We start from the raw sequence: 71,424 nt of genomic DNA on the forward strand, positions 1-71,424 counted from the left end.
AGTACTATAGTTTAGCTCAAGATTTCGATATTTTTCTTCAAAGCTTGTGAGGCTTTCTTGAGCTATACTCTTCTCATTCTTGAGGCTAGCTACTTGATCATTAACCGAGGAATGTTCCTTAGTCAATTTCCCAATTGAGTCATTGGCCAAAGACAATTCAACGGTTAACTTCTCAACCTTCATCTTTTCCTTGGCGATAGATGCTTCAAGTGCAAGGTTTTTCTCTCTCTCTTGAGTAATTATATCTCCTTGCAACTCTAAGCATCTATCCCTCTTCTCTAATTTCTTCGTTAGCATTTTTATTTTAGTGAAGGCCTTTTTACCAAATTTCTTTATCATGGTTGCTTCAATTTCTTCTATGTTATCATCACAACTATCATACTCATCACTAGAGGAAACGGGTGTAGTATGTACCTTCTCCCCTTTTGCCATGAGACAAGTTGGGGTGTAGTAGTCGTTGTCGATGAGGTTGGAGAAGAGCCTCGGTGGTGAAGATAGGTTGGAGAAGAGTTTTGGTGGTGAAGTTGAGTTGGGGAAGATCATGGTTGGTGAAGAAGAGTGGTGGATGGCGATGTTTGTGGCTCCCTTCTTCTTCTTCTCGTCATCACTTGAGTTACTATCACTTGACTCCCATTCTTCCCCAAGATGAACTTCACCTCTCTTCTTGCCTTTGTTCTTCTTGTCTTCATCCTTGTCATGCTTGTGCTTCTTTTTCTCATTAGAACAATCGGCTTTGAAGTGACCGATTTGACCACATCCATAGCAAAATCTCTTTTTGAACCTTCTCTTACCATCACCATAGGTCTTGTGGTTGCTTTTCTTCTTCATAAACTTTCTAAGATTTCTAATCACAAATGCAACATCCGCATCGGAATCTTCTTCTCCACTTGAGGAATCATCCTTCACTTTCTTCTTCGTTTCTTGACTTGAACCTTGACCTTCATGTTGTTGAGTTGCTTTAAGGGCTGCACTCTTGTTGAATCCCATTGCATTAGGATTTTGATTGTGAGCATTGATTGCATCTTCATCTAGACACTCATGATGCTTGAGCTTTGAAAGAACTTCTTGAGGTGTCATCTCATCATAATCGGGCCTTTCCATGATCACGGACGCTAGCATGTTGTTCTTGGCTCTATAGGTTCTCAACATCTTTCTAACAACCTTGTTGTCATCCCATTCGGTGCTTCCAAGAGCTCTTATGCAGTTGACTAATGCCATGAGCCTATCAAACATGGATTGTGTTGTTTCATTTTGCAAGAAAACAAATCTTTCCAATTCACCATGAAGTAACTCTATATTGCCTTTTCTCACACTTTTATCTCCTTCAAATGATACTTTCGAAGTATCCCAAATTTGTTTTGCACTTTCCATTCCATTCACTTTTCTAAACTCATCCGGAGCTAGGCTTGACACAAGCAATGCTATGGCTTGTGCATTTTGATGGAGGTTGTGCACTTCTTCTGGAATTATCTCTTTATCTTCATCGGTAGGAATCATCACACCAACATCCACAACTTCCCAAAGTCTTGCAGCAATTAGATGCATCTTCACCTTGTAAGACCAATCGGTGTATCTTGTTCCATCAAAGTGAGGTGGCTTGCCAATGTTGACGGACAGAGTATGTAGTGTTGAACCTTTCATGAGTTGTCCATAGTCAAAACTCATGTTTGAATATATTCCTTTTCCATGAGTAGGCTCACCGGCTCCAATATCACTAGCGGCATCTTTGTTTGCTTCATTCATGTCACTAGTATCATTCTTGCCACTTATTGCATCATCAACCCTCTTGCTCAATTTTTCCTTCAACTTGCTCATCTTATCTTGCATCTTTTTCATTTCATCTTGAAAGAGCTTGGCTTGAGCACTCATCAACTCTTCAGCTATTTTCTTGGCCATTTCGACGGCAATGGCTTGCATCTTGTCGGACTCTGACATTATTTCTTCTCACGCGGTGAAGCGCAAAAAAAAGACCTTGCTCTGATACTAATTGAAAGGATCTAACAATGCCTAGAGGGGGGGTGAATAAGCGTATCTAAAAATTTACTGCAAAATGCTAAGTTCAAATCTATCAGTCACTGTCGGAAGTCCCGGCGTTTGGGTCGGAACTCTCGACGTTGTCAGAAGTTTCGGCGCAAACATCAGCAGTTTCGACGCCTATGTGAACTACAAAAGCAGTGCCAAAATTAACTTTGCGGATAAATAATCTTACAACCTCACTTCCTAGTGGTTTGGTGAAGATGTTGGGTCACTCCCTTGACACCGTAATGCCTCCAAACCGTAGATCGAGTCCAAACCCTAAAGTGGAGATTTGGGAGACAAAGAGACAAACACATACAAGTAATCTCAAGCAATCATAACAACAACAACAACAAGCATGCGGGACACAAGGATTTATCTCGAGGTTTGGCAACCCCACAAAGGAGCTTCTACGTCCTCGTTGTTGAGGTGACCACCAAGGTCGGAGTCTATTCCACCTCCTTGCCTCTCTCAAAGCGACCATAAAGATCACTTGAGTTTTCCACTAAGAAATCGAAGGGTAATACAAACTTCCCAAGGCTCTTCCACAAGATGGGAGCTCTTAGGCAACGCCTAGCCGGCTAGGGGCAAAGCCCCAAGAGTAATAGATGCAAAATCAACTGGCTTGACGAAGAAATCAAGTGCTCAAGCTTTCCAAAGTGATGCTCTTACTTAATCCACTCTCCTTTCACTCAAAACCCTAAGGGAATCGAAGATTAGAGCAAAGGGGGAAGGAGAGGGGTGCTTTAGTTGCTTGAAAGCTTTTGAGCACGAAGTGGGTCAGCTGTTAATGAGTCCGTAATGGTTAGAAGTGAAGAGGGGGGTATTTATACTCCAAGTGAAAATCTAACCCTTTAGATCTACGTCGGAAGTTCCGACACAGATCTCGAGACTACCGACATCAATAGAAAACACTATTCACATAGTGCCGGAAGTCCGCGCGTGTAGGTCAGTGTCGGAACTCCCGGCAAACGTCGGGACTTCCGATGGTCGGAACTTCTGATGAACGTCAGGACTTCCAACGTGCGCAGTTAAACATCCAGCCAGCCCGCAACAGGTATTAGGACTCTCGACATGGGTCGAGACGTTCGACGGTCGAAACTTTCGACGTACGTCGGGAGTTCCGACATGCACAGACAGTAGGCTAGCAGAACCACCGATGCTGGGACTCCCGGCTTGGGTCGGGACTTCCGACTGTCGGGAGTTCCGACTCACGTCGGGACTTCCGACGTCCACAGTCACCGCGCAGGCTAAGTGATTGGGAGTCAGCACTTCTAGCCAGAGTCATGACTTCTGACTGTCGGGAGTTCCAGCTTACGTCAGGACTTCCGACACCGACAGTCATAGAAAATTATTCTATGTGCTCATGAAGTGCTAGAGTGTCTCTCTTTGATTTAATTATTATGCTTGAGCACTCTATCTTCCTCAGACCAACTAAAATTGCATCCCTCTTTATAGTGCGGTAGATCCTAAACTCAAAAGCAAAAAATAAAACCTTTGGAGAGAGCTTTGAGTTCGTCCACCTTTACAACTTCAAAAATTGAGGGATACCATTTCATCTTAATCAACTCTTTGATTCTTTCACGGGACTAATAGCTGCGACATATCTCATTAAGATCACATTAGTGCCTAATTTGGATGTCATCAATACACCAAAACCCACATAGGGGGCAAATGCACTTTCAAAGGTTAATCAACATGTTGAATAGATCATCTGGTAAATCATTGGTGGGTTGTGGTGGGGGTGCAGCACAGGCCTTCTCTATAGCATTAGCAAGTCTATCACCAATGCGACTAATTACAGCAATCAGCCCATCCTCTTCATCCCCACCAATCCTAGCTTTCTTTGGCTTGCTTGCTGATGAGGTAGCCCCTTGATTAGAAGGAGAGGGAGTGGCCTCACTCTCACCATTTGCATTCAACTCACTCACAACATTTGCATTCAGGTCTTCATTTTCAGTGTTAGCTTATTCAATACCTAATGCAAAATTTGAGTCCTTGGCAAACTTTCGTGTTGCCATACTATTTCCAAAGATTGTCCGCATCTCACCATAGTTTGGAAGGCGCCTGTTCAAGAATTCAGCATCAGCCTTGCGATCCTACAATGGATAAATGGAAGTTTAGTTAGAAGCAAACAATTAGAACTTAACATGATGGTTAAGTTTTTTGCAATTATACCTTAACATAGTCATTGTAGTGCTCCTCATCAAGAGTGATAATGAAGTTGTCCTCATCCCAACCAGTAGCACTCACTTTCCTAAGCTTGGTCATCTTTGCAAACTTCCTTTGTTGTGTCTTCAAATGATTTTTAACTTGCTCCCCAGTCTTCATGGTCCTGAACTTTTCATTGACAGCTTTAGCACAAGTGTTCAAATGGACTTTCTTAAAGCCAGAACATGTCTTTGTGCCACTAGCCACCAGATTGGCTAGGTGAGTCAGCATAAAAGTGGTCTCTGGTGCTGTCCATACAGCATGTCCATTTGTTCCACCAACTTCCTCGTTCAGGTCTTTCATGTCCTATCATATACACAACCAGGAAACACAAATGCATGGATCCAAAATGAATATGTCCATAAATTTCAGCAAGACATATGTCCATAAATTTCAGCAAGGCATATGTCATACAAATTCCAACGAGTTATACATACATTTCAACAAGCCATATGTCCATACAAATTAAATTTAGCACAACTGATCCACAATTGTTTGTCTAAATACATAAAAATACATAGAGATACTATATATTAATTTGCATAATGGTTTTGATGGTCTACCCACATCTGATCCACAATTGTTTGCCTAAATTGAACGGTTGCAGCATGCTAACTTGCTTGTCCAGTATACGATGTAGCATGGGTTTGCATTGGCCAATTCGAATCTTGAATGATGAACTCATCAATCCCATCTGCTATGACAAATTATGGACTATGCAGCAAGCTACAACAATATCTACTTGAGTTTGGAAAGGGAAGAATGGAGTTGCATCATCAAGAATTTTGAATCTCCTCTTAAGTGAACCAAATGCACGCTCTACAGTCACACGAAGAGACGAGTGCCTAAGGTTGAATAACTCCTTCTCATTTTGGACTGGATTATTCCCCCACTCATTCAAATGGTACCTAACTCCACGGAAAGGAGGCAAGAATCCCGGTTTGGCTCCATAACCGGCATCAATAAGATAGAATTTGCCTAGCATATTGTAGAAAAGGAGATCACATTTCGAGTTATCAAAAATTGGCATAACGAAATTAAGTTAGTGATTTTTTTGTTACCTTGTGGAACACGAAGGCCATTAGGGCGTTCTAAAGCATCTCGCAAAACTAAAGCATCATGTGCTATGCCTTCCCAACCAGCCAAGACATAAGTAAAATGTAGATCGAAATCTACGGCTGACATTACATTTTGAGTTGCAAAGGACTTTCTACCACGAAACGAATGCTCTAAATCTTTAGGAACAGATGCTCTTACGTTTGTACCATCAATAGCTCCAATACAATCCTAGTTTATGTTCATCAAACAACAACAACGACGACGACGACAACAACAAAGCCTTTAAGTCCCAAACAAGTTGGGGTAGGCTAGAGCTGAAACCCAGTAGAAGCAATCAAGGTTCAGGCACGTGAATAGCTATTTTCCAAGCACTCCTATCTAAGGCTAAGTCTTTGGGTATATTTCATCCTCTCAAGTCTCCTTTTATTGCCTCTACCCAAGTCAACTTCGGTCTTCCTCTGCCTCTCTTCATGTTACTATCATGGCTTAGGATTCCACTACGCATCGGTGCCTCTAGAGGTCTCCGTTGGACATGTCCAAACCATCTCAACCGGTGTTGGACAAGCTTTTCTTCAATTGGTGCTACCCCTAATCTATCACGTATATCATCGTTCTGAACTCGATCCCTTCTTGTATGACCGTAAATCCAACGCAACATACGCATTTCCGTGACACTTATCTGTTGAACATGTCGCCTTTTCGTAGGCCAACATTCTGCACCATACAACATAGTAGGTCTAATCGTCGTCCTATAAAACTTGCCGTTTAGCATCTGTGGTACCCTTTTGTCACATAGGACACCAGATGCTTGGTGCCACTTCATCCACCCTGCTTTGATTCTATGGCTAACATCTTCATCAATATCCTCGTCTCTCTGTAGCATTGATCCTAAATATCGAAAGATATCCTTCCTAGGCACTACTTGACCTTCCAAACTAATATCTTCCTCCTCCCGAGTAGTAGTGCCAAAGTCACATCTCATATACTCAGTTTTAGTTCTACTGAGTCTAAAACCTTTGTGAAGGGTCGAGATGGCGGACTAGAGGGGGGTGAATAGTCTTTTCTAAAATTAATCGCGTCGGCTAACCGAAACAAGTGCGGAATTATAACTATCGGTCTAGCCAAGACTACACCCCTCTATCTATGTTCTCTAGCACCTTCCAAAGATACTAATCAAGCAACAAAGGTGCCGTGCTAGCTAGAGCTCACCTAACCAATTCTAGGAGCAAGGTTACACAAACCTATGCCACTAGTACTTTAAGCAACAAGGGAGCTCCTACACATGCTAGTAAACAAAAGCACAAAGCTAACTAAGCTCACTAGCAATGATCAATAACAAGGCAACCAATGCCTAATTAGAGAGCGCAAATACTTAGCTACACAAACAAAGCAATGTGACTAACAAGGTTACTAAAACCAAGTTAGCCACGCAAGGGAGCTACTTCTATGCTACACAAGCAAGAGGGTAATTAGCAAGCTACACAAGCTATCTAATTACAAGAGCAACTACACAAGCTTAATATGTATAAAAGTAATTGCAAGCTTGTGTAATGGGGATGCAAACCAACGGGAAGAACAAGGTTGACACGATGATTTTTCTCCCGAGGTTCACGTGTTTGCCAACACGCTAGTCCCCGTTGTGTCGACTGCTCACTTGGTGGTTCAGTGGCTAATTAGCATCACCCGCTAAGCCCGCACGTCGGGCACCGCAAGAACCTACCCCTTGAGTGAGGGTAGCTCAATGACACGCTTTACTAGAGTTGCTCTTCACGGCTCCTGCGGGGCGAGCACAATGCCCCTCACAAGCACTTCTCCAGAGCGCCGCACAAGCTTCTTGCGGGCTTCCACGGAGACCACCACCAAGCCATCTAGGAGGTGGCAACCTCCAAGAGTAACAAGCACCACCGGCTTGCAACTCGATCACCTAGTGCCACTCGATGCAACCTCACGATGCAATCGCACTAGAATCGCTCACTCACACAATCGGATGATCGCTATCAAGTATGTGTGAGATGGAGGGCTCCTAAGCACTCTCAAGCATGGACACAAAGTCCCCCAAGGTGCTCCATGCTAGCCATGGCTGAAGGCCACTTCTATTTATAGCTCCAAGGGCTAAACTAGTCGTTACCCCTTCACTGGGCAAAAATCGGGCTGACCGGACGCTGGACCTTAGCGTCCGGTCGCTCGCAGACGACCACGTGTCCCGATTCCAATGGTCACTTGACCTGACCGGACGCAGCAGCTTCAACTGATCGAACGCAGAAACCTCAGCGTCCGGTCGTTTCCAGTAAGCTCCCCGAGGCGTATTTCTTCGACCGGACGCGTCCGGTCGCACGTGATCGGACGCAGCCCAGCGTCCGGTCACACTCCAGCTTCTGCGTCACCGAACGTCAGCCTGACCGGACGCACCCTGCCAGCGTCCGGTGCTTTCAGATCCAGCGTTCGGTCAGTTGACCGACGTCAGCATCTTCGCGATCAACTCGTTTTCACTTCTAACTTCTTCACCCTTGATCCAATGTGCCAACCACAAGAATTTGCATCCGGCGCAATAGAAAATAGGCGTTCCATTTTCCCGAAAGCGCCGAATCCATCTCACCCCTGCAAACACCACCACCTTTGTAAATGTGCCAACACCACCATGTGTATGTGTGTTAGCTTTTCACAATCATTTCCTAAAGGATGTTAGCCACTCAACTTGCCACGCCACTCGATCCTAGTAACGATGCAAAGTTAGATCACTCGAGTGGCACTAGATGACCGATATGCAAACAAGTTTGCCCCTCTTGATAGTACGACCATCTATCCTAAACCCGGTCATAAACTTCTCTACACACCTATGATCGGTGAAATGAAATGCCCTAGGTTATACCTTTGCCTTGCGCATTCCATTCCATCTCCTTCAATGTCGATGCAACACATGCACCAACACGATCAACAATGATATGATCCACTTCATATCATCATGTGATCATATTGGTTCATCGATCTTGACTTCACTTGCTCTTCACCATTGCCATCGTCCATCGGCGCCAAGTCTTGCTCAAGCTTCACCGCCACGCGGTCCATCACTCCAAAGCCTTTGACTTGCCCTTCACGCTTGCAACCGGTCCATCAAGCCAAGTCTTGTCTTGATCTTCTCCACCTTGATCACATGACTCAATGTCATGTCTCATGTGCATTTAAGCTCCTTCATCATCACATGTGTGAGCTTTGCAACATCTCCAAGCCATTTTCACCTCCATGGCATATGTTGCTCACACACACGTACCTGTGGACTAATCACCTGTGTATCTCACATAAACACAATTAGTCCACCTAAGTTGTCACTCAATTTACCAAAACCAAACAAGGACCTTTCACTTTGGACTCCAAAGTCTCCCGCCATAACTCCAGTTTCTGATTCACTCCTGTCCGACTTTCATCAACTAGCCCTACATCGTTCGTGAAAAGCATACACCAAGGGATGTCCCCATGTATGTCACTTGTGACCTCATCCATCACTAAGGCAAATAGATAAGGGCTCAAAGCTGACCCTTGATGTAGTCCTATCCTAATCGGGAAGTCATTCGTGTCTCCATCACTTGTTCGAACACTAGTCACAACATTGTTGTACATGTCCTTAATAAGCCCGACGTACTTCATTGGGACTTTATGTTTGTCCAAAGCCCACCACATAACATTCCTTGGTATTTTATCATAAGCCTTCTCCAAGTCAATAAAAACCATGTGTAGGTCCTTCTTCTTCTCCCTATACCGCTCCATAATTTGTCTTATTAAGAAAATGGCTTCCATGGTTGACCTTCCGGGTATGAAACCAAATTGGTTCATAGAGACCCGCGTTATTGCTCTCAAGCAATGCTCGATAACTCTCTCCCATAGCTTCATAGTATGGCTCATCAACTTAATTCCCTGGTAATTAGTACAACTTTAAATATCCCCTTTATTCTTGTAGATCGGTACCAATATACTTCTCCTTCGCTCGTCAGGCATCTTGTTCAATCGAAAAATATGGTTAAACAACTTGGTTAGCCATACTATAGCTATGTCCCCAAGGCATCTCCACACCTCGATTGGGATACCATCTGGTCCCATCGCCTTACCTCCTTTCATCCTTTTCAACGCCTCTCTAACCTCAGATTCTTGGATTCTCCGCACAAAGTGCCTATTGGTGTCATCAAAAGAGTCATCCAACTGAAAGGTTGTGTCTGTATTCTCACCATTGAACAATTTGTCAAAATACTCTTGCCATCGATGTCGGATCTCATCCTCCTTCACCAAGAGATGCTCCCTTTCATCCTTAATGCACTTAACTTGGTTGAAGTCCCTTGTCTTTCTCTCACGAACCCTAGCCATCCTATAAATATCCTTCTCTCCTTCCTTCGTACTCAAATGTTGGTAAAGATCCTCGTACGCTCTACCCTTTGCCACACTTATAGCTCGCTTTGCAGTCTTCTTTGCCACCTTGTACTTCTTTATGTTGTCCACACTCCTATCATGGTACAAGCATCTATAGCATTCTTTCTTCTCCTTAATAGCCCTTTGGACTTCCTCGTTCCACCACCAAGTATCTTTAGACTCGCCTCCACTTCCTTTGGTTACTCCACAAACCTCTGAGGCCACCTTCCGAATGTTGGTTGCCATCTTCTCCCACATGTTGTTTATGTCCTCTTCTTCCTTCCAAGAGCCCTCTTTGATAACCCTTTCCCTGAATACCTCTGACGTCTCCCCTTTTAGTTTCCACCACTTTGTTCTTTCAATCTTAGCTTGTTTATCCCTATGGGCATGCACCTGAAAACGAAAGTCTACCACCAAAAGCTTATGTTGAGAAACAACACACTCCCCTAGTATCACCTTGCAACCCAAGCATGCTCGTTTGTCCTTTCTTCTTGCGAGGACAAAGTCAATCTGGCTAGAGTGTTGTCCGCTACTGAAGGTCACTAGATGAGATTCTCTCTTTCTAAAGAAAGTGTTGGCTATCATCAGGTCAAAAGCTACCACGAAGTCCAGAACTTCCTCCCCCTCCTGATTCCTACTACCATACCCAAAACCTCCATGAACTGCCTCGAAACCTATGCTTGTAGTACCTACATGCCCATTAAGATCTCCTCCTATAAAAAGCTTCTCACTACTAGGTACAACTCTAATTAGGTCATCTAAGTCATCCCAAAACTGTCTCTTAGCACTCTCATCGAGGCCTACTTGGGGGGCATACGCACTAATTACGTTCAAGACCATATCACCAATGACAAGCTTGACTAAGATAATCCTATCTCCTTGCCTTCTCACTCCCACCACACTATTCTTGAGGCTCTTATCAATCAAAACTCCTACTCCATTTCTATTCACGACTATCCCTGTGTACCAAAGCTTGAAACCTGTATTGTCCACCTCCTTCGCCTTCTGACCCTTCCATTTAGTCTCTTGAATGCATAATATATTTACACGCCTCCTAGTCGCGGTATCAACTAATTCTCTTAACTTACCTGTAAGCGACCCTACATTCCAACTACCTAAATAGATCCTAGTTGGTTCGACTAGCTTCGTTACCCTTCGCACCCGTCGACTCAGATGCGAAGACCCTTGCTCATTTTTCACTACACCTGGGCGCCGATGTAGCGCGCCACTAAGGATGCGACGACCCAATCCTTGCTCACTTGACACCATGCCCAGATCGTGACATGGCGCGTCACGGTGGTGATGACTTGGCCCTTGCTCATTTAACACCATACCCAGGTTCCGATATGGCGCGTCGCTAAGAGGGTTACGCCCCAACGGTTTTCTGAAAAAAAATTCGGGTTTCATCTCCATTAGAATGGCTAGATTTAACGTTGGCTCGCCACGCCTATCACAACCCTCCTCCTTTACCAGGGCTTGGGAATGTTGAGACAACATAGGCGGAGTTTATGTTCATCAAAGTAAAAATTAATTAGGGGCCAACACAAGGTTACATAATTTAAATGTGAAACAAAGGTAGGGATAAACCTCACACCTTAAAATAAGGATCCCACCGATAGTTTCCGGCAATTTTGGACGGAGTTTGCAATGATGGTGGCCTAATAAATTCTGTTCATAGCTCTCCAATGGCATGAAGGACATTGTTGAAATAGCGGCTTACTATTTCTCCTGACCTTTGATAATTAGTGCCAACTAACCTATTTCTAAGGTTGTGCCCTACTGTATTTAGAAACATAGCCACCTGTTGCTCAACACACATATGAGTGGTATCTTGAAGCAACCCTCGATCTCTAAAAAGGTTACAAAATCGATAGAAACATGCTCTATTAAGTCTAAGCATGTTTACACAAGTTGTATCATCCTTCCAAATTTTTGTGTCTAGGTATTCTTGTCTCATTCTATCCCTTTCCTCAATTGGCGCATAAATAATACCAACTCTACTGGCACGTCTTTTTCTTTTTCTAGACTGAATAACCGTGGCCACCATGAACAAGAACATATATGCAGCAGCTGAACAAATTAGAACCTTGGTTCTCTGATCCATCTACAATGCAACAATCAAAGAAAGAAAAACAATATTGTCGTGTCATGCTCAAACACAGATCAGAAACATGAGGCAACTTACTAGCGCTACAGCGTAGGGAAAAATTTCCATTGGACTTTGCTGATTTTTTACCATATGCAGAAGCAAACATGTCTCAAGCATAAATCACATCATACTTGTTGAACTACTGGAGGCACATTTAACAAAAAAAAGTAAATCCATTGTGTTAGGGTTTGTATACCTTGGGCAAATCACAAATCTGCTAATGGAGAAGGAGGACGAGCGAGTGAGGATAACGTGCTTCACGTTTCCGGCCTGCTGTTGTTGGGGAAAATGGTGAAGACGTGGCTGCTGCTGTTGTTGGGGAAGAGGGAGAGGTTGATGTTGATGGAGACGACCGGGATGAGGACGAAGCTGCCGTACGTGTGCCGCACCGCTGCCGCCGACCACAGGCCGCGCCGCCGCTGCCGACCACAGCCCATGCCGCCGCCGCGAGGGCCCGTGCCATGCCGTGCCGCCACCGCAGGGGCTGGTGCCGCGCCGCCGCCAAGCGCTGTGGCCCCGCGTCCCACGCCGGTGATGGATGCGCCGCCGCCGAGCTCTCCCCCGCTCGTGCCATTTTTCCGAGAAGAAACGAGTCAGGCTGGTGGTGAGTGGTGAGAAGAAACGAGAAGAAACCAGGGACCGCCCCCGTCCATGTAAAAAAGTGGGATGGGGAGTCAAGGAATCTAAAGGGAATATGCTAGGTGGGATGTCTCTGTCCCTGGGCCGACTCCCATCCAAACTGCCCAAATCCCAGGTCCATCCCATCCCGCCCCTACAAATCCCTCCAACCAAACACATGGTTACACGCACAGAGAAGCAGCAATACGATGCAAGAGTGATGCTATATTTGGCAACATATTGCAGATGAACTTCATCTCTTGCTCCCTCCATCTGCTAAGGTAAAAATTATGTGTGTTTATTTATTTATATATGATTCTTTTCGTACCAGTCCTGCACGCAGTATGCAAGTGTAGGAGAAGCTAATAACAATTTGATCAATGATTAATCATGTTTCTCTACTAGGTCATGGTGTAATGATGCTGACGGAGTGCATGGTCATCACTACTACAAAAACGGTTTCTGGAGAGGCGGTTGTTCTTAAAATTGAATGAAGATACATCCTCTTGATAAATAAAATCGATCAAAGCATTACCATTGTAACTTGTATCTTCAATGATTCATGATATGGTATTCTCCCAGGACCCAGATGATAAGTAGGGACTGTCTGTTTAGTTAGATTTGAACAAAGAATATGACTTATTATCTCCTAGTAGTTAATAGGTCATCCATAATTATCTTTTTACCTGCTATGCGCCAATATTAAAAAAAAGGACTTCTACCTTTAAAATCCATCCCAAACTATTAAGACATATTGGTGCTTCATTGAGAGGCATCAATTTATTAGGAAAAATTAGTTGTGTCATCGTAACTTTTGGTGCTTGGTTAAGGTGCATTGGTTAGCTAAATAGGGAGGCACTAATTGTGCAATTATAATCTTGGTGCTTCATTGAGGGGCGTTGGTTAGCTGAATAGGCAGTAATTAATTATGTTATTTTAATCTTGGTGCTTGATTGAGGGAATTATAGTTATTTCTGTTCGTCCTTAATCTAGAAGTCCTAATATTTTGTTGGAACAGAATAGAGAATAGGATAAATTGATAAGGAATTGTGGTAGAATCAGTCTACTGAGTTCTGCTTCAAATCTCTAATTAAATTAGACTATCTAGCACAACAATCATGACATGACAATACCTTTTTCATTTTAATATGATGGCAACAAAATAAACATGGCATATAATGTTATATTTTGGGATAAAAATACAAGAAACATGTCAACTAGATTAGATCCAACTGTCTTGGACCCACCAATAAAGCTAGGTTGGGCGGCCACCCTACCTATCCTCGATGGCAAGAATCCCTGCCCCCCTCTCTCCAAGTGTTCCAATGTGTAGCTCGTCCATCACTTGGTTGAACTACTTCGTTTGTTGATTTGGGAATGAAGAGAAAAGAAAGATGGAGCCGACTGAATAAACAAATAATTAGAGCTGAATTAGATAAAGCTTGAATAACATAACTAGAACATCTAAACAAGGGGGTCAGTTTGAGTCTAATTAAAGCTCTAACTAGAAGATAACATCCATCTAGAAGCATATGGGTAAAAAATCTATATATATATATATATATATATATATATATATATATATATATCTTATATCTTATATTTTTCAATCCCCACTAGCATTCTATATCATCATGCAAGCTGTCCACATCAGCATCCACTAGCACATCCAATTATGTCTTTATTCAAGCTAATCATATCAGCAAACCATACTATTGATAACATATATTTAGTTGTTCATATTAGAGTGCTAAATCATCTACTAACATATTTATTCGTTCATATAAGTAAATATAAATAGTATAATTTCACCTGCGATTCCCGCAGCAACGCGCGGGACATTCTTCTTGTTAGATAGATATCACAAACACACTGTAGTTCTATAGCCAATGAACAAGCAGATCAAGTTTGAAAAGAATATTTAATCAAAACCTTCTGTTCTGTCTCCAGAATTAGCACTTCCTACTAAGCAATGGACACTGTCACTATCTTGCCATTCCGTGCAAGCATTCTAAGGGCATGAAAACATATGTCATCTATTATAATAGATCAACTATGAACTTCTAATCACCACAACCACAAGAACATGTTGAACAATATATTTATAGACTAGACTGCGAACTAGAACAATCATCATTAGATGAAAGTAAACTTAGAGGCATAAGATCACTAATCAACTCATAAAACAAGAACACATTGCTCTAGTCAAGATCATGTCATAATGTCTTACCATGATTATACCAGGCTTAGAGTTATGATACATGGCTAAAAAAACTCCGCTTTTGGGTTTTGAGGAATTTGGGAACACCTCCATGTTCCTCTCAAATTTCCTTGATATGAAAAAGCTAGGTAGGCGCCGTTCGGCTGGTTGAAAAACCAGCCGGAATTCACTGTTTACGGTTGAAAATCACTGTTCGCGCTCTCACAAATTCCTCCACATTCATCCAGATTCCTCCAAATTCCTCCCAGAGAACAGTGCCTTAGAGACCTTATCTGTTCCAACCCATCCAAAATTCATGTTTTGAACATTACAAATATCGAGGACAACAATGGGTTTCGATTTCTCCATTTTGAGCTCGTATAGATCGATATACATTAGTCAATTGGGCTTGACTTGACGTGGCTCAAAAATATATGTCTGTTAGCCATAGTGCTGGGCGTGTTGCCCACAAGCACTACATAACGTCTCCTGCCCCTGAAACGCCACTGGCACCCCGACCTGTTAACAAATGTTTGACGTGGATAGCCATGCCCTCCACATCTTCCGCCCCAAGCATCCGGATGACGGACCCGAGACTAGGGACGAAGCCAGAAAAAAAATTAGGAGGGGCTGAACAAAAGAATAGAGGATTTTTTATTTTCTCTTAACCTTAGCCCCTCCTACCTAATACATATATGCATAAAATTTTAAGGAAGGGCTTAGGGGGGCTCCACGTGCCCAGGATCGGTAGGGGGCGCTAGAGCCCCCCCCCCCAGCCCCGCCGCTGGCTCCGTCGCTGCCCGAGACCCCGAGCCAATCAGCCTGTTCGCTTGGTCGTATTTGGTTTATAAGCCATGGCTTATCAGCCAACGAACAGTATTTTTCTCTCACACCAAACCAGCCAACAGTAATTTCAGCCATGACTTATAAGCCAAACAAGCCCAAACGAACCGGACGAATAAGTATGAATAAAGGCGCCCCTCCATCTTTTTTGTAACCTGCCCCGGAAACTATAGGGGTGGCCAGGATTCTCTTTCTCTTGGGTATCTAGACATTCTCGACTTCCACGTCTTTGACCTAGCTTTCACGCTCGAACCTCTTGTGTTGTAACCCCTGTTACAAACATTCAGGCTCGCAAGCTCGTGAACATAACCACTATAGTAAATTGTGGCTGGGTCCGTTAACAAAAAAAGGTGCTATTTGTAATGATGCAAATAAACGAATGCTGACATACATATGTAAATTACATTTTGGAATACAAATTAAAGAGACGTAACACACTATGCACATGACGGTTTTTATTGTGTATCGCGACACAAGAAAAGAAAGATGTATGTGACATTTGTTTTGAGAGGAACTACACTTTACCGTGCACACAGACCTCTTTAAACTATCCAGATTCTTGTCTAGTAGTGTGTACTCAGATCTCGCATCTCTGTTAGGATCCTCTACTACCCCACACACACCTCCACTGAGCAGTCAGAATTATTACTACTCAATCTCTGCACCATGGAGGGTATAAACTGAGATTAAGATGATGCCATCAAACGCTTATTCGCCGGTTTAGTGGCGACACTGATTAGTCGATGGGGTGCAGTCGTGTTGATGATAATAAATGAACAGGGTGTTGTGTGGATATCTGTCTCTCAAGAGCGCAGTTGTTCTACAGGTTAATGGGGGGCTTGCGTAGTCATCATCAAAACATTGAGCCCTCGCTACCAGAACATGAGAATGTCATGGTAAAAAAAGTAGCCAATGTGTCACTCCAAGATATGAGAACCTTGAATTACTTTCATATCTTTGAAACTGAAAATGGATACCTTCAATATATATTAAGTGTTGGCATTGAATACCTCTGGAGATCTATTCATAAATGATGCAATATCTAGGTTGCACAATAGGGTATCTATCTTTCACAAGGTTCAATCAAAAGATTCAAGCATTAAACCTTGTATATTACGACTGCGTGCTTTGCCTCCTATATAGTATATATATATAAGTAGAGCAGGAAGGCCGAAGCTCTAAACATAGCATCAAGATTAGGGTTTTCTTCATTCACCTATTTGGCCAGTCAGCACTTGCTAAATCATATTAACACTGAATAATATGTTACTTAACAAAGTAGTCGTTCTCCTCCTACTAGTGTTCATAGTAATCTCTGTTGACCATGTGAGTGGTGGATGCTGCGGTAACAAATGTACAAACAAACAAAAGAAGGGCATTTTGGAAGCACGTGGGCCCTACATCGTGAAATCAAACATCCCTATGCTTCCACCCAACACAAATAATCCCTGTTGTCACGCTGTGAGAACACTGCAGAGCCTTGGCGAGGGAATGATGCAGTGTGTCGTCGATATACTTGACAATACAGAGAAGCGGCAATATGATGCAGCAAAGTTCCTACATATTGAAGGACCGAAAACGGCGACAAGAGGGGGGGAGGTGAATGAGAGCCGTAAAATTTCTCGCGAAACTTTTGGCCGCTGTCCCAAAATCACCGCCAAACACGCGAAGCAAATATCGTGATGTCCACGACCCAAGACAGAGGGTGGATGTTCCTAGGAACACAGCGGGACACCACGAAGCAAACGAAACACAAATAGGAGCTCAAACAAATAAACCGCGGAAAAGACAACAAGGCTGGAAATTGCAGGCTTGGGGGCCGGAAATTCGGGCTGGAAATTCCAGGGTCACAGCACAGGCAGCATCGGTCCCTCAGCGAGCAACACAGAAAATCAACCAAGAGTGCAACTCAAGCAATAGGAAATAAGAAATTAAGCCTGGATTACCTTGAGAAGGAATTAAATATTCGAAACACCATTGCTTGATTGAGACATCACCAAAAGCTCTAATATCCAAATCACGAGAACTGTCGTTCTTGCTTATGGTGTTGTGCGGGCACAAGCTCCTGAGCAGGGCGGCTGAACAGAGAGCAGGGGAAGGCTCGGACGGAGGTGCTGCACTCCGACGCAAAACGGGAAACGGACAGAGTGAGAGTAAGCGCACGGGGCAGGTCTGCTCACCACCGAGACGAGCGAACAGGGAGAGGGAGAGGAGTGACGAAGGAACGGCGACTGCGTGGATCTGCTCACGCACGGCACCGGACACCCTCGACACAGGGGAGCGCTGCACAGAGCCGGTGAACACCGGACACTCCGCTGGTGGACCGCGCTGCCTGGCGCACTCAGGGATGAAAACGGATCGGATACGGACGGATATCACCGATATTACATTTGTTTTCATATTTCTGTCCGGATTCGGATTCGAATACGGATAGTGTCAACTATGTCGGATATGATACGATTGGATATCGACATCATAAATATGCGATTTGAGTATTCGGATATGGATACGGTATCGGATGTTGGATATCCGGACTCGCATACGAACAAATCTTAACCTCTCTAAACAGATTCGGTTTCGAATACGGTCAGAAAATATTCATACCGTTTTTATCCCTGGGTGCACTGGAGTCCCACACCGGTGAACAGAGGACCGAGCCCTTCTGAGCGCAACGAACAGAGAAGAGGACGGTCACAACAATCGACGGAAACCGACCCAAATCACAATGATTTGCTCCCAAAACTTGCGCAGATGACATTCAAAAGGAATTAAACCTATCCCCAAGAAATCATTGCCTGAAATTCATTCAAACTCCGGGGAATGCAAGATTTGGAACAAGAACGGGGTTTTCTCTCCAAAAGCGAAAAACTGATTGATCTATGAGCTCGTGCCAAAATGTTCGATTCACTGGAGCTATAGACTCAGCACATATCCTTGCCCATCATGGATCAACCAAAAAACGCCCAAAAAACATCTCTACCAAAAAGATGAAGCACGAATGGGAAAGGGAAAGACACGAACTGCAAATAAACAAAACACGAAATAAAAATCACGAACACATGATTGAATCCCGGAGGGCACGGTGATTCCCACTTAAATTAGGAGTACACAGATTTCGATCAGTTCATCTGTGGATCACAACAGTAAGGGAGAAACCCTAGCAAGGAGGAAAAGAAAAATGCTGACTAAAGTGATAAGACTGAGTGGAGGCAGCCCCATCTTATTTATAGGCCTATTACACAATTTCACTAGTGCCCCTATATATTTTGAGCGAACCAGCTAACCCAGGGGTATTCTGGTCTAACACTTTCTTTGTCGATTGGACGGCCACGCTTCCTTCACAGATTTGCTTCGCCTTGACGCAACCTCTGTGATTCCGCCATGTGCCGTCCCGTTCTTTCTCGGAACCTCCGCCCGGGTTTTGAGGCCCAAACCCGAAAACCGTCCACCGGTGGTTTTGCGGCCCAAACCACCAAACCCGCTCGCGAGTAGCGTACTCCATACGCATCCCCCGCTCCTCGACACGTGTCACCGCCGTCCTCGACCGCCCGGCCGCCAAGTCTTCCAGAGCCTCCGCTTGACTTGCTCGACCGCCGTCTTAACTTGGTCAACACGGTCACTCCTCCATGTACACTTGCACTTGTCAATGTTGTCCCCAAGTGTCAACCACCGCGGCCGGTCACCCAGCCTCCTGGTCCCTCGGCCCAAGTCTCATGTCCATCCTTTACCGCTCCTGGTCCATCGACACGGCAAGTCCCTACTTGACCTTCACCTCGCCGTCGACCACCACCTCCGAGATCCACACCTGCGCACCACAAGCCAAGAGACATGTTGCATACCCCACTCACGCCATGGTTAGTCACCAAACTCAACCCGAGGCGCTAGCTCGTTGACAATCACTCATCACAAAATCGAACCACAAGGGCACGTATCAAACTTGTGTTCGCATATATAAAAGGATTTTGCACACAACTTTCATCTCATGCTTCAACTCTTAAGGTAAAAATCACGTGTTGATGGTTCCTTTCACACTTAGTCCTCTCCACAAAATGCAATCATGGGGATGAGCTAAGAAATTGGTCAATGATTTACTCATGATTCCGTGGCAGGTCATGGTGTAAAGAACATGATGAAGTGCATGGTCATATAGCAAGGAGTCTGAACAAAGATACATCCGCTAGATAAGAAATCAAATTAATAAAATTAAACTTATTGTAACTTACAGTACCTTCTTTGATGGCTCCCACTATATATGGTACTTTCATATAATTAATTATGGGTCTTCTATTTTGTTAGATATGATAAAAAAAATATGATCTATTATCTTCAATGAGCTAATAGTTCATTACATTTACATAAAACAGTGGAATGTGGAGATAATTGGTGATGAACAGATGGCCAAAAAGTGGCACAATCAGTCACGACATGAGCCCGCTGTGACATGGCCCGATTAGGGCGGGACTGGCATGACACTTGATGCCAGCTCTACTAGCACAATCATCCTGACAAGTTGCGCCTGCCTAGCAACTTGACGCAATAGTTGTTCATATATAGATCCATCCATCAATATACATAAACAAATCTCAAATCCAGTGGGTAGACTTGGAGAAGGGACACATATCACAAATTACAAATCCGAGAAACTAGAGGGCAACCAGGGTGCGAGCCTATGTGTGGTGCTACCTTGTCACGGCCCTGCTCGAGGGGCCGGATTGGAGGCGGCTAGGGCTGGCGGCGGGGGTGGCAGTGGCGTTGGTGCAGGGAGAGGAGGGGGCAACGGCGGTGGCTAGGTAGATGGGGAGGAGGCCGAGGCTTAGAAGGGAGGGGAGGAGATAAAGAGCTGAAGCCCACTTTCTGCTTAAGATTGAAAGGTTGCATCGTCCCTCTATTTATAGTCCTAAGAGACTTAGCTCCAAACCAATCTAAACTTATCCTCTAAGAAACTAAGAGAAGATAGTCCTTATAGATTTGGACTGCTTCCTTTCCAAGCAAAAATCTTTATTTCCTAATAAATCCTGATCTACTCTATCTAAGCAATTCTCTATTTATTTTTCCTACTTTCCTTTTATTCAGGGTCTCCTCAGATGTCGGGAGATTTGAGGAGCGATGGTGGCCCGCCTCCTGACCGCGCACCCCTGCTGCCGTGCGCGGGAAGATCCTGGGGTCGGCCAGGCCTAGGTCGTGGGCTCGTCTTGGCCCATTTGGCTTGACATTGGGGCCCTGATTTAGGCACGTGACATACCTCCACATGCCGAAGACAGCCTATGTGAATTGGACTTCAAGGATCTTGAGGATCAAAGATGACATCGCTATGGTGCTTGGCGGACTGAGTCGGTGGCAGGAGCACCGACCGAGCATGCCTACGGTCGATCTTATCCTCTCTTAGTACCTTGGCCCTCTCTAGTCGATCTTGAACACCCCTGAGCCAAAGAAAAGGATGGAGGAAAGCTCCGTCAAGTCAAGTACGACGGAGAAGAAGCTAGATACATAGGAGGCTGGCCCGGAGGGGAAGCAAAGGTGGCAGAGAGAAGTGCGGTGAGGGATGAGGGCGAGAGAGCCTGAGAGGCGATAGGGGTGAGGAATTGAATCAGGGTTAGGAAGGTTTGATCCCATGCGTGGTTTATATACCACGGAAGGGTGTGAACTGCGACCATAATGGGCTGGACATTTAATTGTGCCGTGCTCTAACCAGCATAGTGTGCCATGCACCAGACCCAAACACGACACGCTGCATCAGGTCGTACCCCACAACTACAACATTTTTAGCTGCATGATTAACGTTTGCATCACATTATGGCCGATTGTAACCATGTCGCAGAAATCATCATCATTGGCTCCATTACATTGTCCACCATGCCTCTATGGGAGTGACAAGATCATGAGGTCTGCCAGGGCTGCAGGTACATAGTCCTAGCGAGTGGCGAGCACTCATGTTAGGTCAGTCCAAGTGAGAGTTTTATCAGAGTTTTATTTGTATTTAATACGCTGCCACATAAGTATTTTTAATGATGTGACAATGCTTTTAAAAAGAGAGAAGAAGTGAGTTTCATGGGAATGAAACTGTCTTGGCATAATTACCAACTCTATATGAGTCATAAAATTAAATAATTATAAAACTATAAAATGAAACTTTCTATTGAAAGTAGGTGTTTCATCAATGTTTCATTTTATTTCGTATAACATGACAGTTTTGGAACTAACGCCACGGCCCATTGAGAGCCACTTTGCATATTCGGCACAACCGAGGCATCCGCCAAGATCATATATACTTTAGTGCCTCCTTACCGGTACCAGTACGATCATGGCATCTAACACCTGGCGCCAGCTACTCACTCACCACTTCCAGTGCCGTTGTGGCCAAGGTGGCTGTCGATCATACGGTACGAAGCTGTCGATCATAGGCTCTTTTAACAATTTTCATCTCCTTTTACGCTTTTTTTTACTTCTTATTTGTCCTCGATCCCCTCCTCTTCTCCATTTTTCCTTTTTCCTTACCCTCTTCTTCTCTTCGCTTTTTTGTTTTCTTGTCTCTTTTTCTCCATTTTCATCTTTTTTTCTCTCCCTTGTTTTATTTGTCTTACCAATTCTTCTTTGACCTCTTTGGTTTGTGCCTTTTTTAAAGATATACTCTAATATATATTAAGGAAAGTAAGACACTTTCACAAAACAATAAACAATATAAAAGAAAAGTACAAAGAGGGCCCTTTGAGGTCATCTTCTTTCTTTGAATCACGCTACTTGCTGAAGATTGAGAAACACATTGTAGAGGTAGTAGACTATATAGAGTTTTTGGCCCCAGCAATTGATGATCACAATAGTTACTCAACGCTAGACCTGATTATAGGCCATCCAACTCGATAGGCTCGAAAAAACCAGACCTGACTCGACCTGTCAGTACATCGAGTCAGGATTGGGTCATAATTTTGAACCCATGATCTGGCCCATTTCAAAAAATGATCCTAAAGTAGGAAAATCCGAGAAATAGCCTGACCATGCATACTCACTAGTGCATCGGATCTATTCACTACTGACGACAAGATTTTAACTTCATATTTTTTCTGGACTAACATGACGTTTGATCAGGATCTACTCATCACTAACGACAAGATTTTGAAACGGCGGTAAGAGAATCGGCTAGGGTTCCACACCAAACAACGTAGGCTTCTTTTTCACTAGAGGGTAGAAGGTAACCACAGAGCGTAGAAGGTACCACAAGTCCAAAACTAGCTACAGAAATTTAGAGAGCATGTCCAAGAAATTGTTGCTTTCATCAGCGTAGAATAATATGCCAGACTCAGGTTAGAGTTTTCTAATTTCAGAATATTTAATTTCACGGTTAAAAGTAATTCAAAAAAATCTAGAATTATACTATTTAAGTCACAAAAAATATTTCGAAACTCAAAAAAATCCCTAGAAAAATGTTGGAGATAGATTGAAGGACGAGGAACTGAAATAAAATACTTTGAGCTCATGAAAAAGATTGTTAGAAGGTCAAAAAAGATTAAGCTCAAGAAAAAAGGAATTGATTTCTAGAAAAAGTAGGAAAAATCAAGGACAGAGATAGTCGTCTCCTAAATGTATTTAAAACCTTCTACATACATAAACACCAAATGCGCATGAATGCAAAAGCCTAAGGACAAAAAGCAATAACTTAAGAGAATCGATATGTAGCGTAAGGACAAAAAGAGAATGGTTTGATTAACGGCTATATATAGCACTTTGGTGACGTGTGGCGTCTACGACAATTAATCCATCAACAGATCACCAGGAATCTATATAGACTATTCTCATCATCATCCACCGGAATTAAATGACACCGTGTGCAAGGCTCCAGAACAGTCAGCTTAGTTGTAGGTGTGACTTTATCCTAGCTCAATGTACTTTCTTATAGCCACGACTGTTCTAGAAGATTCCTCGATCACAGTCTTGCGAATGGGGTAGCAAAACCTGGTATATCTTCCCCAGAGCACCTATAACCACTATTAACAGTGTCCAAAGTGAGATGCTCAAGTGAGACTGAACTCTCAACAATGCAACATGTTAGTTCTTGCAGAGTTGAACCCTATGATCTCCACTCGCTTGAGGCAGTCATGTCGGTGTTCAGGCATCTGCCTAAAATGTGAGGAACCACCAAAAACTGATTCATGCTTCATGTCTATCTGAGATACCTGAAGATGAAATCAGCAAACTAAATTAATAAGCATGACCAAAAATCTTTGCAATCAGATAAGATGGACAGAGCCTTACTTTCAAGAAAAAAGTCTCCGAGAAAGGAGACGCATCAAGGAAGGAAAGCAGAGAAAAATAGTCATATGATGGGGATATGGTCCCTTCTTCACAAATATAAATGGTCAAGTGCTTGAGGTTGAGGAATTTGGTAGGCAGCATTGGTTTATTGACCGCCTGCACAACAAACATGGCATGTCTCAGATAAATAAACAAGGTATGACTCCTGTCCTGTGGTGTGTGTATATATACCTCTACTCGACGACGCGCCTAAAAGTTTCAGATCATACCTCTCCATTAGTTCTTATATCAAGAGTCTCAACACTTGGCACGATGGATGTCAGCTCGGCACGAGCATAAGAGACAACACTCAAACAACGCATCCACATGTCCTTCAATTGCATTGCTTCTCCAAGTGAGAGCTTTATGTCTCCTACATTGAGGGCAATACTGCACAGATTTGGAGCTTTGCTATCTATCACTCTCGGCCTCTCGGAATGAACAACCAGTCTGCTGAGCTTATGCAGTACACAAGGTATCTTCAGGATAATTATCTCATTGCAACCATCAAGGTACAAATGCTGCAAAGAAAGGGACTTGGCAAGAAGGGACCCCAATTCATCCTCTGTAATATGCACACAGCGCAGATGCAGACTTGTTAGGCTTCTCAGGGGACCAAGTTCAACCGTGGGACCGAAGACACAAAAATTAAGTTGAAGTTGCTGAATTGAGTTTCTAACCCCATCAGATAAAAGTGAGCATGGGAAGTTATACTTTTTATACAACGAAAGAGTGAGCTCTTAGATCCCTGGTTTAAGAGCAATCTGGAGCCAACTGTTGATATAAGGTAAGGTGCTTTTCTTATTATGTAAATTAAGGTTGAGTATCTTCAAGCCAAGGCCCGAGTATTTTCTCAGAATCATGTCAATCTTGTATCTGAAGTTTCTTCCATGCTCCTCTGAGCAGAGCGTTGGCCAATTCAAGGTGAGGATGACCTTCAAAAAAATTCAAGGTGAGGCTAGGACGACATCTCCAGGAACGTAGAAAGGCGCGAGAAAGGCATGCGGCACGAGCAGCATCATGCATTGGCATTAAGGAATGTATATATCACCAGATGTCCTGCATGCACGAGTAACTAGCTATTCATTCACTAAGAGTGCAGGACTGACAAATAGATTTACATATTCGCAATAAAGAGAACTAATATCGTATTTATCTATAAATAAATACTCCCTCCATCCTAAATTGTGAGTCGTTTTGGCTTTTTAGATACATAATTTTTTTTTATGCACCTAGATATACCTGAAATCTACATACACAGTAAAAACTATGTATCTACGAAAGCCAAAACGACTTACAATTTAAAACGTATGAAGTATTCAGCTAGCATAGTCTTGAGAAGTAAATGAATTAGTGTGGGTGGTTAAAGCAGTCACGGTCGTACCTCAGGAAGGTATGGTGTTGAATCAAATGCATCGCCATTTTGGGCACGACCATCGCCAACACGTTGAGAGCGCCTGATTCTTTTATTCACCGTAGCAACTTGTCCATCTGCAAACCAAGGAGCATGTATTAGTTATGATATATAGGACCTGGTTAATTGCTTGTATTAGTCCGTATCTAGACTTGTCCAGTACAATTTGCCGGTGTTTGGTTGCATAAGATCCTTCTGAAGTTCTGATGAAAGTAGATGAGATGAGATAGATAGAAGAGCTGAAAATGCAACAATCTCTTCAAGTCTCCTTCCAAATCCCAACTTATACCGTTATACGAACTGAACGGACAGGGCTAAAGCGTGAGCTGAAAAAAGAAACAGTCTTTGAAAACCTAAATAAATCATCTAAGTGGCAGAAGTCCACAAACAAAATAAAATTCGATATCCGTCTGACATTGGCCTAAACGAATCGGCAGGGAAAACACAGATTGAAGAAGGATCTGTATATAGCTCACTCGAGCAATTTTAACCGCCATCCCATTAAGGCTGGGAGCTCTAGCTGCCCGGCGAAGAATTCCCACAACACTGAACCCTAACTCGTGGTCGCCGGAGCTAAGAAAGACACCAGCAGCAGCAACAGCAACACCAAAAATCAGGTCAGACAGCTCCAACTCAGCCCCGTTGAATTTTAGATCATTTTTGTCTTAAAAAAGATCACTTTTTTACGAACGAAAGAAAACGAATGAGAGGACTGAGGGCGAGGGAGTTGAAGCTTACTACGGGTTAGTACTTGCCAGCGACGCCGCGGCTTCTCGCGCTTCAGGGTCATGAGCCGCTGCAGCCCTAGCAACCCCATGGTAGGAGTGGACGCCGGTATCGATCTCCCTAGAGATTCAGAAAGAATCACTTCCGTTTTCCCACCCTGAGATTTCTACTCTCCCGTCTAGTCATCTCTTTATCTCTCTCCATATAATACTCCATCGGTCCTAAAATACCAGGGTATGCACCAGCTAAACTTTAACCGACTAAATTTAGCGGATAGGGATCCAAACGGCCTAACTAGAAGACCAACTAAAGTTTAGCTATATCAACCCAGCTAAAATTTAGCTGAATTTATTAGCTGGAGGATCCAAACACTCTAGCTAAAGTTTAGCTGGTAGAACTTTTAGCTAGCTAAAGTTTTGCTTTAAAATTTTAGCTAGCTAATTAGTTGGGTGCATCAAACATGCCCTAAGTACCAAAAGGTCCTATATTATAAGTTATTCTAGATTGCTCAATTTCATTTGTGCGTGGTTGTCTTCTAAACCACATCCATATATTCCTTTTCAACGTCATCTTGCGTAAGATGACTCCTATAACTGATAGGCAAAAACAATGATACCTATGCATGTCTTTTTAAATTATGTATTACTAAAAAATTAAACTAAGTTGACAACCAAACTAACTAATTAGTGAGGAGCAAGTTAGTCTTTTGTCCGACTCCTTATTTGATCCTAAAATTGTTTTGTATTTTAGGACTATAAGGGAGTATATATTGGTTTGGTTTGGTTCTGAATTCAAATTGGATTTGAATTTGACAGGGAGCGACCCAAATCGCATCGGTCGCCGAGCAGGGGCGATGGTGGAACCTGTTCCCTACTCGGCTAGATGGCTACGATTGAGACTACGAGAGAGACGATGGAGAAAGGGTTAAACCAAAAACGCCCCTGAGTTATCTAGCCCACATCGTCCTTTAGTCTCCCAGAGCTAGACAAGAGGACAACGTGGGTGGAGGCCACAATGAACCCTGCCGACTCGGCTGCTGTCGGCGGTCTCTTCCAACCTAGATATTGTGTCCATCCCCAAGTCGCTGGCCATGTTGGGGCTGCCATCGTCCGTACTTCTGCTCGGTGGGCTTCTTTGTCTTGGTGTTTTTTTTGGTTTGCGACAGGTTTAGCGAGTTCCTAGCACCTGATTTTGTTCTTATTGTTGTGCTGACACGTCGCCATTTCGCATGGCAATTGCATGCCCTTGAAGCACATGTAGGTTGTAATTTTGTGCATACACATTGTGCTCGTTTATACATTGGGTATAGCTCTAGAAAAGATCAAATGGACTCGAAGCTCAGTGATCTCAACCGTTCCTTATTGGTTATTGCTGAGAAGCTTTTGCTCAGCCATATTCCGTCTCTGTTGGGTTTAGATTTGAACTGTGTAACAATCTTTCATGTAAACAACTTTAGATTAGAATTTGTCAGCTATAAAGCTGCAAATCACATCAAGTTAATTTCATATAAAGATAGTTTCATTTGACATAATATGAGAAAGGTATAATTTCCTTAAAAGTCACCCGTCGATGGGTTAATTATCACAAGTAGAAGGAATTGTACGCTTAAACTATATGTTTTTTTCTTAAAAAAATTTGCGCCATATGATTTGCCAAAAACATATTTTCACCATTTCAACAAGTAAAATATCGTATTGTTGCCCTTCGGTTGGAGAAAATATGGTTTGGCGTTGGATATTATTTTGTGCATTCGAAAAAAGCTATTTGTCTTCAAAAAAATTCAAGAAAAACTATCTGTCCTCAAAATCTTCAAATTTCTGCAGAAATGGAGAATTCTTTTGAGGGAACAAGATGCCGAGTTCTTGGATGAAAAGCTCAAAGCTATGAAGACTTGGCTGAATGACTCTGGCGTCGGAGGGTAGGGAAGTGGAAGGCGTTATCTGGTTTTGGATTTCGTTATCTGGTGGCTATAGGTTTCTATCTAGTTGTTTCAGCGAGATGGGTTGACAGTTTTGTTTCTCAATGCTGTAAGACCCTAATGCTTTCTATAAAAGCTGGGTTTTTCTCCGTAACGAATTGATCATAGATTTGTTGGTTAGGTTTCTTGTGATGGAATCTGCCCATCCGAATTTATGTCCTCGACTTGGCACGAGTGCTCGCATTTTTCTGGTTTTTATTCAAGGATTTATCGGCGCTATGCTTTCAGTGGTAGGGCCTATTCGCTTGAACTTATCAACCGGCTTATCAGCTAGAATCTACAGTATTTTTCTCTCACAACAAAACAGCTTCAGCCGGCTTTAATATCAGCCGAAAAGGCCCCGACAGCGAGGCGCCTGTGGTGACTTCGTGAATGTCGAGATCTGCCGGCTCAGTCCTTCGAAGGTGCTCATAGGGGTAGGGTTTGCCTACGTGTGTTCATAGATGTGAGTGTACGTGCGTGTTGTGGGCGTATACATTGTACCATGTAATTTAAAAAAAAAATCTATTTATACATTAGTTAATCCTACGATTATTTTTGTACAAAAACAAATAAAAATCGAGATTTCTCAAGCAGAAAGCATGTCCGTAATGGGCCAAGCCCAAGAGCCTGCTCACACGGCCAGCCTCGTTGCCTGGCATGAGCCGCCCCCACAGCCCTGGAGTGCCACCGACTTGGCGGGCCCACCAAGGCGTCTTGGCGCGCCGAGAGCCCCACACGTCAGAGCCCTGCCTCCCTCCCTCTCTCCCAATTCTCCGGCCGCCCGCCTCCCTCTCCGCCGGCGGCGAGGTGTGATGCCACGAAGGCGGCGGAGGTGCCGCCCATTTGATGCGCCCACGGCCGCCTCCTCGCAGCGCGCTGTCCAACAATCACCTCCTCCGCATTCGCCGCTGCCTGCCACCCGTTTGGCTTAATGCCGCCCCCGCTCAGGACCCGTCCCCGTCGCAGGCGCCGCCACCCGCTGCCTCCTCCTCCTCCTCACCAGCGTCGCTCTCATCCCTCATACGCTCCTGCACGTCCCAGCGCGCCCGTCGCCCCGGCGAGCAGGCGCACGCGCGCGCCGTCGCGCTCGGCCTCGGCGCGCACCCCTCGGTGCTCCCCAGGCTCGCCACCTTCTACATCGCGCTGGGCGACCTCCCCGCCACGCGAGCCGCCGTCGAGCGGGCGGCCGGAAAGGCGCGGGCGTTCCCGTGGAACCTGCTCATCTGGGGGTATGCGGAGTTGCGGACCGTGGGCTTTGGTACGACGTGGTCCTCGCGTACCGCAGGATGCTGGCGCTGGGCGTGGCCGCCGACAGGTTCACGTACCCGTCGGTTCTGCGCGCTTGCGGCGAGCTACGGGATGCCTCCGTTGGCCGGGAGATTGAGCAGCGCGTTCGGTCGTGGGGATATAGGCTGGACATGTATGTCTGGAACGCTATGGTGGGGATGTATGCCAAGTGCGGGGAGATGGAGGACGCGCGCAGGGTGTTTGATGGAATGCCTGCGCGTGATGTTGCCAGCTGGAACGCCATGGTGTCTGGGTACGCGTTGGCTGGTATGTGGGGCGAGGCGTTTGACCTGCTGCAGTGGGTTCCTGGGGCGAACATTGTCACTTGGAATGCGGTTGCGGCAGGAAATTTGAAGGTGGGGAATGACGGCGAGGCGTTTGACCTGCTGCAGTGGATTCTGTGACTGTTGTGATTGGCCTCAGGGCATGTGCTAGGAGTGGGTATCTGAGGATTGGCAAGGAGTTGCATGCTGTGTCTATTCGTCTATGCTTTGATAGGCTTGAGCGCGTGGAGAGTTCATTGATCACAATGTACTCTAGATGCCAGATGATGAGCTCTGCATATTGCCTGTTCAGAACATGCTCAACTCAGAGCATAGTAACATGGAATTCATTGCTAGCAGGATTTGCATTCATGGACCAGGTTGAGGAAGCTATTTTGCTTTTCAGAGAGATAATTTATTCCTCTGTCTTTCCAAATGATGTTACTGTCTTAACTATGCTTTCACTTATTGCACGTTTTGGACACCTCTGTCACGGAAGGGAGATGCACTGCTACATTTTCAAGCATGGACTCGGTGCCTCTAACATACTGCAGAACTCACTTGTCGATATGTACTCAAAGTCTAGACAGATGGCAGCTGCCCAGAGAGTGTTTGATCAGATGTAATGTCAAGACAGGCACGCATATACTTCATTGATTTTGGGCTATGGAATGCAAAGAGAAGGGCATGTATCACTGAAGCTCTTTGATGAAATGATAGCCAACAATATCAAGGTGGACCATGTAACTATGGTTGCTGTTCTTTCAACCTGCAGCCACTCTGGGCTGGTAACTCAAGGGCAGCTATGATTTGCTGAGATGTTTGATGTGTTTTGCATTGCACCAAGGGTGGAGCATTTTTCTCGCATGGTTGATTTGTACTGCCGTGAGGGTTTGCTGAGTATGGCTGAGGAAATAATTAACAAGATGCCACTCCAGCCAACTGCCGCAATGTTGGCAACTCTAATCGAGGCTTGCAGAATCCATGGCAAAACAGAAATTGGGGATCGAGCTGCAAAGAGGCTGCTGGCAATGAGGACAAATAACCCGGGTCACTACAAATTGATTGCGAACATGTATATATCAGCAAAACGCTGGCCAGAACTAACTAAGGTTAAATCATTAATGAGTGCGATGGAGCTAAATATGATTCCAAGTCATTCCTTACTGGAGTCACAATATGACATATGTCCAGTCGAACAAGATTATTGCTTAAACCGCAGTCTGCAAGGAGGCTTGTCTGATGACATGACAGATACTGATTTCTCTAGTAGTGAGGAAGTGAAATGCAATGAAGCTTTTGGTGGGTAACAGTAAAGCTGGAATCCAACAGGTTGTTTTGGGATCATGGCTTTCATTTTAGGCAAATATCTTAACAACTTGTGTTCTTTGCATCATGGAAGAGGTAATATGTTTTTTTTTGCTGTCATGCTACTTGCTGGTACTTTGTCTACATGCTTAGAAATTAGAGATATTTGTTTACACGTGCTTGCTTTTGAGGTTTGAACTACCTATATCTGGGATGTACTTCTGTACAGCAAATTTGATATGCTGTATAATTTCCTAGATAGAAGTTATTTGAGGCTTTGAGCTACAATTTTCTGAATTGGATTTTTTTTCCCAGGTTCTTTTACATCTGTTCTTGATTTGATTCTGTGGTATTTTATCTCACTTAGCAAGATGTTAAAGAAGATAGTAGAGGTCATTTTACCTCTTGTAGTCTCGTGCTAAGTAGTAACTCCGCCTATGGTGGGGCGCCTTTGGTGTCCCAGCATAGCAGGTCCCAAGCCCTGGTAAAGGAAGAGGGTTGTGTTAGGCGTGGCGAGCCAATGTAAAAACTTAGCCACTTAAATGGAGATGAAACCCGAAAGAAAATCGTTGGGGCGTAACCCTCTTAGCGACGCGCCGTATCGGAACCCGGGTATGGTGTTAAATGGGCAAGGGCCGGGTCGTCACCCCCGTGACGCGCCGTGTCGTGATCTGGGCATGGTGTCAAGTAACCAAGGATCGGGTCGTCGCTTCCTTAGTGGCGCGCTATATCGGCACCCGGGTGTAGTGAAAAATGAGCAAGGGTCTTCGCATCAGAGTCGACGGGTGCGAAGGGTAAGGAAGCTAGTCGAACCAACTAGGATCCGTTTAGGTAGTTGGAATGTAGGGTCACTTACAGGTAAGTTAAGAGAATTAGTGGATACCGCGACTAGGAGGCGTGTAAATATATTATGCGTTCAAGAGACTAAATGGAAGGGTCAGAAGGCGAAGGAGGTGGACAATACAGGTTTCTAAGCTTTGGTACACAGAGACAGTTGCGATTAGAAATGGAGTAGGAGTTTTGATTGATAAGAGCCTCAAGAATGGTGTGGTGGGAGTGAGAAGGCAAGGAGATAGGATTATCTTAGTCAAGCTTGTCGTTGGTGATATGGTCTTGAACGTAATTAGTGCGTATGCCCCCCAAGTAGGTCTCGACGAGAGTGCTAAGAGACAGTTCTGGGAAGACTTAGATGGCCTGGTTAGAGCTATACCTAGTAGTGAGAAGCTTTTTATAGGAGAAGATCTTAATGGGCATGTAGGTACTACAAGCGCAGGTTTCGAGGCAGTTCATGGAGGTTTTGGGTATGGTAGTAGGAATCAGGAGGGGGAGGAAGTTCTGGACTTCGCGGTAGCTTTTGACCTGATGATAGCCAACACTTTCTTTAGAAAGAGAGAATCTCATCTAGTGACCTTCAGTAGCGGACAACACTGTAGCCAGATTGACTTTGTCCTCGCAAGAAGAAAGGACAAACGAGTATGCTTGGATTGCAAGGTGATACCAGGGGAGTGTGTTGTTTCTCAACATAAGCTTTTGGTGGCAGATTTTCATTTTCAGGTACGTGCCCGTAGGGATAAACAAGCTAAGATTGAAAGAACAAAGTGGTGGAAACTGAAAGGGGAGACGTCAGAGGTATTTAGGGAAAGGGTTATCAAAGAGGGCTCTTGGAAGGAAGAAGACGACATAAACAATATGTGGGACAAGATGGCAACCAACATTCGGAAGGTAGCCTCAGAGGTGTGTGGAGTAACCAAAGGAAGGGGACGCGAGGCTAAAGATACTTGGTGGTGGAACGAGGAAGTCCAAAGGGCTATTAAGGAGAAGAAAGAATGCTATAGACGCTTTTACCATGACAGGAGTGTGGACAACATAAAGAAGTACAAGGTGGCAAAGAAGACTGCAAAGCGAGCTGTAAGTGTGGCAAAGGGTAGAGCGTACGAGGATCTTTACCAACATTTGAGTACGAAGAAAGGAGAGAAGGACATTTATAGGATGGCTAGGGTTCGTGAGAGAAAGACACGGGACTTCAACCAAGTTAAGTGCATTAAGGATGAAAGGGAGCATCTCTTGGTAAAGGAGGATGAGATCCGACATTGATGGCAAGAGTATTTTGACAAATTGTTCAATAGTGAGAATATGGACACAACCTTTCAGTTGGATGACTCTTTTGATGACACCAATAGGCGCTTTGTGCGGAGAATCCAAGAATCTGAGGTCAGAGAGGCGTTGAAAAGGATGAAAGGAGGTAAGGCGATGGGACCGGATGGTATCCCAATCGAGGTGTGGAGATGCCTCGAGGACATAGCTGTAGTATGGTTGACCAAGTTGTTCAACCATATTTTTCGATCGAACAAGATGCCTGATGAGTGGAGGAGAAGTATATTGGTACCAATCTACAAGAATAAAGGGGATATTCAAAGTTGTACAAATTACCGAGGAATTAAGTTGATGAGCCATACTATGAAGCTATGGGAGAGAGTTATCGAGCATCGCTTGAGAGCAATAACGCGGGTCTCTATGAACCAATTTGGTTTCATGCCCGAAAGGTCAACCATGGAAGCCATTTTCTTAATAAGACAAGTTATGGAGCGGTATAGGGAGAAGAAGAAGGATCTACACATGGTTTTTATTGACTTGGAGAAGGCTTATGATAAAATACCAAGGAATGTTATGTGGTGGGCTTTGGACAAACATAAAGTCCCAACGAAGTACGTTGGGCTCATTAAGGACATGTACAACAATGTTGTGACTAGAGTTCGAACAAGTGATGGAGACACGGATGACTTCCCGATTAGGATAGGACTACATCAAGGGTCAGCTTTGAGCCCTTATTTGTTTGCTTTAGTGATGGATGAGGTCACAAGGGACATACAAGGGGACATCCCTTGGTGTATGCTTTTCGCGGACGATGTAGTGCTAGTTGATGAAAGCCGGACAGGAGTGAATTAGAAACTGGAGTTATGGCGGGAGACTTTGGAGTCCAAAGGTTTTAGACTTAGTAGAACTAAAACTGAGTATATGAGATGTGACTTCGGCACTACTACTCGGGAGGAGGAAAATGTTAGTTTGGAAGGTCAAGTAGTGCCTAGGATGGATACCTTTCGATATTTAGGATCAATGCTATAGAGGGACGGGGATATTGATGAAGATGTTAGCCATAGAATCAAAGCAGGGTGGATGAAGTGACGGCAAGCGTCTGGTGTCCTATGTGACAAAAGGGTACCACAGAAGCTAAAAGACAAGTTTTATAGGACGGCGATTAGACCTGCTATGTTGTATGGTGCAGAATGTTGGCCTACGAAAAGACGACATATTCAACAGCTAAGTGTCGCGGAAATGCGTATGTTGCGTTGGATTTGCGGGCATACAAGAAGGGATCGAGTTCGGAACGATGATATACGTGAGAGATTAGGGGTAGCGCCAATTGAAGAAAAGCTTGTCCAACACCGGTTGAGATGGTTTGGACATGTGCAACGAAGACCTCCAGATGCACCGGTGCGTAGTGGAATCCTAAGTCAGGATAGTAACGTGAAGAGAGGCAGAGGAAGACCGAAGTTGACTTGGGTAGAGGCAATAAAAGGAGACTTGAAAGGATGGAATATACCCAAAGACTTAGCCTTAGATAGGAGTGCTTGGAAGACAGCTATTCACGTGCCTGAACCTTGATTGTTTCTGTTGGGTTTCAACTCTAGCCTACCCCAACTTGTTTGGGACTTAAAGGCTTTGTTATTGTTGTTGTTGTTGTAGTCTCGTGCTAAGTAGTAGAGGCATTGGACTGAACCATTGTGCCCTTTCTTTTCTCGAAGGGAAAATTGGTCTCGTAGCATTGAAAGATCGTTGTATCTGGAAAATGCCATTCAAATTTTGCCGCTCCGTAAAATACCATCAAAAGAATGCATCGTCACACGGATATAGCATTCCGTCACGTTTGAGCAAACGTCGTCGCCTCCGTCAAGCTCCTCCCCTTCTCCTTCCTAAGGTGAGTGCGGCCGCTGCCTCTGCTCTAGGTGGGACCCGTTCCAGAGGGAGAGAGCAGAGCGACGGCGGCGACTACCTTGGTGCCGGCGGCGCTCAGCTCCAGCCTCTGGCGCGGCGTCGGCTCCGACGCGTGCGGGTGCTCCGTGCTGACCGCACTCGGCTCCGGTGCGGGGAGCTCCGGGCAGTACGGTGGCGGCGGGCAGGCCCTGGTGCCCGTGACGGCAAGCTCCGGCGTCTGGCTGCTGCGGGTGGAATCGCGGGCTGGTGCGGTGCAGCTCCAGCGGAGGCGGCTTTGCCGAGCCGGGGCGAGCCGCGAGCATGGCACCAGCGGCGTAGGGCGTCGGCGCTGGAGTGCTCAGCGGTAGCGTCCGAGGCAAGGACAGGCGCCGGGCTTGAGCTCCGAGCGACAGAAGACGGAAATGCTCTGGCTCATCACGGTCAAAGGCACGAGACGCCCGGCCGCAGCAGCCCAGGCCGCCCCGCAAGAAAGCAAGGCGGCAACCAATGCAAGACGGCAACACTTGTGGGCTCTGGGATGTGGGGGAAGCCGCTAGCGATATGATACATGAAGGGGACGCAACGTCGCACTGTCGAGTAGCGGACAAAACCGCGCGCGGCCGAGCGCCGACCCAGTAGATCCAGCCGCCCGCGCCCCCGCGAGCCAACAGACAGCGGCGGGACGACGGCGACATGAGGCAGGCAGGCTCGCGCGCGCACGAGGAAAAGGCGACAACGACGGCGCGGGATGCTGCGCGACGACCACGACGCGTCCTGCAGCTCGGCGATGTGCGGCGCATCGATGCCGCGGCGAGGGTGGTGTACGGGAGCTCCTGTAGGTTCCCGAACAAGGGCGCAGGAGCCCATCACGCACTCCTTCTCCATGGACTGCTTCGCGGGCGGCCTCGGCCGGAATCCGTAGACCAAGGAGCCTGCTGCTGGCAGCTCGGGGGAGGCCGGTCCGAGCCATGCCGGCGGCGGCAGCAGCAGTAACGTCGCTGACCACGGTGCTGGCGAGACGAGCCGCCGGTTTCGGCGGCTGGCGGCGGCGAACTTAGGTGAGCGCGGACCGGCAGTAGTTGGAGCGGTCCCACCTAGAGCAGAGGCAGCGGCCGTACTCACTTCACGACGGACAAGGGGAGGAGCTTGATGGAGGCGACGACGTTTGCTCAAAACGTGACGGATGCTATACCCAGGTGACGATGCATTCTTTCGTTGGTATTTTACGGAGCGGCAAAGTTTCAATGGTATTTTCCAGATATGGCGATCTTTCAATGCTATGAGACCAATTTTCCCTTTCTCGAAAGGGACTCAATCTTGGCAATCTATGTTTCAAGTTCTTACTAACTTGAGGATAATATTGGCGTCTGATGCACTGATTTCTCTTTATTTCATTGTTCTTTTAACAGAGGACCTTTCATTGCTACATACAAATTAAAGATGTCATTTCGAATACTGCCTTCAAGCACGATCACAAACAATTTGGCACGGTAATACAAAAATTTGCATACTATTATCATTTGACACTGTTCTTTTTCATGGTTTATGAGGCGTCGCCTAGGCGTCGGCTAGGCGACAAGGCCTGATAGAGGCGCTGGGCGTTGGGGGCGCCACGACCTGCACTCGTATGGCGTCCGCCATATTGAATTAGGCATCGCCTAGGCGTAGAATGGCGTCGGGCGGACGCCTACAGCCCTGCCGCGGACGCCAGACGCGAATTCGTGGGGGAAGTGCGCCAAAATGACTGCGACCCTGCGGGAATCGACCGCGCGTCCGCGCCAAAAGCAAAAGGGCGGGAACTGACACATATAGTGTTGTTTGCGCGGGAAATCTACCGCCCGAGGCATTTACCGCGAGTGCGGGCGAGGGGAGAGGAAGAGAGAAGGCGGCGGGCGGACCTCGAGCTCTGCTTGCCTGCTCCTCTGCTCGAGTCCACCGGCCAGCTGCCCCTGCATCTCCCCTTGGCCGTCCGCACCTGCTGTGGAGCCGTTCCTGTATCTCCGCCCCTGCTGCCATCGGCCGTTCACACCTGCTCGTCCGCCTCGAGTCTCTGCCCCCGTCGGCCGTCCGTCCGCGAACGAGCAGCAGATGTGGCGGCCCTGCATCTCCGCTTGGGTGCTCCTCTATTGAAGTGTCCGCCTCCTCGAGTCCCTGTCACTGCCGGCCGTCCGCACCTGCCGCCCGCTACTGTCGGCCATCTGCAGCGCACCTGTCCGCCTGCTTCGAGTCGCCGTCGCCGTCAGGTCCATCCGCACTACACCTGTCCGTCCGCTTACGCCCCCTGCCTCCTCTCGTGTTTTGGCTCACCAAATCTCCCAGCTGCCTGCCGCTTTTCATATTTGTTTGCTGTCTTTGCTCATGGATAGACTGGTGCGTGAACTTCTTTTACTGATTCTGCACTCATGTGATTCATCATGGTCATTGCAATTTCAGAACCAGTCTACCACCTCTGTTGCCTCGGAGCAGCTGGCCAACCTCTGAATTGCACGAATGAAGGACAGCTCTGGTAATTTTGTTCAATCATTTATGGAAGTTGATAATCTTTTTACTGGAGCATATCAGCATAAGCAAACTTCAAACTTTTGTTTTTCATTTGATTTGAGGTTGTTTAGAAGGGCGGGCCTGGTGCAAGCGGTAGTGACCGGAAAGTCCCGGGTTCGAGTCGCAGTCTCCTCGCATTGCACAGGCGAGGGTAAGACTTGCCACTAATACCCTTCCCCAGACCCTGCACAGTGCGGGAGCTCTCTGCACTGGGTGGGTACGCCCTTTTTGATTTGAGGTTGTTTGAGTAGGCTGTTGTAAGATAATCTGCTGCTGGGCTCTTGTATTTTGCTGCAGGAAGTTGGCAATATGTCAATTCCTTGCTATCCTTTTCTTCTCCCCTCTCTACTGCAGCTGGTATGGCAATAGGCCACTAAGTCAAGGCTGATGTAAGCCATGTAAAGTAGTTGAGGTTGATCTCAGCCATGGTACTAGTTTACCTTGTAGTTGTTCAGCTACTACTCATAGTTGTATATACTATATGGAATGGAATAGAGAGAAGACAATTCAGTTGCTGCACTTGGCCGTGTGTGCTCTGTTCTCGCCCCTCTTCTTCCTCCTCTAGCCTATAACCAGTGTGTGTGTGTGGTTGAAGCTGCTGCCACCTGGGAGGCCGGCTGCCAACAGCCGTCAAGTGTAAGGTGTGTTTGCTATCTCAGTAGTTTTTTTGGGACATGGGGGCTGTTGTTAGCTGCTCTTTTTTCTGGCCTCTAGCTTTAGCCTATCCCACAATCACTGTTTATTTTTCTTTGTCCTTTTCGTGTATCCGTTGATTACTGTGTTTGTATAGTTTCTTGGTATTTAATCTTTATTTCCATTATATTATGCAAAACTACAGTAGCTAATAACCTATATTAATAAAATAGCGATACTGCTCCATTAGACCTTCATGGAAAAGGATGGGGATTTCATGGGAAATCTGGGACATCAAATATGTTGGGATTTATCTGTCAATGTGTAGTAGAAAAAAAATAATGCATTATGTCTCTGGAATCTTCTCATTTGAAGAGAACCAAACTAACAATGGTGATTGCTTCCATTTTCAGAAAAGTAAGTAGCAGGCCATGCTTTGCGTACCACTACCAGAGTATCAGATACGGCAATAAGGCAGCGTTCTGTTGGGCACACTTAAGTGGGCGTCTCAGATTATAAGCTGTCTACTCAGCAGCCTCGAGCGGCAACTGGCAACCATAATGACAAAAATGGAAGGCTCCACCGGCAGTGTCCAAATCGTGTGTAGGCGTTTGGTCCAGCGAGAGTCAGGAAGCACACCGAACATGGTGCTGTTAGAGCCAGAGATCATTCACTTGACTCCATGGGATCTCGCGCTGATCACGGTGGACCACATCCAGAAGGGGATCCTCCTGCCCAAGCCTGGGACAGGAGGTGTACAACTCGTCGATGACCTTGCTTCGTCCTTCGCTAGCGCGCTGGGCCATTTCTACCCACTGGCCGGCCGTCTCACCGCCTCAGAGACCACGTACGGTGTTTCAAGTCCGAGCCTCACCATCTCTCTGCTGCAATGGTGAAGGCGCCGAGTTCATTCATGCCGTGGCTCCTGAGGTCACCGTGAGCCACATAACCACCCCAGTGTACATCCCGTCAGTCGTGTGGTCCTTCTTCCCGCTGAACAGGCTGCTGAATGTGGAAGCTATCGTGAGCTCCCTCCCTATGCTGGCTGCGCAGGTCACCGAGCTCGCAAATGGCATCTTTATTGCCATGTCACTCAACCATGCCGTCGCCGATGGGGCCACATTATGGCTTTTCTTCAACACCTCGTCGGTGAGAGCGAATAGGTCTCGGAAATTGATTGATAGATTAGCAGCAGTATATGGTACAATATATAGGCAAGGATCAATAGGGTTTATAGAAACACCCAATCAACGATGATCCTTGCCTTATCAATGTAATCTATCTATCTTAACCCCTAAGGCAACCAGCCTAACAGGCTAGGCGCCAAGCCCAAGGCCTACCCATTAGGGCGCCTATTCTAATACGCCCCCGCAGTCAAATCGTCAGCCACTCTGCATGTTTAGACTGGACCTGAACTCCATGAAAACTGAAGTAGGCAGCCCTTTGGTGAAGATATCTGCATATTGCAAAGATGTGGGAACATGCAGAACACGAAGATCACCAACGGCGACTCGCTCTCGGACGAAGTGAAGATCGATCTCAATGTGCTTGGTGCGCTAATGCTGAATCGGGTTGGAGGGCATGTAGACGGCACTGATGTTGTCACAATACACCAGTGTGGCGCGTCGTAGAGGGGCATGTAGCTCTAGAAGTAGCTGGCGGAGCCAAGTAGCCTCTGCAACTTCGTTGGCCACCGCGCGATACTCGGCTTCAGCACTGGATCTTGACACTATGTTCTGGCGCTTCGAGGACCAGGAAACAAGGTTGTCGCCAAGGAACACCGCATAGCCTGAGGTGGACTTGCGAGTGTCCGGACAACCAGCCCAGTCAGCGTCGGTGTAGACGACAAGATCAGGCGAAGTAGACGGTCGCAGCAGGAGACCAAGGTGAAGAGTGCCTCGAACGTAGCGAAGAATCCTCTTCAGGGCAGCAAGGTGAGGCTCACGAGGATCATGCATGTGGAGGCAGACCTGCTGAACTGCATATGCAATGTCTGGGCGGGTGAACGTCAGGTACTAGAGAGCTCCGGCAAGGCTGCGGAAGTCTGTAGCATCAGACACAGGGCCCCATCAGCTGCAGCAACCTTCGGATTGGTGTCAACTGGAGTGGAGCACGGCTTGCACTCTGTCATCCCTGCACGTTCCAGAATGTCTAGCATATACTGTCGCTGTGAGAGGAGGAGGCCATCACCACTTCGCTGAACCTGCATACCAAGGAAGTGATGCAATGTACCGAGGTCTTTCATGGCGAACTCCTGCTGAAGCGCTGAGATAATCCGCCGAAGGAGACCGGGTGAGGAAGCTGTGAGGACAATGTCATCCACATAGAGCAACAGGTAGGCTGTATCTGATCCACGCTGGTAGATAAAAAGTGAGGTGTTTGACTTGGCTTCAACAAATCCAATAGACAGTAGGAATGAGGCCATCCGGCTGTACCATGCGCGAGGAGCCTGCTTCAGGCCGTATAGGGATTTCTTCAGAAGGCAGACAAAGTCCGGGTGAGCTGGATCTTCGAACCCGGACGGTTGCTGGCAATACACAGTCTCAGACAGATTGCCATGAAGGAAGGCGTTCTTCACATCTAGCTGGTGGATAGGCCAGGTGCGAGAGAGCGCCAAGGAGAGCACCGTGCAGACAGTAGCGGGCTTCACCATAGGACTGAACGTCTCATCGAAGTCAACACCAGGCCGCTGGGTAAAGCCACGAAGAACCCAGCGTGCCTTGTACCGCTCAAGGGAGCCATCGGACTGAAACTTGTGCTTGAAAATCCACTTGCCAGTGACGACGTTGGCCCGAGGAGGTCGAGGCACGAGGTCCCAAGTGTGATTCTGCAAGAGAGCACTATGTTCTTCCATAGCCGCTCGCCAATTGGGGTCAGCGAGAGCGCTACGAAAGGTCTTTGGCACTGCAGAGAGGGGGGCGGCGTGGTAGGCGGCAGGCATCCGATAGCCGCTCTTCGACCGCGTGCCCATAGCGTGCTGGTTCATCACTGGAGTGACAGCAACGGCGCCCTTGGGTAGTGGGGCGGCCGGTGCAGGAGCAGCTAGAGCAGGCGGTGTCGGGGCGGCTGGTACAGGAGGAGCAAGCGGTCGGGGTCGACGCGTGTAGTGGTATGTGAAGGCCCGATCCGATCGGAGAGGTGGGAACCCAGGCGGGGGTCCTGCGCCTACACGCAGGGCAGGCAGGATGTAGAGCGGGGAGGCCTCTCTAGGCGTGCTGGGCAACGCCGTGGCCATGCGTGGCGCGGTAGGTGTCCCCGACGCCCGCAGCGCTGGTGGAATGTAGAGCGCGGGCGCCGGTGGATCATCAGCATCATCAGCAGGCAGGGGCGCCCCAGGCACAGTCGCAGTGGGACCGGCAGGGGCGCTGGAGACATCAGCGGTGCTAGGTGGTGTTCCTGCAGACAAAAACTTGTGCATCGGTCCAATAGGAGGGAGCACAGGGTCAGTAGTATCGTCATCGAGGAACTGTAGGTCCGCTGGAGCAGTAGGACCATGGCGCTCAGCAAAGGGAAAGGCCGTTTCATCGAAGATGACGTGCCGGGAGACGATGACTCTATTGGAGGAGAGGTCAAGGCAGCGATACCCTTTGTGATGAGCGAAATAGCCTAGGAAGACATAGGACAGACCTAGGAGCGAGTTTGTGGGGTGCAGTAGTCGATATGTTTGGGTAACATTTGCAACCGAAGACTCGTAGATGATCATATGCTGGTGGCTTGCCGAACAGGGCAAGGTGCGGCGTGGAAAACTGTAGAGTCTTGGTAGGCAGTATGTTGAGCAGAACAGTGGCTGTAGAGAGAGCCTCTACCCAGTAGGACGGAGGCATGGACGCCTGAAAGAGCAGTGAGCGAACAACATTATTGATGGAGCGAATAATGCGTTCAGCTTTACCGTTTTGAGACGATGTGTAGGGACAGGACATGCGAAGGTGGATGCCCTGAGCGAGGAAAAATTGATGGGAGCTAGAGTTGTCAAACTCTCTCCCGTTGTCGCACTGAACAGCCTTGACCCGGGCGCCAAACTGGGTGGAGGCGTGAGCGATGAAGTGAGCAAGCGTGCTGAAAGTGTCAGATTTAAGCCGCAAAGGAAACGTCCACAAATAATGAGTGCAATCATCAAGTATGACCAAGTAGTATTTATAACCAGAAATGCTGACAACTGGAGAGGTCCATAAATCACAATGTATAAGATCAAACTTGCTAGACGCACGAGAGGTGGACTCATGAAAGGGCAAACGAACATGACGCCCTAACTGACAAGCATGACATAACTCTAAGCAATCCTGAATATGACAGGAGACACTAGACGCAAGCTTCGACAACGCCTCATGACCGGGGTGGCCAAGACGCCGATGCCACAGCGGGGAGGAAGCCTGGGCGACAAGGGAGTGTGCTGGGGGTAGGCGCAGAGGGTATAGTGGCCCAGAGCTATTGCACCTGACGATCTCGGTCCGAGATGGAAGAACCTTCACAGAACAACCAGCGGGGTCAAACTCAACAGAACAATTATTGTCGGTAGTAAATCGGCGAACAGAGATAAGATTCTTAATAATTTGTGGCGACACAAGGACATTATTAAGACGTAAATTACGAGACAACTCTGTAGAGCCAGTGGCAGTGACTGGAAGAAGAGAGCCATTACCGACAACAATGGATGAAGGAGTAGGGTACCGCGGGAGAAGAACATGTGAAAGAGAGGAGGACTGAGATGTCATATGTGAAGTAGCACCTGAGTCGAAGTACCACTCGTTGGACGTAGGAGGGGTCAGTGATGTTGTGCTGAAGGCGGAGGCGAGGGCCGTCAGGTCCCAAGAGGGGAGGTCGGCCACCGGGTTGTAATACCCGGGGGTGACCCACTGTCCAGTGCCATCAGGAGCAAGGAGGGCGGCGGCCTGCTGGTGGGCAGCAAGGGCGTGCTGCTGCTGTTGGGCGAGGAAGGCCTGCTGCTGCGCGTGTTGTTGTGCCTGCTGCTGCGCTTGCAAGTGAGGAGGCACTAGGATGGGTGCCAGTGGTGGACGAGGTCCCCCTGGCCACATCTGAATGGTCCTGGTCCAGGGGTTGTAGACGCTGGGCCATGGTCGCCCGCCGGCCGGCTGCTGCTGCTGCTGTTGTGCGCCACCAGTGGGGCGTGACCCCTGTCCAGGAGGGCCACCGCCGCTGTTGCCTTTGCCGCCACCGCCGCGCTTGCTGCGACGGTTGTTAGGCGGCTTGGAGTTCCCACCAGCGCCCGTGCCGGAGGACGCAGGGGTAGGGCTGGGAGTGGTGGAGGCGGCGAGCGCAGTGGCAGGTGCGTCCTTGCGGGTCGCCATGGTGAGTTCCTCGAGGATGAGGTCGTCACGAACCTCCAGGAAGTTAGGGAACGGTCGAGCGCGACGAAGGAGCGTCCCAACGTGGCTGAAGCGCTCGTTGAGGCCGCGGATCACGTTGAGGACGAGCGTGCGGTCGGTGACGACCTCGCCAAGGGCCGTGAGATCATCGGCCATCTTTTTCAGCTTGCGGCAGTAGTCGGTGACGGAGAGGTCGCCCTGGACGAAGTTGCGAAACCGCGTCTCGAGGTGGATGGAGCGAGCCTCGCGGTTACCAAGGAACTGCGACTCGACGGCGAGCCAGGCATGCCGAGTGGTGGAGCCCTGGGCGGAGATGATCTCGCCAAGGTCGTCGGTGAGCGTGGCGACGATCCAGGACTTGACGACGCAGTCCATCCGGGCCCAATCAGGAGGAATTGGGGCTGGAGGTTCCTCTCGAACGTGATCCTAGAGGGAGAACTTGCCGAGGATGAGAAGAAAATGATCACGCCAACGGTTGAAGTTACCGGAATCGACGTCGAGGATGGTGGTGACGTGGTTCCGGATGTTGCTGACCGCAACAGCCCGAGCATGGAGCTGCAGAAGGGCAACGGCCTCGTGATGCAGCATGGCAGCCCGAAGATCGGGTGGCGGCGCTGAAGTGCCTCCAGGTGCGGCGCCAGAGGGTTCCGGAGCAATGGCGGCAGCAGCGGCCGCCCGCTCCTTGGCATCGCGCGCCAGTGCCTCGCTAGCGCGCTGGGCGGCGGCGTCGCGATCCTTAGTCGCGGCTGTGGCCTCCTCCTCGGCCTGTAGGGCGCGTGCTAGGGCAGCATCATGTGCAGCCTGACGCTCGCGCTCAAGACGCTGAGCAGCGGCGGCAGCCTCGTTGGCCTTCTCCGCGGCGAGGCGTTGGGCGACGGCGTCTGCCTGGATGGTGGCAGAGGAGGCGGCCAGATCGTCCCCAGCCCTGGGGGTTGCTGGAGGGGTGGAGGGCATGGTGGCGCGCGGAGGGGCGCAGCGCGGCGAGGGGCCGGCGCGCGTGGAGTGGGCAGCGGAAAAGGAGACCTAAACCTAGGCGGCTTTGATACCATGAGAGCGAATAGGTCTCGGGAATTGATTGATAGATTAGCAACAGTACATGGTACAATATATAGGCAAGGATCAATAGGGTTTATAGAAACACCCAATCAACGGTGATCCTTGCCTTATCAATGTAATCTATCTATCTTAACCCCTAAGGCAGCCAGCCTAACAGGCTAGGCGCTAGGCCCAAGGCCAGCCCATTAGGGCGCCTATTCTAACAGTCGGAGATAAACCGGCATAGCAGTGGTGGAGGTGAAGGGTACAAGCTGTCCACACCGCTGCCTGTGCTGGACAGGTGGTTCCTCGACACCTGCCCTGTGCCAATCCCTCTACCCTTCGGCAAGCTGGAGGACATTGTCCGGCGACCTGAGTACACGCCGGTGCAGGAATGTTTCTTCCACTTCTCTTCGGAGAGCGTAAAAAGGCTCAAGAAGAAGGCAAATGCCGAGATGGCTGGAACTGCGACGGCCACCATCTCCTCGTTGCAGTCCCTGCTTGCTCACCTTTGGCGAGCGGCGTGCCGAGCCCGGGGGCTCGCACCACACCTGGAGACCACGTACAAGCTTGCCATTGGATGTTGCGCTCGGGTGAAGAGTATACCACAAGAGTACATGGGCAACGCTGTGGTACTTGATGTTGCAAAATCCACCGTCAGCAACGTCTTGGACAAAGGCCTCGGCTGGGCGGCGTGGCTCCTGAACCCGCTTTGTGGCGTCGTTTGACGAGGCGAAGGTGAGGAACAATCTCGTGTATTGGGCCCAGAAGCCCAACCTGCTGTATGCGAAACCCTCCAGGAACCGTGCGCATACCGTGACTGGGAGCTCGCCACGGTTCGACGTGTATGGCAATGACTTTGGATGGGGCCGGCCGTTGGCCGTCCGGAGCGGCTCTGGGAACAAGGTGGACGGGAAGGTGACCGTGTACGAGGGTCGCGATGGCAGAGGCAGCATGGCGCGGGAGGTGTGCCTGTCTCCTGAGGCGCTTGTCAGGCTAATCGCCGATGAGGAGTTCATGGAGGCCGTGAGCGCCGCGTGAAGGCGTGGTGCCTCGTCGTCGCCGGCCGGACGATGCCTGCTGGTGGTAGTGCGCGCCATGTGCGCTCTTCTACTGCTTAGTGCTTATTAAATAATGTTGTGTAATTGTATTCATTGATTCGATATCTAATTTATCATTTTTCTGCATACTTGTTGAAAAGAACTCTATGCTTCTTTTGTGCTGTTATATATGCGAAGTCAGGTACTGCTGTTCTAACTATTTTCGATAAACTCATGTATAATACATATCCTTGTGCTCTCCTAGTCTCCTTTATGTTTATTTTGTAACACAAATTTGAATATAGATGCTCTGTAATCTCTATCCGGCTATACTAAATTTATCAATTATTTTGTAGGTTTTTCCATCCGTATCATAGACTTTTTATTTTGCATCACCTCTAGGTGCCTTGGGTACACAAACATACACTTAGTCGAAAATTATAGGTTATATGGTGGCTCTTTTTCTTAATGGTTGTTATGGTGTCTTGTTGCAGCTCAAGTCTCATGATGTCATAACTTTAGATTTTTAATAACTTTTTAAATTATGATCTTATTAGTTGTTACAAATGTTTTTATCTCATGTTAGTTTCAAACTCTTGTAATTATATGACACCTTTTATTAAAAACTATCATTTTGTATTTTATCTGAATGAAGAAATGACCTAACTAGCTGTTTTCAGCTTGTCCCCATAAAAATTCACAGGTGTGAATGCTTGATTGGCGACAAGTTTTATCTATCTATATAGATTGCTTTCGTTTTCAGATCGTGATAGATTGCCATCGCCATCATAGGAACACTTGAACCATGGCCGTGATGGTTCGGTTCAGTTCAGTACAGTACATAGTGGTTCATAGAGCGAATGAAGTCAGTAGAATGGCACAATATTCCAAATGAATCTTTAGGTGAAATTGGGATATATATATATATATTTTTTGGGGGGGGGGGGGGGGGGGGGGGGGGGGGGGGATTACAAAAAAAACTGAATAAACAAAATCATACGGAATTCATTCTGTGATCCAAGCCAATTTAAAAAAATATCGCAGTGGAACACTAGAAGCCTAAAATCCTTGATCGTATTCGCTGACCACGAGCGCTCTTTTTTATAGCAGAATCTGGAAATCACACTCTGAACACAATGTAGACATTCAGAATTAGTACATTGGTCTTGTAGCCCATGTAAGCTTGGTTTGCTGATCCATAACATAAGGTTTATGCTTCAGGAATCATTACTGTAGTCACAGACTCACAGTTCTTTTACCACAGAAAGAAATACAAAATGTTACATTGCATTTCGATTTAGAGACGCTGGAACTAGCCATTGACAGTGTCCCATGAAGATGATAGATATGAAATCAAGAAGAATAAAAAAATTGAAAGGGCGAGAAATAATAATAAAAAAGAAATTTCCAAAGAAATGTGTGAAAAAAAACCGGCCCAGAACAAGGCCCGTGCGGGTGCATTCCCTCCGCTGGGCCCAACAGCCCCCGACTGGGCCGGCCGTCGCTGCATTTCCCCTTCCGCCGCCCAACAACCCCTTCCGTCCGCTGCCTTCCCTTTCCTCCGCGTGGTACTCCCGCCGCCGCCCTAAGCCAGGTGCTGAGGCTTTCGTTGGTCTCTTCGACGTTGACGAGCACCCACCAGGTACTCCCACCCCTTCTCTTCCCTTCCCTTCATGCTGTGCGAAGCTGAGCACCGAAACCCTAGCCTAAACCTCTTTACTGGATCCGCCCCTGCCAAACGACATGCATATAACTCCGATTTTTCGCCAAAAAAAGAGTCCTATGCTGGATTCGATTCGCCCGTGGTTTACTAAGAAGTTTCTTCGCAAGGCACGGGCCTCAGGATGCAGTCTTTGGTTTGGATTGTGTGCCGAGCCGGAAGCCGTGGAGCGGCGGCGAGGCTCCTGGAGCTTGCCACTGCTCCTGTAGCCGCGGCTCATCCGGGGGCGGCGCAGCCATCCTCGGCCGTCAAGCACCTCAAGCAGACTTACGGGTTCGCTCGTCCGATCGGGGTAGATCAATCCGTACGTGTGCAGAGCCGGGTCATTCCTGCTGCCGCCTCCGGTTTCGGTCTCTGCGCAAAAGTTCTCGGTGCGACGAGGGGTTTGTCGACGGTGGGGAATGCGGCTGAGGTTGCTTCTGATTCGGACGATTCCCCCGCCCATCAAGTTCAAGAGGCCCGACAAGACCGCCAGACACATTATGAATGTATGTAAGCTGAGTGAGTGTTACATACTTGCAGGGACTGTATTGTTACATTACATCCAGTGACAGTAACAAAATCACCACAAAAAGATAAATCTGCTTGTTTGACTATGCAGATCCTGAACAAAGAGGCCGTCGAAAAGGTCCCCTCGGAGAGGGAGATTCCTGATGTACAGCCTGGATGTATGATTCAGATGAGATTGGTATATCATTTCTTTGTGTTCCTGCTTCAGCGCTGTTCGGATATGGTTCTGGCACTGATCTTCCTGTGAATCAATGAACAGCAAGTTCCTGAGAACAAACGGCGCGAATTGACATTGAAAGGGATTGTGCTGGGAAGGCGCAATGCTGGGATCAATACAACCTTCAGATTGCGTAGATTAGTGGCTGGTGTTGGAGTTGGGTCTGTCTTTCCACTGTAAGTCAATCCGAACATGTTCTTCTCTACTCTAACTTATACTTTTAATATACTCTGCTTTGTTTTGGAATATATCATGCTGAGGTTGAAGTACTTGTTATATAGGTTCTTTAATATCCTTGTGCTGCCAGAATTAACTTCTTGTTCATTGATATCTGATAATTATTCAATGACTGTTAAACTTCATGTTTCTACTATCTAGTGGGATATTTCTCCCTGTCTGTTACTATGGCAGACATGGAGTTATTGTCCTCTGTTTGTGCATAACCTTACAATATACTCTGATAAATTAAGGCCAGCTAAACTATAGATAGATGTGTGGTTTCTGCATGAGAAATGTAATTGGATGTTTGCAAAACTGGGAAAACTGTTCTCAGGAAATCAGGTTTTGTCCTTCTGTTTGTTGTAAATCCATGAATACTATATTAACCATGCTATGACACATAGCTAATGACCTGAAGCAAGTTAATGATGATGTACCGAACAGTATAGGCGGATTGGCTGTTTTGCAGAATGGACATAACTGCTTGTGCCCTGTTAGCAAGCATCCTAGTACGAGTGGAGATTATAGTTTCATAAACACATTATCCAGTTATGCTCATACCTCAGTTGTTCTGAATTTGTAGCAGATTCTTTCTTTGCTCTGCATTTGCCATGGAAACAAATACATTGAAAGAATACTATAACTAGTAGTTTATATGTTCTTTTTTTCTTTTTTTATTATCAGGATCTTTGTGCTTCGTTCAACACTCAACTTTTAATCCATTTAATGTTTGGAGCTAGCATAACCATGGAAAGATATCATCACATATGACAATGCATATACGATACTAGATTGACTTGAGAGTTTCACCAAATTATGTTTTATGGTTTGAATGGAAACCTGCCAGTGTTGTCTTTCATTGTTTGAACGGCCACATGTCTTTCTTTTAATTAGCTATCAACTATTTGCTTGCACTACTTGGACAGGAAGAAAGTCAGGAGAGCTAAGCTGTATTACCTGAGGGACAGGGTGAACGCACTTAAAAAATGAGGCTTTCAACTTGTTTCTAGGATGTTTGCCCATGTGGATCAGCTTGGTTTCTGAACATGCAACAGTAGCAGTCTGAGAATCACATTGTTTGGTTCCATGCTTGAAAAGCCATAGCTTGTAGTAGTCAATTGTCATGCTTGGTTTCAAGCTGTAAGTGCTAGCTGCTAGCAGAATATGTTTTCTGCCACAAAATTTAACAATGTGGATCCTCCCTCTTTGATTTGCAGCACTGTAAGCTCAGTGCAAAAAAATAACGTGCTTAGGTCTATTACTTCCCCAACCTTATTTAGGATGTGCGTTTGACATAAACAAGCTGGAATACTTTACTTATCAAAGTGAAACTATTATGAGGTGCTTTCTGCTGTCGAGGTTACAGGTTTTCTTTCCTCAAAATGGTCTAGTGTTTGTCCATAGAAATATGTTGTTCTGAAGAATGGTCTATGCGTCTCTGTTTCTGTCCACCTTGACCTGCTGTGAACAAGGGGTATAAGCTCTATGGACACCCATTCATGGAACTGAACTTTGGAGTTTTTATTTTATGGCTCAGTATCGTTTATTCTGAGCATGTATATCACTGGAGCTCTTTGTTGGTGAAAGTGATATCAAGCTAGGTGGACCATGCAACTATGGTTGCTGTTCTTTTCGCATGCAGCCACTGCAGGCAGCTGGCAATGAGGACAGACAACTAGTACTCCCTCCATTCCAAATTAGAAGACGTTTGACTTTTTTATCCCAAGTTTAACCACTCGTCTTATTCAAAAAAATTGTGCAAATATAGTTAAATTTAAGTCATTCTTGAAGATTTTTTATTAATAAACCAAACCACGACGAAAAAGTGATATTTTACACAAATTTTTGAATAAGACGAGTAGTCAAACTTGGTGTCAAAAAAGTCAAACGTCTTAAAATTTGGGATGGATTGAGTACAAGTTAGTTGTAATGAACGGCAACCAGCTTCATCACCATCCTGTTCGCTTGGCTTATAAGCCGTACTTTTTTAGCCAACGAATAATATTTTTCTCACACAACAAATCATCCCACAGTACTTTCAGCTATGGCTTATCAGCCAAGCGAACAGGGCTATTGATGCACAATGTTTGACTTCAACAGAGTAGAACCACAAGTGGAGAGCATATAAATCAATCTCACACCACAAACTCGATCATAGATTATTGTAGCTTGATTAATGGTTCATCAATACAATACAATACAGCTGGCATATGCATATGCTTGAGCACGAGGCTCGCACACGACCAGCATGCAGATGCAGCCACTTGGTTTCATCATGTACACACAATACATAGTAGATGGATACATATATAGCAAGCAAAGCAATCCCATGAGCGTAGCCATCAAATCGTACAGACAAGACAGGTGCGGTCGACGACGCGCCTCTTATTACAAGCATCTGGTCTGATCCCTCACAATTCACAAACGGGCTGGGCTGAGGTAGCAGACACACACAAACACACACTCATTGATCGTTCGGAAGCTGAAACACAAACTGTCACCCGCAGACATGCAGGTGGCTGCTGCCTCACACGGCCAGGCCTGCACGCGACACCGCCGTGCAAGCATCAGGCTCAGGCACCAACAAGCATGGGCCTGGGCCTGGCCGTCTTTCTTTTTTATTTCAAAACCAATGCAAACACACAGAAGAGGCCAATACCTCCCTGGCCGTCATGGCAGGCAGGAGCAAACCTGAAGCCCCATACCTCCCTGGCCTTTCACACAACAAACAAACTGATCGATCAACTGGCAGGCAGGATCATCCATCACACGAACAGTAATCCACAGAGACGACCGACGGTAGCAGCAACAGCAGCAGATGCATGCTTTCTTCCATCACCTGTCGGCAGCAGAGTGAGTGATTGAGAAGCAAATTAAATCAATTCATAAGAGCAAGTAAGCTGTCTTATTATTATTAATTAACTGGGCTAGCTAGCTACAACAAGCCAACGACGACAGATAAATGCACTCAACACGTACGTACGCATAGGAACGTATGTAAAAAATATACTGATTATTACCTGAGAACGGTGGTTCTGAGCATGCGCCTCTTGTAGTAGCGCGAGTGCACCGGCGCCTCGTACAGGGAAGGGTGGTGCCTGGCGTCCACCCCGTCCCACTCCAGCGCGTCCCACACGTCCTTCTCGATCTCCACGGTCGGCCTCCTCTTTCCTGGCTCGTTCAAGGCCGGCAGCCGGCATAGGTTCGAGCATCCCCTGATCCTGATGGTCTCCAGCGCGGGCGCCAGCATCTCGGCGGCCTCGCATATCTGCTGCAGCGCTGGTAGGTCGTGCAGGTGGATGGTGGTCAGCTTCGGGAACTCGACGCTTGTATGCCGGTGCTTCTCTACGAAGACGTGTCTGAGTTCGCCGCAGTGGACGATGTGGAGGGTCTCCAGGCTGGGGAAGGAGGGGCGCACACCCATCGCAAGCCCGAACCGGAGGCTTGGACAGCAGCGCAGGTGCAAGTGCCGCAGGCTTATGAAGTGATCATAAGAATAAGAATAGTAGCGGACAGCTTTGCTCCATACACAACGAGCCATCAGGAGATCCGATACCCAGATGGTCTCCAGCTTACCATTGAAATCCTCTGCGTCCGGAGGAAAGACGGCGTGCAAGCTGGGGCACCTCTCGACACGGCACCACCTGAGGGAATCCCAATATTCTCTAGGCATAGTATTGCTGCAGGTCGAGACATCATGCACATGCAGGGATTCGGTATACCGTATCATCAATGAAGCCAAATTATCACCAAAAGGATCTGCCTCCACCTCACTCTGCACGCTACGACTTCCGTCACCAATCTCGATATGGCGATCCAATTGTCCCGCTGGGCCTTGCGGGAAGGCCTGCATCGGGGTTGGGCTATTACCAACCTTGGTAAAGATGTCACAATACATGTCTCTAGCAGCTATGTCATAGTGTCGTTGGTCATCAATGGATCCAGTCACCTTCTCCTTGTCTGTTGTTGCTTCAGGTTGAATAGTCTCCATGCATGTAGCCGAAGAGGTGATGCTGATGTTGAAATAATGGGCATTGTAAGGTGCAGAAAATATGGGAGCACAAAGGGACCGAGCAAGCCTAGCATCCGCAAAGATTGCGTGCACCTGCAGCTGGAAGGATTTCTGTTGAGCGCAAAGGGACAATGGCCGAGCACATCCAACTCTAGGCCGTGTGTCTATGCAGATCAACTCCAGCTGTGATTGTTCCACATCTGAGCCCCATTTTATTGCACGAAGGTTCTCGCAACCTAGCAGGAAGAGTCGCTTGAGCCTCGGAACATCCACCACCATAGCTCCAAAGTCAAGTACCTTGATCGCACATCCTGAAAGGTCCAGCTCCTCCAGGTTGGGAAGCCCACGCAAGAACAGATCCTCCAACAACGTGCAACCTTCTAGAGATATCTTGCAGGCTCTGACATCCTTCTTATTATCTACAGCAGATGGACCCTTTGGACGAGAACTCATTGGAGGTAGCTTGCCGGTTGATGTCCAATGGGATGCTGGTCCATAGCCATCAAAACTGAATGACCTTAGCAAGGAGTTGTGCAGCACAACATTCTCAAGCCCATCACAACCATCTAGAACAAGTACTTGAAGTTTGCTTGCCTCTGATAGGCTTGTTGGTAGGCTTTTCATGTCACTGTTACCAGATAAATCAAGTATTTCTAGCTGTTTCTTACCCACAAATGAGTTGTTGATGTCCAAGGATGTCGTCTCTTCCTGATGTGTAGGTTTGATTATCCGAAGTCTTTGAAGGTAAGGTAACCTTTTCTCTAATAATTGACCCGTATACTGCCAGCACCTAGCTCCTTCTATATTTAGTTCTGTGATATTAGCCATAAGACCTACCTTTTCCTCAGATAAGATCTCACCCCAGTCTGTGTAACGCAGGTCAAGCACCCACAGGCTTTGCAGAAATGCCCACTTGGTGATACAGTCCCGTCCTTCAGGTTCACTTGTATTATTATTCTGATGTGTGCAGTTGCCCAGCCCAAGAAATCTTAATGTATTGCAGTGGAGGAAAGGAGGGGATACAAAACTGAAGGCACAACAGGAGAGAACCAGCACACCAAGTTTGTTGCACTGTTTAAACAAGGTATTTGGTAACCTAGGTGCATTCACAGTCTTGTCAAATGATACAAAGATTGACGATACCGTTGCCAGTAAAGTTTGCAGGTTGTCTTTAAGTATCTTATTCTTTGAGGTGACAGAAATCCAACGGTAAGGCCTCTTTTTATATTTATCAACGTTGCCATCATCTTCATCTTCATCTTCATCTTCATCTTCATCTTCATCTTCAACTAGAAGATAAGAAGAGTCTGAATGTTCCGTCATCTTATCAAACACCATACCAAGCAGGGAATCATCACCATTAAAATTTATTTCTGAATCCAACGTATTGACAATTTCCCTTGTTTTGTCCCCTTTTTGAATGATCCCATCACATATCCAGAAGTTGGGAGCATGAGCTGCCCACTCCAATCCAATGGTGTTGTGAGATTTGCGACGCAGGAAAAAACCATAGCAACAACAATCTATGACCATTGTTAAGTCAATGTCCCGCAGAAATGGATAACGAGCAGCTATGTTGGCGGCCTCTTCACGAAACATTGCATTAAGCTGTGAGTCTGATAATCTGGAGGTCTCGGTCCAAATGAAGAGGCCTGTGTGTCTGAAATTCTCTGCTAGTCTCAGAATGCTATGGATCTCATGCATAGTCACAAACCTTCTTCCAAATGTCCATATTACCATGCCGTCATACTCCTGGATACCATATTCGGTTAGGGAAACCTCATCAGCACTCCCATTAATGAAAATCATCATAAATCTACTTTCCCTCAGGGTTTGTGCAATTATTTCTGAAACTTGTCGTATCACATCCCTAGATCCATGATCCACTCCGTTGAAGTCATCCTCCTCATCTTGCTCCTCAAACATGGCCATGGTCTTCCGGTCAAGTTTCAGCTGCTCTGCAATTTTTCTCTGCATCACCCTTTTACTCTCCCACCTTGAGCAATCAATGTAAATGGTTCTGCCAAAGCATAATTTTGGAGGAGGAGACTTCATAGATGGAATTGCTTGTGCTATGGATCTAAGAACCGCGGTTGCCCCAAAGCCATTCCACCCATCAAAGTAGATTATGTTGTTCTTGAGGTTCCCCTGAATAAGATTCAGTATTTCCTCTCTTGCGGCAACGACATCTGTTGCGTAGATTTCCTGGAACATGCATGGGGATAGCTAGCTAGTTAAGATCCGCTCGGCATTTATATAAGGAATTTGGTAAAGAAAACAAAGTAGCTAGGAAATTGTGTGTGTGTGTGTGTTACTGTATATATATATATATATATATATATATATATATATATATATATATATATATATATATATATATATATATATATATATATATATATATATGCATAATTATTTAAAACATGAGAGTAGCTAGGGGTACCTCCTTCGGTACTGGTGCCATGGTGAAACTCCTCTGCTAGTGTACAAGAGGAACAAATTATATATCTCAACAGGGAGTAGACGCGCAGACGACGGTTATCGATGGATCAACCGTATTAATCAGGTAGCATATCTGATCATCGAAAGAAGACCTATCCGATCCCCAACGTGCAGTGCATTTGATTCCCTGTGTGCACGCCTGTCGTCAGTGAGTCGATCAGTGCCAGTAGTAGGGATGAGTAAGAATTAATTAATTTAATTTATATATATATATTTTTCGAGACTTTGCACGCACGTACGCAGCATCGACGATCTACCATCCATTTTATTTTATTTTATTTTATTTCGAGACGGCAAGCAAGCAATGCAGAAAGCGCGCACGCACACACACAACACAACACCAATGAGTTTTCTTAATATAATGAATGAAATCGGCAACGTATGTACGGACTCGTTAATAATTAATTTAAAAACATGGATAATAATTAATGTATATATATATATATATATATATATATATATATATATATATATATATATATATATATATATATATATATATATGCACACACACACATACATACCGTACCTTCAGTTTCTGCGGAAGTGGAACAAGGGAGATGAAGATGCTTGGACGAGATGAATGAATTGAACGATCCAATGCTTGGACGCTTGACGAAGCAGGGAGATCGATCGATTCGAGAAAAGAAAAGAAAAGAAATGGATATTTTTTTTTGAATGCAAAAACAATTTAGTTTCTGCGGAAGAGGAGAGGAGAGGAGAGGAAGATGATGGAGAGTGAGTTGGTGGATCGAGATCACGGACACACCAACGGAAGAAGCCGATGGAATTGGAATAATGAAGTAGCGAGCCAGCTGTTGCCGTGTACGTCGTTCTGGCGACGCTAGTCCTTTCGACCCAACAAGCAGGCAACAAAAAGCAAAAGCAAAAGCAAAAGCCAGATCCCTTGCTTGCATTTGCATTGTTCGTTGCAGCATCTGATCTACTATATGCATGGACGCTGCTTTTCTTCTTTGTTGCATTGGGAGGCCGCCTTATTTGTCTTTCCTGCAAAGCTTGGCATTGCTTTTTTTTCTTCCTATTCTCATCTCACAAGATACATGCATCGTGGTGCTGATGAAGTGATGATTCTATCAGCCTTTTGCTTCTTTTTTGTTTTGTTTTGTTTTGTTTTACCCCCTCTCCTTTTTAAAAGAAGGGTTAATTAGATTGATGCCATTACGACTTTCGCTAAGGGAGGTACACCACTACAGTTTATCTATTTCTTTAATTTGAAACATTGAGCCTGCTTTGATTTGGTAGACTTTAATCATCATTATCAATAATAGCCATCGGATCTCTTCTATTTTCTAAAAGAATTACCCGCCTATGCCGTTTTGAAAAAAAAATCATAAAATAACCCCTTAAATTTGCGTCTAACTATCAACTTCTGCTATTATGAAAAGAAAATAACACCTAAATTTGTATATACTAGATTACACGCATATGCTTTTATGAAATAAAATACAAAGTAACTCTAAATTTACATATAAATTAGCACCTATGCCATTATGATAGATAAAGCAAATTAGCCCAAAATATGGTTTTGAATTACCCGTATTTTCCATTATTATAAAAGATGAAACAAATTAAAGTAGTGACTTTAATTTCTATCTACGTTACCTACATCCCAGCCATTATAAAAATAATTTAAAATATCACAAATCAACATCTAAATACCAACATAAGCTATTAAAAAACAATTTAATAACCATAAAGTATGCTATATGTTTTTCTATATTACATGTTTCTGCAACTATTAAATTTAAAGTAACCTTAAATTCTATGTTCCACCATGTAGACCGAATAAATTGCATACGTTAGAATAAATATTTATTTAGTTTATTAAACATGAAATGCTCTTAACAAACCACGTACCAATAATACTAACATCCACTTTAAAGTATACTAATATTCCATGATAACAAATTTGTAAGCTTTAACAAACCACGTACCAATAATACTAACATCCACGAAGCCTTGAGGAGCACGGCGCTGCTCGGCGCGCCCCGCAAGACACCGGGAAGATATCCTGAAGATACTACGAGATCTGTTAAGATACGTTTGATCCCATGATTCCTGTAATCCGTTATTACTTTTCGGTCATCTCATAGATCTAACTGACTTGTAACCCTGTCCCCCAGACTATATAAAGGCGGGCAGGGACCCCCTCAAAACATATGCGATATCATACGAAGCTAATACAATCCAACAGACCATAGGAGTAGGGTATTACGTCGTGCTGACGGCCTGAACATGTATAACTCTTGTGTCTCTGTTGCCTTCTTGTTCTCGATTACACGCATCTCTGCCGATCAATCTACCTTCGTGGGATACCCCTCGGAGGACTGCCGACGATATTCTGTCGACAGTTGGCGCGCCAGGTAGGGGTGTGTGCTGTTTCCATGTCGAACAAGATGGTACGTTTTGTAGGCTCTTCGTCTCTCCCACAGCATGACCAGATCTTTACGGTTGGATCGATCTTCTGGGTCATCAACGCTGATGGAGACGGAGAGCTCATCGAGCCGGTGCAGATCGATTTTGCGCCGACCACCCTAGCACCTGTGACAGCAGATCCGATCTCGGAGTCACCTCCGAGGTCATCTTCACCGACAACCCGCCGTCTGCTCCCCCGCTACCCGAGGAAGCAGATTGACAACGACGATCTGATCGCGTCCATCGATCAGGTTGACCAGAAGCTCGCCGATTGCCTCTCCATCGCAGAATCGGCTCTGACCACTCTGGTTCAGCGCCGACCACCCTCTTTTTCAGATCCATCGGAGGCCGATCAGGAAACTCCAAGGGTTACGGCCCTACCCTTTGGGCTCACCAGCGTCGCCGCCTCCTACCAAGATGCCCTAAGGGGCAAATTTGCCGACCAAGCAGGAGATATATATCCCCTCGCCGACCAGATCGCCGACCAGCTCCCACCGACTATCAATATGCTGCAGATCGGCCGATGTCACGAAGCGTCCCTCCAAACCATCCTGGAGGAAAATCCAGACTCCGAGTCCCAGGGCTCTAGGGAGACTGTTGCCGAAACCACTGCCGTACAACCCCTTTCCCACCCTTTCGTGGAGGCAAAATTTTCAATGTCAGCGTCGACAGCCCACCACGGGATGGGGAAACCGACGAGGACCGCACCGCTCGTGCCAACAGGAACACCAACCGCGCGCAGCGCCGAGCAAACGAATCCACCATTGTGCTAGCCGAGGCTGCTCGCAACGAACAACTCGATTCGCAAGGGAGGCCATGCCCACTCCAACACAACCTCGATGATGAATTTGTAAGCAGACACCAGAGGTCGCCAAGGTCGCCGCCATGCTTAAAGCGGCGCACTACCAGGTCAACGAGATCCGCGAGGATCAGAGACCTTCCTACTCGACGAGCTCGATTCGCCGATCCGCTGCGCCAAGATCTAATCGCCGCCCCAACAGAAGCCGTTTTGTCAACCAGCATCGTGATGATGGACAACTTCTCTAGGGGGGAGCTAGGGGGAACCGCATCGACTACCCTCACCAACATGACCAAGACGTCCGAGCACACATCAACAATCTCTAGGACGTGTGACGTCATATCGATGGGCGCCGTTTCTCTCGCCATGAAGAAGAAGTACGCTGGCGTTAAGAATGTGAGCAAGAGTTCAGTAATCTGGACTCAGCCCTCCAGCCGCTCAATGCTGGCAATACCATAGATCACGACGGCGATGATCTCGAAGGGCCCCGAGCATTCACAAGGGCACTCCAAACACTCCAGTGGCCCCATTGTTTCAAAATCACCGGGGTCAAGCCCTACGAGGGATGGATGAACCCCACATAGTGGCTACAAGCTTATGCCACTGCTGTGCGCACCATCAGGGGAGATACTAGCGTCATGGCGAACTATCTTCCTGTCATGCTCATGCCAACTGCGATAAACTAGTTCACAGGCCTCGCCTCGGACTCCATCGGATCCTGGGAAGAGCTGAAGAAGGTCTTCACCGATAACTACATGGCTACATGTACTCACCCGGGCACCAAGCATGATCTGAATCGCATCTACAAGAAACCGTTCGAGCTCCTCCGTAGCTATATCAGACGTTTTTCCGAGATGAGGAATTCTATTCCCAACATCACGGAAGCAGAAGTCATCACCGCCTTCATCTGAGGACTCCATCACCGCAACCTCTGCTCCAAGTTCAATCGCAAGCCTCCAAAGGGGATTGGCGAGATGATTACAACCGCCGATCAGTACGCCGACGCCGAAGAGGCCGAAGTGCACTTCAATGAGGATGCGGGCACTCACTGCCCAAGTCACCGCAGCGATGAACGCCCTGACGACTGACACCACAGCGACCGCCGCTACGACAACCATGGCCACCATCCAGGACAGTGGCCGTGATCGGCCGAAAGGGTCCAAATCTGGTCAATATCGCCGTCGCCGACCAGATCACATTGTCGCCGCCGTTGATGAACCTTGTGCTAAGCGCAACTACGATGAGCAGTACAAGAAGATCCTTGAAGGCCCGTGCCCTCTCCACAAGAACAGCAAGCACAAGATGAAGGACTGCCTCGGCTTGGCTAAGGAGTACCAGACCAAAAAGCCGGACGATGACAACAATGACGGAGCCAGAGGTTGTTGACCACCTGGGGACAACAAACGCCTTCTAGGATCATGACAAAGTGGTCGCCACTATCTTTGGCGGCCTTGCCGCCATCGAGAGCAGAAGAGATCGGAAGCTCACCGCCTGCCGGGTGCTCGCCGTCAACGCAGAAGACGCCATCGCCAACCCCAGTTATCGCCCCTGGCCTGAGGTCCCCATCACCTTTAGCAGGGCTAACCAGTGGGTGGACATCCCTTACATAGGACATTTCCCCCTCATTCTTGATGCAACCGTCAGGAAAGTGCTTTTTAGGAAAGTACTCGTCGACGGCGAAAGTGCTCTGAACCTCCTCTTCGGCGGAGCCCTAAAGGAGATGGGCCTTGGAATAGGAGACCTCACACCCTCTGACTCCTCCTTCTAGGGTGTGGTACTTGGCAGGGCATCCAAACCGCTTGGAGAGATCACCCTCCTAGTACAGTTCGGCACGGCTAACAACTACCGTGTCGAGAACATCAACTTCCACGTCATCGACTTCAACACCGCCTACCATGCCATACTTGGTTGGCCAGCTCTGGCCAAGTTCATGGCTATACCGCACTATGCCTATCTGGTGTTGAAGATGCCTTCGCCTGCAAGAGTTCTGGCCCTACGGGCCAACCTCTCCATCGCCTATGTCTGTGAGACAGAGAGTCTCGCCCTCACCGAAGCTACCGACCTCTCCATCCAGATGGCTAGCGTGGTCACTGACGCCAAGACGGTGCCCGCCAACGACCTAGAGATCCCAGCACTAGAGCCTCCATGTGCCTCTGCCAAGTCCAAGGAAACAAAGGAGGCCAGCCTCGGCCTCGATGACCCCACCATGACCGTGAAGATTAGGGCTCACCTTGACCCCAAATAGGAAAGCGCGCTTGTCTCCTTCCTATGTGCCAATGCCGACGTGTTTACTTGGAAACCTACAGACATGCCAGGGGTACCACGGGAGAAGATCAAGCACTCCTTGAATGTCTCGCCGACCGCCAAACCGATCAAGCAGAAACTCCAACGATTTGCACTAGACAAGAAGGAGGCTATTAGGGTAGAAATAAAATGGCTCCTAGCTGCCAAATTTATTAAAGAAGTGTATCATCCTGAGTGGTTAGCAAACCCTGTTCTTGTTCAAAAAAAGAATAAAGAATGGAGAATGTGCGTTGATTACACTAATCTCAACAAACACTGCCCTAAAGACCCCTTCGGTCTGCCTCAGATAGATGAGGTTGTAGACTCCACCGCCAGCTGTGAACTGCTCTCCTTCCTTGACTATTACTCCAGCTATCACCAGATATCCCTAAAAGAGGACGACCAGATCAAAACGTCGTTCATCACGCCTTTTGGTGCGTATTGCTATACCACCATGTCCTTTGGACTCAAGAACGTCGGAGTGACCTACCAAAGGGCCATCCAGATGTGCCTAGATCAACAAATAGGCCACAACGTCGAAGCCTACATCGACGATGTGGTCGTCAAGTCCAAGACCGTCGATAATCTCATCACCGACCTCAAAGAAACGTTCACCAACCTGAAAAGATACAGATAGAAGTTGAACCCTTCAAAGTGCATCTTTGGAGTTTCATCCGGCATACTCCTAGTCTACATCGTCAGCGCCCATGGCATCGAACCCAACCCCGACAAGATATCCGCCATCACCAACATGAAATGGCCAACCTACATAAAGAATATACAGAAGTGTATAGGGTTCATGGCTACTCTCAGCTGCTTTATATCGCGCCTCGGTGAAAAGGGACTACCGTTCTTCAAACTACTTAAGGCCTACGAGCGCTTCTCCTAGTCGGAGGAGGTAGATACAGCTTTCGAGTAGCTCAAGTTGTTTCTAACGAAGCCTCCGATCATGATGGCGCCTCAACCAGACGAAACCCTACTGATCTACATGGCCGCCACTTCTCGTGTTGTTAGCATAGCTATCGTCGTCGAGCGCGAGGAAGTTGGACACGCCTATAAGGTACAATGTCCAGTCTATTTCATCAGCGAGGTCCTTAATGAGTCCAAAACTCGTTATCCTCAAGTTCAGAAACTGCTATACACCATTCTAATCATGTCACGCAAGCTCCGCCATTACTTTGAGTACTACAAGGTCACCGTGGTTACCAAGTTCCCTCTAGGGGGCATCCTCCGTAACAAAGAGGCCAATGGCCGCATCATCAAATGGGCTGTCGAGCTCGGCACTTACTCCATCGAATTCAGAAGCAGGCCTACCATCAAGTCATAGGCGCTCGCTGACTTTGTCATTGAGTGGACCAAGATCCAAGAGCACATCCCCGCTGCTTGCCCCGAGCACTGGGTGATGTACTTCGACAGTGCTCTCAACATCAACGGTGCTGGTGCTGACATTTTATTCATTATGCCGACCAAAGACAAGCTCCGATACGTTCTCTGAATTCATTTTCCAGCCTCCAACAATGCCGCGGAGTATGAAGTATGTCTCCATGGACTTCGTATAGCCATCGAGCTCGGCGTCAAATGCCTCATGGTATATGGAGACTCTGCGCTGGTCATCAACCAACTCAACAAAGATTGGTCCTGTTCTAGTGAGAAGATGGACACATATTGCGCCAAAATCAGGAAACTCGAAGGGAAGTTCTATGGTATCGAGTACCACCACGTGGTACGAGATCAAAATCAGCTCGTCGACCACCTATCTAAGATAGGCTCTTCTCATGCAGCGATTCCACCTAGGGTCTTCGTTTAAGACCTCTTTACACCGTCTATTAAGGAAGAGAAAGAAGTTCAAGAAACCCCCCTGCAGAGCAGCTGGTACTTACAGTACCTTCGCCGGCCACCGATTGGAGGGAACAGTTCATCAAGTACCTCACCAGCATTGACGTACCCACCGACAAGACCAAAACTAAATGCCTATTCCATCGCAGCAAGCATTACATGCTAGTAGATGGGAACTTGATGAGGAAAAGTGCCAAGTAAGGGATACTGCAGAAATGCATCACCCAAAAAGAGGGAGTGAAACTACTTCTTGAAATTCACTCTGGCTTCTGTGGCAATCACGCGGCCTCAAGAAACCTGGTCGGCAAAGCTTTGTGAGCTGGTTTTTATTGGCCCATGGCCATCACCGACATAGAAGACCTCATTCGACATTGTAAAGGATGTCAATTTTTCTCCAAGCAAATACACGTGCCGGCGCAGGAATTGCAGACCATCCTAGCTTCTTGGCCTTTCGCATGCTGGGGACTAGACATGATCGGGCCTTTCAAGCTAGTGCCAGGTGGTTTCTGGTACGTGTACATCGCCATTGACAAGTTCTCCAAGTGGATCGAATACAAACCGCTTGTTTCAGCTACTGCAAAGAAGGAAGTCGAGCTTTTCGAAGATATCATCCATAGATTTGATCTCCCAAATAGCATTATCATCGACCTCGGAACTACATTCACCGGTGATCATTTTTTGGACTTCTACAAAGACCGATGCATCTCGGTCAAATACGTCTCTGTTGCCCATCCTAGAGCCAACGGCCAGGTCGAACGGGCGAACGGCATGATCCTCGATGCCCTCAAAAAGAGGCTATATTAGAAAAAAGAAAAGCATCTAGGCAGATGGCTCAAAGAGCTCCCAGCTGTGGTATGGGGACTGTGCACTCAAGCTAGTCGTAGCACCGGTGTGTCTCCATAATTTTTGGTCTATGGCTTATAAGCCATACTTCCAGCGGACATTGCCTTCTGAGCACCTAGGGTGGAACATTATAACGAAGAGCAAGCCACAACTTTTTGGACAGAGGACGTCGATAGGGCTGAAGAAGAACGCCTAATCACTTGCATCCACATAGCCAAATACTTAGAAGGCTTGCGAAGATACTACAATCACAACATCAAAGGTCGTTCATTTGCTATCGGCGACCTCGTTCTCCGCAGAAAACAGAAAACCGAAGGGTTGCACAAACTCTCCTCTCCTTGGGAAGGGCCTTACATGGTCAAAGAGGTTACTAGACCAGAGTCTCACCGGCTATGTGACTTGGACGGAATCGATATCCCTAATTCATGGCACATCGAGCACCTTATATGTTTCTATCCTTGAAACGCTCCAGATATGTACTCTCCACTCCATAATGAATGAAGTTTTTGTCGCCATAATTTGTCTCTATTATTTCTCCACTTCGGTTTAATCTCCATTTGCGGTCGCCAGCTCTAAGCTACTCCTTAACAAACTCCAATACGTGATCTCCATAAACGCTCCGCCATGTTTCTCCATACTAAAATATATCTAAGATATTTCGCCAACCATCGAGCAGCACACGTTCCGCTCTGTGTTCTTTGGAGAAAACCTAGTCTCTGATCTCTCTCTACACATGCTACGGGCTTCACGCTCTGCGTTATGGGAGGTCGGCTACAGTTCCTTGGTCACGTCTGTTCCTCCTACACGTGCATGGGCTCCGCGCTCGATGTTATAGAATATGGGCTTGCCAAGGCCAAGAGCCCAGTAAAGAACTAACTGCTAGGATGCTACTTATACCACGTATAATTGCGTTAGGGTTAACACTACATATATTTTTCACCGAAATTGTTAGCAAGACGCATAAACATGCACATGTCTGCATACAACATTTATACACATACATAAGTGTTTGTTTACGCCCTCGCATGTTTAACTATCCTCTCCAGCCATTACATACAGGTCCTCCCCACTTAGGTTACTGGGATTGGCCGTCGCCATCCACCTCGCCAAACAGGTCGACGTCGCCGGCCAGCTTCTTCGTCGCGTCCTCCACCTCGTCCTTTAGCTGCTCCTGTCTCGTCGCACCTGTCCCTCTAGCGAATCCAGCCCCTATCACTTGAAGGTTGATCGTAGGGTAGTGGGACCAAACCACCGCCAGGGCGTGCATCACGACGGAGACAGTGGCATCGCGGTTGAAGCTTTTGAAGTTCTCCCATGCCGCCTTGCACCTGTCGATGATGGTGTCCAGACGAGGTGGCCTGTTGTTGGGCTAAGCAGCTACCTCCATGTTGATGCAGTCAAGCGCCGGCCTGACTTCGGCCACCACGGCGTCAAGCTTTCTCGTCTAGGTTTACGCCTCTAGCTCCAGCACATCGAACTGCGCCCTGGTCCTTTGGCGATATTCTGCAGGCACCAAAAGGACCCGTCAAACGATGAAATCGCTTCCGCAATAACTCCAACCATGAATTACTGACCTTTCAGCTCCTCGACTAGTTTCTCCGCTTGCCCAGACACCTTCCCCTTCTCCTCCTGGAGCTGACTAATGACTTGTTGCAACTGGCCAAGCTCCGCATCTTGCTCTACAAAAGTGATGATCGTCAGCAACATTAAAGTTGTTCGACAATACAGAACAAGTTCACCGATCTGCAGTACCTTTTTTCTGCTCTGAGACGCTTCTTAGCTACTCGGAGCTACGCTCTAGCTACTTGGAGTTGCGCCTCAACTGCTCGGACAAGGTCGCTAGCTATTCGGATAAAGCCCCCTTCTGGTACTCTAGGTCCCTCACATTTGATTCAGCAAGATCTCATTCGCGCTGGGCCCTCTGGACATTTTTCTCCATTATCTTCATAGCCTCCTTCAGCTTCGCGTTCTCCTCGGTGAGGGGCTCCATCCTCTTGATCAGATGCTGCCGTTGTTTGGTAGTTCGTGCTATGCCCTACAACAACATCAAGATTTTAAAGAACCCTACTCTCCAATGCAATACTAACCTTGATCTGCTTCATGGCAGTGGAAAGGGTGGACTCTAGCCTCGTCATCTCCCTAGTGGTGTCCTCCTCTTCCATGACCACTACTTCATCGCCCCGCTTGTGGAGGATCCGGATGGCTTGAGGTCGTGATTCCTCACGCTCAATCTCCTCCACCTCGTCCTCTTCCTTCGTAGCTGTTGGCGCCACCTAGGGGGCTCGGTGGCCGTACAGAGCGTCCGACCATGCCCTCCGACATCTCAGGGAGTGCCGCCTACTCCTTTGGCACCACCGGCCTCTCCACCCTAGACTCCGACACAGTGTCGGCAGCTCCAGCCTCTGCCTCTGAAGACCTGGCGGCTCTCGCCGTTGCCCCTGGCGTCGCCGCCGATTCGTCCACCATCATCGCCAACTGCTCTCCGCCTTCAACTCCACCAGCAGCAGTGGTCGACTCCTCCGCAAATCGTTGAGCCCCCGGGGACTCCGAGATGGAGCCTACCGGCATGGTCTCCATGCCGGGAGCAGCCCCTAGCGCCTCACCAGCCTCACCGGGAAGATTCAAATCTTCCATGTGCCACGATCCGCATCAGATCAGCTCATCAATCACCGCAACTATAAAGATCGGACAACAAATGATTCCATGTCAAGTATACTTACATGGCGGCTTCCTGGTACACGGTTCTAAATCGGCGCTGCCTCCCCAAGCACCTAGGCACGGCTCTAGGGTCAACCCGCATGCCCTAGGCTAGAGGTCTTATGGCCCCTGCCGTTGGCCTCTTCTCCGCCTGCTGCTCGAGGAATCCCCCGCCTGCTGCTCGGGGACTCCCTCCCCTCATTTCGGCTGCACCTCCATGCGTGTGTTGCGCGATGGTGCCTCAGTGCCTAGAGGAGGAGCTACTAGAGCCCTGTCGTCGTTCGACCACTCGGACATCGCCGCACTCTGCGTCCGAGGGTTTTGATCGCCGCCAAGCGAGATGCCGCCCGACTTGCAGGGAGCCACACCCGCTGTTTTCCTCTTCTTTTGGGCCAACTCATCTGTCGCCGCCCTTTTCCCCTAGACATTATCCGACACTGGGGGGACTCTCCGTCCGACCAGCACCTACACCTCTGGACTCCGACGAGGTGCTGATGGCACCTTCCTATGGCTGAGTGGTTGGCTGGGCATCCACTGCCTTCAGCCAATCGCTCCTCGGCACGCCCGAGAAGTACGCCGCTCGTTCCTACGAATGGATTTTTCCACAAGTGAATTAGTTCACTGCTTGGCACCGATACAGGATAAAAAGCATCAGGAACAACAGTTGAGATTTTTACCTGAGAAGGTGGGTTCGTGCAGTTGAAGGCTCTCTTCTGCCCTGGCACATTGAACGATACATTTGGAGCAAATAGTTCAGCTGCTCGATGTACCACAACCTCCTTCAACAGCCTCTTCGTCCTCTCCCGGGTGCCGTCAGTGTCCCCCTTGAAGTCAAAACCCGCGTGGGCCCTCTCCTTGCAGGGCTGGAGGTGGCGCACTATGAAGCTTGCCGCCACCAGTGCGTCGTTCGTCTTTATGCCTTTTATCAGGCTGAGGAGCTCCCTCACCTGATCCATATCAGCACTGCTTGGCTTCTTCGACCAGCTCCTCTGGTTCTCCAGAATGTGGTCGACGTCGCAGCGGATGGCAAGATGACTCTGCTTCATGTAGAACCACCTGGTGTTCCACCCCTTTAGCGAGGTGTTCAGCGGCACAGTAATGTACTCGCTCGCCATCCTGTCAAGGAGTTGCAGATACACGCTGTAACACCCTCGGTGTTACGCCTTAATCAAAACACTAAACCATATCATGAGCATCATGTTTATGTATTATTGCATGTGGTAAATGAGAAATTAAATTTTATTTCACTAATTCTCAAATTGAGCTCTAATTTATTCCTTGTTCAAATACTCTCCAGCCCAGCTCAACTCACTATTATCATCCTGATCCAACTCCATCTCTCGTTATTCATCTTATTCCTAATCCCCATAGCATGCACAAGGCACATGCCCTGCTTAGCCTACGCAGTACGCGCACAACGACGACCGACCGTAGCAACAGTATCACACACGCTACGCTTTAATCACTCACAAGCTCAGCCCGCTGAGCACTTCGTCTGGTTGCGTTGCAAACGAAGGACAGACATACATTTCCACACGTCAGCACTGTAGCACCCAGGAAAATACTGTTCACCGTGGAAACCACAAATTCATGCACCGTACAAAGTTCGATCCATAATGAATTGAAACACATGACTTAATCGCTAAATAAATCTTGGAGCCACAAGACGTCCAGGCACGTAACAGCTGTATGTCCTATCGTAACATGTAAGCATGTTCGCTAGTAATGATAAAATAATTGTTTTAATTAGTAGTGCAAAGGGTTGGTTTAACCAAAAATGAAAAATAAACTCGTCATCCAGTGTCCCAGCTATCTCCGCAATTTATTATCCAACCCTCAAACTATACCTTTAAAGGAACCCTATTTGATTTGATTTGAAGTGCAGCTTCTCACCTTCCATCAGATAACAAATAACCACCCTCGACGCAGATTAAAGGAGACACAGGCCTGTTGGCTCCTTTGCGAGTGTGTGTGAATGAGAGCTCGGCACATGTCAATGCCTGGCCAGTCGTGTACATCACGCGTCCAGCTGACGCGCAGGTGGCCTGACCCATTGATTGCGCAAGGAAAAGAGCAACGCGAGTCTACACGAGCACTGTTCCCGGTAAAAACACTGTTCATGTGAAAAACACTGTTCACCCGCGTCAAACACGCTGGGCCATTAATTAATTTATACTCATTCACCTTTGTACAAGACCTCTCCTCGTCTCCTTATCTCCCGATGGCCACGGCTTGCTTGACGCGAGCCCAAGGAGAGCTTCAGCTTCCTTGACGCAGCTCTAGCAGTGTGGCGTGTGTTTAGGATGAGGCCGTGCACGCAGCCCCCATCGTGCACGTCGGCGGCATGGTAGGTGCCATCAAGACTCGTTCCAAGTTTCAGCTGCTTCTCTGCTATCTGCCATAGACTTTGAACATGCATGTATATCTAAGTCACTAGCAGCAGGCCTGGTTGTCATCCTCATCCACAGCATATGCCAAACACGAACGCATGATCGATCCTGTAGGATTTGCTCGGAATTTTCCACACGCAACCACACCAAGCTGACTCACTGGCTCACCTCACGCATCTATAAATACCCAGCAACACATGAATCCCCTCCTCCAAGTCCAAGCTCACAGTCGCAGGCTCACAGCACGCACACACACATCTGGCCTTCAGAATTTGTGAGCGACAGTCTAAAACAGTGCACCGTACATCACTGTAGCTGATCCTTGGTTATGGTGCTGTAGCCCGCAAAAAAACACTATTCACACCACCGCACACGGCACGGCCAGAGGACAACCCTGCCAACTCGTCCCGTGCTTCCAGCCTACCTAGACTCGGTACTGAACCGTTGCTTCTCCATCCTCGTGTCTCCTGCCTTTAAAAGGACACGCCGAGCCGCCGAGCTGTTCCGCTCCACTGATCATTCACTTCTCTCAAATCAATTAACCAGCATCTCAAATCCAATTCACCGCTTCGTGTTCTACCATTTCCAAGAACACGCAAAGGTGCGAATAGATTAGTTGGTTAATCAAGCTAATTAGCCTCCTCCAATAATATAATTTTCTTCATCTCTAGAGCTCATTTGAATTTATTTATTTATTGTGAAATAAATTTTGTTAGATTCCTAAATTCATGATCTATCTGTTAGTGTAATTAGTTCGTATAGTTTAGTGATACCTTTAGGGTTACTTTATTATTTTGAAATGCTTATTATTATTATGGTTATTTAGAGAATGAATTTTTGTGATGCATGGTAGCTAATGCACCTTGTTTTATTACATATATAGTAAATTGATATTAACAATAAGGATGCCTTTAGTTGCTAAGATAATACATGAAATGTTTCATACCTGTTTAGTGGGAATAATAGGTAACTTTGCGTATTAGTCATTAGAGTTAGCTTAGTAGCTTGGTAGATGTATTCTTATTTTAAGAGTTGCGGTTGCCTATATATTAATTATTGCATCATCATCACTGCATGCATATAGAGGACGAGCCACTGGAGATCGTGACCTTCGGCGAGCAGGAATACGACGAAGTCGTCGAAGAGTATGAGGAGATCCTCGTGCAGGAGGATGTTCCGGAGCCACCCGTCACTGACTTTGCTGACACCACGCCTGCCCAAGGCAAGCCCCGGTGCATAACCCTTATTTTGAATAATAACTGGATATATATCTATGATGTGCATTTACGTTACAGGCATTTTATGAAAACTTCATGCATAAATATATCTACCTATGAGTCCTACTAGTACAGGTCGAGTAGCTGCTATGCTCAGGATATCGGTAGCGTGAGTAACCTGCCGTTACTCGCCAATAGGTAATAAAATATGATCACTCATGATAAAATGGTGGAAAGGAAAATGGTGACCGGGCAGGGATATGGTTGGGTTCTGGTGGGTGTAAAGGATTGTGTCCTGCGGCTAACAGGGCATAGCTCGGTTACACTTTTTCCCTATCTGTGTCAATTAAGGGCCGATCGTTGCATATGGCTCTAGGCAAGTCACAGATCTATTGTCCCAAGCACATACTTGGGTATGGGCGTAGGGAAGACTTGTTGCTCTCTTGTCGCGGATCTGGCTCTTTCTGGACCGACTGATGGGAAGAGAAGGTGGTGGAGGTCCTTGCACCACACTGAGTCCGGGACTCAGGATGTGGGGGCTTGGAGTCCAAGTTTGGACGGGGACCTGGACACCCGGGACAGGAGAGTAATGGGTTAGTCCTGCTTGTGCCTGGGGTACAAGCGGGGCGTGTGTCTTCGGGGCACCCAGCTGGGCACATTGATTCGCGAATCGCCGAGAAATCCGGTACGGCTTGTCTGCGGTTTAGCACCGTAGTAAGAACTGAAAGTGAAAGGAGAAGAAATGGAACTGATTGCTCAACTCTTGCTTAAAAGTAGAATAGGTGCTTATATAGACTGGCTAGATGATAACTTAATACGGCTGATAATAATAATACATAACTAAGGACTCACTATTAGTATTGTTTTCTGCCAAAAGAAACCAGCAAGCCATATAGCTTATCATATTCCTTGGAGTCGGGAAATTATTCCCACTAGTCGGATAAGTCTTGCGAGTACATTGTGTACTCAGGGTTTATTTACCCCTGTTGTAGGTGATGCTTGAAGAGTACCTTTGTGTGGAGGATCCTTCTGGTGGGCTCAGATGGAATCCTCGCCCCTTACCGCTAGATGTTATTTTTAAATTCCGCTGTTATCATTCCGCACTCTGATATTTGGTATTGTAATAATGTACTTTTAAGAAACTCTGATGTATGAAATGGATAAGTATTGTAACTCGTTCTCATTATTGGATCCTTGGGAAAAATGTGGATCTTTCGGGTTCTCCCTTGGGGTGTGCCCGACAGATACCGCCCGCTGTAGCTTGCTTTCGAGGTGCTTAGTGTCTGGTGGAAGACGAGCGCCTCCGTAAGTGTGCTATTTTGGGTGGTTCTGCCACACACGCCGCCGACCACTCTGGAACCACCGCTGCCCTTCTTCTTTAGCCAGAACAGGTGTCGGAAGAGGTTGAAATGGGAAAGGATTCCGAGAAACACCTCATAGAAATGGATAAAAATGGAGATGTGCAAGATGGTGTTGGGATGCAGATTGCACAAACTCACTCCCTAGAACTCCAACAGATCCCGCAAGAAAGGATGAATAGGAAATCCTAATCCGCGCTAGAAATAATCTTCAAATACTACGATTTTGTCGGTATGCCGCATCGGGTAGGGCTCACCATTGGTCGGACGCCATTCGGTGGTGACACGGTCCAGAAGAACGCCCGCCTCCACCATCTTGTTGAACTCTGCCTCCCCCATGAGTGATGGCACCCATTCCTTGTCACGGCTTGATCCGGTGGCCGCCTTCTTCGGGTTACCAACTCCCCTCTTCGACGCCATCTCTCAGATCTGGTTTGGGATTGGCGGTAAAAGCACATGTGAATGTGAATCGGGAAGCACGAGGGCTGAGGAGGAAGACGAAGTGGTGAAATGGCAAAGGTGGGAGTGCGAAGTGCGGCGGCACAGTTATAAAGCACCCTCCCCACTTTTCTCATTCAAGGGTTTTTGGGAAACCGCTCCATGATTTGTGCCTCTTCGAATTCTCCGAAGCGGCGTGGTGGGCCGTTACCTGGGCTTCCGCACAACTACAGCCCATATCACCCACTTTTCGCTGCAACTTGTTACTGCACACCGAATATTCGCTGCCTTCTCCTCAATACCATTAAGGCTCAGTAACTTCTACTGTACAGCCATTACTCCGGTTTTTTCTCCACGATTTGATTTCTCCGAGATTTCCACTTGTGGCTCGGGGACTACGTCGTTATTATGACTTGGTTCCTCACCACACTAGGGTTTTTCTTCTATTTACTATTATTTCTGACCCTGGCATCACATGACCACGTCACCTACTGTCAGGCTCAGGGACTAAGTGGGCACACTTCACCTTGCGGTGAATGTGCTTTTCAAATTTCAGGGCTCCGCCTAGGGACTGGCTGCCTGCTCGGCTGGTCTTCTGCTTTTCTTCTACTTTGGACCCTGGAACCACGTGACTATGTCACCTACTGTTAGGCTCAGGGACTAAGTG

General features: G+C 47.1%; 2 protein-coding genes and 4 pseudogenes across 3 annotated transcripts; 3 read left to right on the forward strand and 3 right to left on the reverse strand.

Annotated features, from left to right (window-relative positions):
• Positions 1-4,760: 4,760 nt before the first annotated feature.
• Positions 4,761-11,785, reverse strand: LOC136500425 (protein ALP1-like; annotated as a pseudogene).
• An 11,459-nt stretch (positions 11,786-23,244) lies between these two features.
• LOC136499289 (uncharacterized) lies at positions 23,245-26,008 on the reverse strand (annotated as a pseudogene).
• Positions 26,009-28,723: 2,715 nt separating this feature from the next.
• Positions 28,724-29,568, forward strand: LOC136499290 (pentatricopeptide repeat-containing protein At1g71490-like). The gene is made up of 2 exons (XM_066495002.1): positions 28,724-29,106; positions 29,163-29,568. Exons 1-2 carry the CDS (start codon positions 28,724-28,726, stop codon positions 29,566-29,568), a joined length of 789 nt encoding a protein of 262 aa, XP_066351099.1.
• A 6,641-nt stretch (positions 29,569-36,209) lies between these two features.
• Positions 36,210-45,427, forward strand: LOC136500427 (uncharacterized acetyltransferase At3g50280-like; annotated as a pseudogene).
• Positions 45,428-46,716: 1,289 nt separating this feature from the next.
• Positions 46,717-49,204, forward strand: LOC136501541 (large ribosomal subunit protein bL19cz-like; annotated as a pseudogene).
• Positions 49,205-50,120: 916 nt separating this feature from the next.
• On the reverse strand, positions 50,121-55,208 carry LOC136501380 (uncharacterized). Of its 2 annotated transcripts, none has more exons than XM_066496893.1 (4): positions 54,990-55,208; positions 54,402-54,587; positions 50,967-54,163; positions 50,121-50,785 (listed from the first exon to the last, which is right to left on the reverse strand). In XM_066496893.1, exons 2-4 carry the CDS (start codon positions 54,420-54,422, stop codon positions 50,782-50,784), a joined length of 3,222 nt encoding a protein of 1,073 aa, XP_066352990.1. In that variant the 5' UTR covers positions 54,423-54,587; positions 54,990-55,208; the 3' UTR covers positions 50,121-50,781. The 2 variants fall into 2 exon arrangements, with proteins under 2 accessions (XP_066352990.1, XP_066352989.1); XM_066496892.1 differs by having other exon boundaries at positions 54,402-54,599.
• Between the last annotated feature and the right edge of the window lie 16,216 nt (positions 55,209-71,424).

The sequence above is a fragment of the Miscanthus floridulus genome, chromosome 13, assembly GCF_019320115.1.
Source record: "Miscanthus floridulus cultivar M001 chromosome 13, ASM1932011v1, whole genome shotgun sequence".
Classification (NCBI taxonomy): Eukaryota; Viridiplantae; Streptophyta; class Magnoliopsida; order Poales; family Poaceae; genus Miscanthus; species Miscanthus floridulus.

Bases quoted from the DNA above. Each gene is read 5' to 3' on its own strand.
- LOC136499290 (XM_066495002.1), top strand. From the start codon at position 28,724: ATGCGCCCACGGCCGCCTCCTCGCAGCGCGCTGTCCAACAATCACCTC. The intron at 29,107-29,162 runs GTATGCGGAGTT...CGCGTACCGCAG, and splicing joins TGGAACCTGCTCATCTGGGG to GATGCTGGCGCTGGGCGTGG.
- LOC136501380 (XM_066496893.1), bottom strand. From the start codon at position 54,422: ATGGCACCAGTACCGAAGGAG. The intron at 54,164-54,401 runs GTACCCCTAGCT...TGCATGTTCCAG, and splicing joins TGGCACCAGTACCGAAGGAG to GAAATCTACGCAACAGATGT.